This window comes from Benincasa hispida, chromosome 10 (assembly GCF_009727055.1).
Source record: "Benincasa hispida cultivar B227 chromosome 10, ASM972705v1, whole genome shotgun sequence".
Lineage (NCBI taxonomy): Eukaryota > Viridiplantae > Streptophyta > Magnoliopsida > Cucurbitales > Cucurbitaceae > Benincasa > Benincasa hispida.
Genome location: NC_052358.1, coordinates 37,231,002 through 37,283,967, shown reverse-complemented (window position 1 = coordinate 37,283,967; position 52,966 = coordinate 37,231,002). Strand labels below are relative to the sequence as shown.

The window sequence follows — 52,966 nt, the reverse complement described above, 5'->3', positions numbered from 1 at the left end:
TGTATCAACTGAAAAAGTTAAGTTTTAATTAAGGTTTTTAAAACTCTTTTCTTATTACATGACATTTTAAAACTGTCAACAAAAAAACTTAAACTTGACACTTTTTAAATATCAAGTATTGTATAAGCGTAAAAATATACGAAAAACCCTCAAACCTCCACTTTTTCATTATTCTTGTCGTTTTTGGTAAAAATACTTATTTTTTTGACATTTTGTTCATAAAAATGTTTAGTAATTAGAAACTATGAACGTCAAGAAATGTGGTTTCTAGTAGTGGATTATGGAATATAAGAGTAGATTGTTCAAAATAATTTTAATTTAATCTTTTGAAGTGTCTTCAAATTAACTTTTTCTAAATAAACTTTCAATTTAAGTAAACAGTTATATGAACTATCAACCTACATCATACCATTAGAGATTTTAAGATTAAAAATAGGAGTCTTAAAGTGACACAATGAACGGTTATTAGATTTGCAAATCTGATAGTTAATTCTTTTAGTACTTGAAATTAAAAAAAAATAAAAAAGCTACATTATTTAAATTCTAACTATAACAAAAATAAACATCATAACAATTTAATCATATTAGAATAAAGAATTGAAAAAGTCATTGAAATAATGAAAAACTAGAATATTCTAATTCCAACTAGAAGAAAAATTAATAACCTAACAAGTTATTGTATTGAGATGAAGAAGAAACCGTGTTTAGAGAAAACAAAAAGTGAAAAAAAAAAAAAAAAACACCAAACCATAAACATGTTTAGAATATAATATTTTTTCAATTGGTGCCTATTAAGAAAGACAGTTTAAACAAACAAAACTAAGAATGCATACCAACAATTAGCATATTTCAACAACAAAAAGTGTCAAATAATTAGACCCAACAATTAGAAACTAAAAATTAATTTAAACAATTATGAGAGGGAGCAAGAATCTAAATGAAACAATAATGAGAAAAACTTGAGTAAAGTAGACGGTTGTTGAATGGCTTTATTATGTTGCTTGATAGAGAATTGGAGAATTGAGAAGAGAGATTACAGATGTAGCTATCATGAATGATGTTGATCAACAATGTTACCTACAAAAAGTGAAAAAATATTAACTAAGGGTGTACATGGGTTGGATTGGGTTAGAGAGATTTTTTGGACTAACCCAAAAATCCCAAAAATTTGGGTTGGTCGGGTTGGCAACCTGAATAACAAGAATAAGGTTTCCAATCCAACCTAACCCAACCTTTAAAATTGAGTTGGGTTGAGTTAAGTTGTCAGGTTATTTATTTTTTTCTTTACTTTTTTTTAAACTTAAAATACTTAAATTTGGGTATAACATATACTAATAATTAAATTTTAATAAAACTCAAATGTTCAATATAAAAATCTAAGATATATATTATAAGATGGAATTTTAAGAAAAAAATTATGAGATGGATTTCTAATATGGTAGAGCAGTGGCCAAAGATAGTGGTTCAAAATTTCATGGTGGTGGTTTTAAGCAACAAACAAAAACACCTATTTTTAGTATAAAAATGGCTTGAACAATGCCATTACTTCGAATTTTTTTTTTTTTTTTTTTTTTTACAATGGGTGACATTTTTTAAAATGAAAAAAAAAAGGTCGAGTATTTGAAAATTTGAGACCACTATTTTTACCAATAAATTTAATTTCAATTTTGTATAAAATTATTATTTGGAGAACATTATTGGTGTTAATAATTAACAAGCGGAAGCAATTTGGATCTTAAATACTCTATTCTATTAATTTTTGAAATGACACATGCATGAACATTCATAGAATTCAGGGTTTGAGTTCACAACTTTTATAGAACTCAAAATCAAGCTACTCCTTAGCACGATTCTGATCACGACACTTGTACACCACAGCTAGAGTTTTTCCTGCTATTCTCCGACCTTAGAACAGTTTTCGGGAGCCAAAATTGGGATGAATTTAAGGGAATTTAGGGGATTGGAGAGGTTTTGATGTGTAAACTTGAGAGAACCAATTTTCTCTAAATTCTACCAATTGCATGAACCCACTTTCATAAAATTTTATCCATTTTATATATAAAATACATGCGATCTTAATGCATTAAAAAAATCACACCAAACTATCTTAATTAAAGTGGGAAAATAGGTGTTTATGAACTGGGTTTTGTGGGATTTCCCCACTAAATTTATTTTCTTTCTAAAATTGATTTTCATAAAATAATTTTTAAAAAAATTATTTTAAAAAACTAAATTTCATAAATTCAACTTTAATTTTAAATAAAACTAATTGAAATTATTAATTTTAAATAATTAATTAAACTCAATTTAATATCAAATATTAAATTAGTAAAACACATAACCGTGTATGAATCCATATTCATGTATAAAATATTTAAGTCATATTTAAATATTTCCAACTCTCCAAAATGTTTAGTTTATTAATTAAACGGTTAATAATATCGCATATAATTAACATTTTATTCCCTAATCTATAATTGAACATTTCAAATTCTCTCAACACTGTTTATTAATTATGGACCTATAGTTCATAAGCTCCAATGATCCCATATTAACCGGCTCCAACTACCAGGACACTACACTAAAGTCCAGTAGCTGTGCTCTCCTCACTGTAGATATATTTTTTTTCCACTTGATTTAACCATGATTAGTAAGTCGATCATTCACAAGTTCGTTATTATAGCTAGGTCAAAATTACCATTTTTCCTCCGTACTAACATTTTTCTCTTTTAATTCCTTTGATCCTCTAATAAACAATTGGTTTGTGGTCTAACCAATAAACCGAGTCCCTCTCAAAACTTAGACAGGGCAAGGCCCCTTGTTCCAGACCTGGATTCAGCACTTGAGAGAAAAACCTATCTATTGACCTTAAAAGCAGGTAGAAGCAGATTCTGTCTTGCAAGACTATGTCCCTAACTATCTACCCAGTCTTACCCCTAAAATGAGAAGCTTATTGAGTCGATGATGTTGAACTACTCTCACCTATGCAGATTAAAGGACAATCCCAAATAAACAACAGTTCATACTAAAGGAAATCGAACACGAGGATTTCCATGAGCAGTAGAAAGATCATTCCAAATTATAATCATATATGAACATTACAATTATAGTCATAAATAGAAACATACGGTTATGCATTAATTACAGAAATTACAACATGAAATAGAAAAGATCAAGGACAAATGCTACACACTTTTGTAGACTAATCGTCAGTGCTCCTTGATCATGAACGCATGGCAGCAACACATCAACCATGAACATCCATCCAAAACGACCGGTACACTACACGAACACCATGCACTCCAACTCAGCGATCGCCTCGATCACGAACAACCCAAACAACACGATCAGCCTCCACAGAACCTCGATAGTGTTAAGTTGAGTATGACACCACCAAGAAGGCTACCTTGGTATTCTCGGTGTGATAATCCAGAGGGTGGGCTCTGTGTGGACTTGGTTTGAGGCAAAAGATAGAGGAAACACAATCGTGTAAATGATTGAGCAAGTGGGAGATGGCAGAACCTATCGTATAGGTCGATGCCCAATCGTTTAGGAAAAGCTAAGCGATCGTCTAGCAAAAGCTATGCGACCGTTTAGCTCATCGCTTAGCTAAGTGTATGTCGCCTATAAACACTCCATGATCGTTTCCCTTATCCAAGCTATCTCTTAGTAAATCTAATTTACTTAACAACTTGCGTGAGATTCCGAGAGAGAAAAAATTTGAAAAAATAATTTTGCAAAACTTACTAAATTAGGAAAATAATTTTCCTTTTTATCTCACGATTACCATGAAACTACCAATAACCTCCTACTCAATTGGTTATTAGAGAAAAATAGTTAATCATCCAATAATTACTATTATTATAAATATAAATGATAACCAACTTATCATACTATATTTATAACCTATAGTTTTAATATTTCATCTCATGAAACATATAAACTATAACTCTTTTCCTATTCCATGGTACTTAATGTAAATCTCATTTACATTAATCCTCCACTAGATGTATCTCATACATCATACCGATCATATCATTTATAATCAAATTACCTCTTGTGAATTTGAACATTTCAAATCAACACCAAGAATTGATCCTCAACTGAATCCATTGAGCTACCAAGGGGACCTTATGGACCTGTAGCTCGAAGCTCCAATGATACGTGAATAATTGACTAAACTATTTAATCACGAGATCCACCATCCTTATTTGCCAGACATTCCACAAAAAACCGACAGCTGAACTCTCCTTATCATAGATATATTATGTGTCCATCTTAACTAATCAACAGTGCTACAACCCTTCACAGATCGCTCGTAAGTACAATTCGGCCAATAACCATTATGTCCCTCTAGTTACATCTTACCCCTTAAGTACCACTGATCCCTCTAATGAACATAAGTCATAGTCCTACTATGACTAAGTCCTCTCTTCCAAAGAGAATATGTCGCCACTATGTTCAAGCCCTGGAATCAGCCTTTAAGGGAGCAATCTCTCTATGTATATCTGCTTCGGGAAATGAGTGAATTCCATCTTGTGTATTGAGTTCCCAGCTCCCAAATCAGACAAGTCCCTAAAAAGGTAGGCATGTTGAGTTGGCAATCTGGCTACTCTCACCTATACTAATCAAAGGATCGCCCTCAAAGGAAGGACTTTCCAAAACACTCAGGATTGAGGTCGTGTCACCTATAGTCATTTAGGTGAGATGTAAGTCTCCAGTATCAACAATGTCATATATAGAGTATAATCATTTCGTGGTCCAATTTTATACAAAGTCTTTGTATAGGACACCACCACTCGCATGTCTCCACATGAATGGCCCGGATCTACCATCTGTAATAGTTTACAATACTTACAAACCTCTACAAAGCGGGTTGTATCTGTAGTGTCATCAGGATCAAGTATCCTACCTTAATCCTTATACTACAGACCTATTTAGGTTATCACTTAAGGCATGATCCTCTTGTATATCACATATATATATGCTTAAGTTTACATAAGATAACTATGAAGTTTTGTTTATTGGATATGAGTAAATGTCAGCATGAAATGACAGTTATTTTATTCATCAAACAATGTGTATCATTATAAACAATGAGACTCCAGGAGAATTAGGACACTAATCCCAACACATACTTAACTTAGATTAAGATCGAGTTACCTAGATCATCGTATTGAAATAGTCAATCTGATCAGTAAATGATGTTATAAACTAAAAGTGACTATTTCGTGGTCCCATCTTATGCAAACTCAGTGTATATGATGTCTCACTCGCATGTCTCCACATGAACGATTCGGGATCGCATTGTTTGCAATACATTACATCTATTGTAACAATACAAAATGGGCTGCATCCATAGTGTCTCCATGATAAGGTACCCAGTCTAATTCCTATATTATAGATCGTTTTGGCTATTACTCAAACTTGATCCAATTTTATGTCTCTACATAAAGTCCAAGTATTCATGCTATAGCCAGAGGTTTTTAGTTTATTGGATTTAGGTTTAAAAGGTGAAATTAACATAACAATCTTACTTAAAAAACCTCGATAAATATTTATGGTAAAATAAAATGTGTTTAATGTTTTCAAACCATGAGTTTTAGGACATACTACCTGACAAATATTTTATTTTTATGGTGCAAATATTAATTTTCAACCATAATATTTTTGAGTTAATTTTTTCACTAGGTTTTTCTTGACCACAGTATAAAGTTAAATTTTACACCATGATTTTTCTTCATCGTGGTGCAAAGTTAATTTTTACATCATAATTTTTCTTGATTGTGGTGCAAAGTTAATTTTTGAACCACAGTGTTTATTAACCGTGGTGCCAAGTTAATTTTTGTATTATGATTTTTCTTGACCATGGGGCAAAGTTAAATTTTACACCACGATTTTTCTTGACCATGGTGCAAAGTTAATTTTTACACCATGGTTTTTACTGACCATGGTGCAAAGTTAATTATTATACCATAGTTTTTCTTCACTACGGTGAAGAGTTAATTTTTACACCACCATTTTCAAATTCCGTTGTCTATAACATATCTTTAGACCATGTTTCTTTCTTTTATTTCTGTGGTCGCTAAATGCATGTATTTATTTTAGACCATGATTAGTTCAATCTCTACAATATTAGACCATTGGGTTTTTTAGAAAAGCAGTCTTATGTCTAAATAAAAGTGTATTGTATACTGAATCTTGTAGTACTGACTGCACTAGTGTACAAAACACAAAACGTATACGTCTTCTAAGCTTCAGATTGTGGTAAGAGGACACATGAAAAACGTGCATTTGATGTGCTGGGAGTATCTATAGGTTTTGTTGATGACATATAAAACTTAGATAAAATCTTTTGAATATGGTCTTTTCCTACAATTCGAGCTTTAAAGGTCTGTACCTTACCGGCTTGGTCTCTTTTCCTCTTGTAGATCCACTTGCAACCAATCAGTTTAACCTTATTTGTTTGATTAACAAGTTCCCAAAATGAATGGAAGTACATAAACCCTATTTTGAGGTCCATGGCTTTGATCCAATAGTCCCAACCTACATCTTCCATTGTCTATTTAAAGATCAATGGATCCTCAAAACCATCATTAGGTATGACCTGAGTTTCTGTTAAACCCATGTAACAGTTAGGCTATTGAACAACTATCCCACTATGTCGAGGCTCTTTCAACTCTTGAGAAGGATGTGACTGACCAGATGATTCAACTCCATCAATAACTCTTGTCGAATGAACGACCTGATCAACAACTCTTGTCTTCAGGTTGATGCCCTAAATCTCGTAGGATCCTATAGTTTCTAAATATCATTGAACAAACTCATAATAAAATATATGATATTTTATTCATTGTCAATAAAATATGATATTTTAGTTGTATTAACCACAAACCAATAAACTAACATCCAATGTTATCTTTGTAACTTAAACATGTATGTAGAGACATACGAGTGAATCATATTTAATTGATAACCTAAATGGTCTGTAGTAGATGGATAAGGCTGGGTACCTTGTCCTGGTGACACTACGTTGTAAAGTGGTCTGTAGTAGATAGCTCGCTTTGTAGTTGTTACAATTGTTGTAAAGTGCTATAAATGATCTGATCTTGATCATTCATATATAGACATGTGAGCAGGGGTATTCTATAAAAAGGAGTTTATATAAAATCAGACCACGAAATATTTAGTTTCATTACATAACGCTGTTCATAATAGAGACTTACATTTCACCATAATGACCATAGGTAACATGACTTGAATCCTAAGTGAGTCGTGAACTCCTACTTATGACGGCGGTCCTTTGATTTGTATGGGTGAGAGTGGCCAGATCACTGACTCAACAAGCCTTCCATTTTGGGGATTCGTTTGATTGGGGAGCTAGGAACAAAGTTACACAATATGGAATTCACTCCTTCCCCGAGGTAGGGGTAAGTAGAGAAATTGCCCTTTAAGGGCTGATTCTGGGTCTTGAACAATGTAGTGCTACACTCTCTCTTGGCCTAAGAGGGATTTAGTCATAGTTGGATTATGATCTATTGTTCATTAGAGGGATCAATGGTACTTAAGGAGTTAGATATAACTATAGGGCAAAATGGTAATTTTGCATAGCTATACTTACGAGCAATTTGGGAAGGGTCATCATATTGTTGATTGGTTATCCAATGAACTCATAAATATATCTATAGTGCGAATAGTGTGTTGGGTTGTATGTCTTAAACTCGCAGCATGTAAAGTTAAACATATTCTATTATCAATAAAGATGTTATTCAGCCTTTCTTCAATAAAGTTGTTATGAATCTATAAATTGCATTTATACAGTCTACATCCAATAAATTAAGATCCATGGCTATTATATGAAGACTTGAACTTTATATGGAGACTTAAAACTGGATCACGTTCGAGTATATAGTCAAAATGATCTATATTATACGAATAAGGTTGAGTGTCTTATTCTGGTAACACTATTGGATGCGGTCCACTTTGTAGTTGTTACAAGTTGTTGTAAAGGTGCTATAAACGAAGTGATCCTCATTCGTTCATGTATTGACATGAGGAGTGGGGGCATCTTATGCAATGAGTTTATATAAGATCGGACCAAGAAATAAGTCACTCTTACTTTCTAACGCATTTTACAGTTTAAGACTGACTATTTCGCTTAGATGACGCCGGTACTTGACTTAATCCTAAGCTGACTATGAACTCTTGTTTATTTGGGATTATCTTATATTTGCATAGGTGAGGGCTTGCTGAGCAGCGCTGGCTCAATAAGCCTCCCATTTCTGGGGTAAGACCAGGTAGATAGCTGGGGATATAGGATGCAAGATGGAATTCACTCCTACCCGCTTTCGATTTACTAAGAAATCATAAGTATATGCTTGAGGACAAGAATTGCTTTAAATTTGGGGGTGTGATAACTTGTAAAAAAATACAAGTTATTGTATCACTTCTATATAAAAAAAATAAGAGAAAGGCATGGAGTTTCGACATTCTTTACCAAAGAATTTATACAAAAAAATGGAGTATGCGATCACATACTCTCGATGTCTAACATATCTAAATTTCGGATTGATATTGCTATCTTTGTACAGAATACCCTTGAACACAACCAAATGAATGCAAGAGCACATAAGCCAAAGACCCACCGACGCGATCAAGCAAGAACTGCCAGAAAAGTGGATGATCACATTACTATAAGCACTGAGGCTTGACATGACATAGATGGTGGGAGTCAAATCAAAGACTACGTTGGTAGCCGACAAGAGAAATTTATGAAGATTCAATGAACCCCTAACACGTTGTAGATGGCGTGACAGGATATGAAATTTAATACGCCCTATCAATGTAATCATGAGAAAAATAAGATAAAATAAAGAAGAAAGGAATCCTCAGCGTGACAACATGTTATCGATGATAGAAGCTACCCGGTAGCACGTTATTAGTGATAGAAGCTACCCAATAGCACGTTATCGATGATAGAAGCTAGCATTGATAACACGTTATCCATGATAGAGAACTATCACTAATAGCATGATATCAGTGAGATCATTAACATGATCTTATCAGTGATGTTACCAGTAACATCGGTGATAGAACTTAGGTGATATCTATATATCTATATATCGAGTGATGTTAGTAATATCGGTGATAGAACTTAGGTGATATCTATATATCGAGTTTCTTTCAAAGGTGATAACCAGTTATAGATGTCTATCATTGATAGCCTTAAGTATTAATATTTGAAGGTTGATTCTAATTAATAAAAATCTATAAGTGATAGTGACTGATAGCTGCTATTAGTGATAGCCACGATAAAAGATTATTAATGATAGCTACTGTTGTAATCAGAGTTGTTGGTTTTCTTTGAAAGTGGATCACAATTTATAAATCTATCATTGATAGCCACTGATAACCTTAAGTGTTGATATTTCAAGGTTGATTCTAATTGATGAAAGTGAATCAATGATAGGTACTGATAATTTATAGCAAATTAAAAATAGCATATTTCAAGATTGTTTTATTTTTTCTCAAAATGAAAGCAATCGCTAATAGCAACTGATAGAAGCTATCAGCGATAATAGCTATTAGTGGTTATCACTAATAGTTGCTATCAGTGATAGCTTTTAATTTGAGAAAACTGGGAAGAAGTGAGTAAAATGGTGGCTAGGCATGGGTTTTTTAGTCTTTTACCATTTTTTTCTATATATGCAATTATTTTATCTTTGTACTATATATTCTATTATTTTGGGCTTGAATTCTATTTATGCAACTAGCCGTTAGAAATATATCATATTGGTCAAGGGAATCTTACAACTCAAAATAAAAATACACTTAGATTAAAGAATGTGTTAGTTATCTTTAGTATCTTTATAATCTCTCTTTTTTTTTTTTTTTTTGCATGGATCTTTGAGTGGTGATGATGCTATTGATCTATAATCGAGGAGGAACCTACAAAAAAAAAAAAAAAAAAAAAAAAGAACCAAGAAGCTAAACTAGAAAGCAATATATATATATATATACCTAGCTACCTCCAAGAAGCACATATTTTTAGCATTGTTTGGTCGAAGTTAGTTTGTCATATCAAGCTATGTAATTGTCATATCTCGGGCCCTCTTTTCCTTGAATCCACAAAGCTCCCTAAGGTAAGCAAGCTTTTAAAGCACTTAAGGACTCTATAAACATAAATATTTTTTAATTCTTTCGTTTGTGGAAAGTAAAACAAAATTAAAGATTCAACTGATTTGATTGGAAATAAAGACTTGATAGACTCCTGAGAAAAAGGATGCCAGAGGGAAGATAAAGTTTCGCCAGAAACTCGCCCTTAGTATTATGGATGATGGGTAGTTTTGGTAAGCTATTCAGTCTCTGCATGAAATCTTCAAGCTGGGTGACTCAGTCAACAATGACTTGAAGTTGGGCTTGGGTATCCTATTGAAGCTCAACATATTCCTATTGAAACTGATGAAAACTATCAGCAAGTTCACAAATCATATATTCCAACATCATACCTTGGCCTGAAGTTTCATGAATCATCTACTCAATTTTATATCAATATAGGTTACCTCATAGCTGCTCGCGTCTGTAGTCTCAGAGGATCGTTTGCAACAAGGGTCCTCATCTTGCCTTCTAACTGATTCAACAAATTGAGTGACCATATCACTCAAGCTCTAAAGCTTGGTTCTAGCCTCTTCTCTAGAACAAAGTCTCTCCTAGTGAAATTGCAAGAATTCCTGCTGCCTTGGGAGGATTTCCAGTTCAAACTCAAAAGAGTTATTAGCAACCTCCATAACAATTTCCTCTAAAAACATATATGAGTCGTCAACGTAAGTTTTCATTCACATGTTGGGCATGATGGGGTTTGGATCGACATGACGAACAACAAAATCTCGAACAAGAGAGGTTAGCTAAGAAATACAACTTTTAAGATTATTAAACTTTTTAACCTATTCATCCTATTGAGAAGCTTATCTTGGGCACAACATATAGTGTTGGATTTTATGTCCTAAAACTTGTGGTTTGTAAACAATAAAACTTATTTTGAAAATTCAATAAAGTTGTTATTGAATATATGAATGGCTTATTTTGTTTTAGAAATAAATCCAATAAACTAACAGATCCATGAATATTATATGAGTAAACTTTATGTGGAGACATAAAAGTGGATCAGATTCGAGTAAATAGTCATAATGACCTATAATATATGAATAAGGTTGGATGCCTTATTCTGGTAACATCATGCGTCGATGCCTATGTAGCAAGTGCCCTATCGAACGGCCATGCCCATGCGTCGAAGCACCCTACCGAGCATAAATGCACCGAGCACGTCCATGTGGTCGAGCACGCCCATGTCGCTGAGCAAGTAAGCGATGGCCAGCCTATGCAGCATGCCCATACGTCAAACGAACAGCCTATACAGCACGCCCATGCGTCGATCAGCCAGCACCTATGCCAAACACCATGCGCCCGTGCCAAGTGCGCCTACCTAATGAGCCATGCGTCGAGGATGAACAACCATCCTATGTGTTGGTGATGGTTGGCTCTTGCGATGGCTAAGTTGGATTGCGATGGTAGTGAATTGGCTTTCTATGCGTTGATTATAGGCTATGCATTGAGTATGGACTATGCGTTGAACATCCAAGAGTTGGACCCATATAAAGGATGAGGTCACGTGGAAAATGTCATTAAATCATGTGACTTCTTGGAAGGAAGTTATAAGCCTTAAGAATTTGAGGTGGTTGCATTTGAGGACATGCAATTTGAGGCTCATGCGTTGGCTATATAGGAGGAAGACAATTAGATTGTGTTGATAAAAAAGATGTGTTGGTAGTGTGAGGAGGAAACACTTGGACATGCAGCCATGTAGGAGGTGTCGACTTTGGAAAAGGTTTGGACGCTTATAAATAGGGCCAAAAGACTTCATTATTTAGATCACAACTCAAAATACATTTAAGAAGAGTGTAAAAGTTGAGGAAACCTTGCGTTGAGAGCAAAATCCATGCGTTGGTCATAGAATTTTAAAGAGGACGCATTGGACAGTGAAGTCTGGAAAGCATCATCAACTTGGGATGAGAAGTTCTCCAAATTTACTCGTGTGTTTAGAGTGATTCCAAAGCCACCTAAAATCTATGGAAGTCTAGTTTTAATGGTAGGGCTGCTGGAGGAAAAGCTCGAAGGGATCGGGCTAGAAACTGAGAAGAAGACAGAAGGGTCAGGCTATCGGATACGCTTGGGCCAGTCTTGAAAATTTTATGATTCCGGCCAAACCACAAAGCGTTCGGAACTCAGATTTTAGGGTAAGCTTTCTGAGAACGTTTAGAATATTTTTATAGAAGAAATTATCTCAAAATAAGGTTTAGAACTATGAGTAATCGGAGCTGTAAGTTGAATCTGGATTCCAGGGGTGAAAAGGGAGCCCGAGGTAGAAAAGGAACTACTAGAGTGAAAAGTTCCTAAGCGATCGAGGTGAGTGACTAAAAAATTTTGACTAAAATGTTTGAATTACAATGTTTTATAGAAAGCATATTTTAAAGAAGATTATTCTCATGCCAGCTATTTTTACAAAGTAATTTCCAAGCAAATCATGAATTATATTTTAAACGCATGTATGTGTGGGAAGTTTGTTGAAAAACTATTTATATGTGTTAAATATACCCAACATACGTTAGTATCTTTAAAGCTTTGTTTTTATATGTGTTATAATTTACATGCTTTAAAGAGAAAGTCATTTATGACTAGTTTTACTTAAAACACGATACCGGAAGACACTTGAGAAGGTATCTGTCCAACTAGATACCGAAGGATGTTTGAGAAGGTATCTATTGGTACTGAAGGACATTTGAGAAGGTACCAAACCAACCAGATACTAAAAGACGTTGGAGAAGGTATCCTAGTAACTCGATATTGAAGGATATTTGAGAAGGTATCTGAGCATAAATACCAAGGTATGACGGTACTTAGTATGGCCATGTGCAAGTAGGTAGTTAGAGTCAGAGATTGAGCAAAAGGGTTCTCTCTTGACTTGTAGTTGGTGTTGGGATTAGTTTTACCCACAGTGGGGTTACTTTCAACTGAGAAACAGTTTTACTATTTTATGATTAAAAAAACTGTATATGTTTTATGCTTTGAAAATGTTTATACTGTCGTACAAGGTATTGTAGAAAGCTTATATTTCAATTTAAACTCTTTATTGAGATTTTGCATGAGAATCAGTTATCTTTCTTAAGTCACTCATTGGGCTAGCAAGCTCACCCCGTTTTCAAATGTTTTCCTTTCACCCAGGTAGCGGTCAAATCCTTAGAAGATATGCTCTGCATCTGCTCTGCCACTAAAGGATAAAGAGATTTGTAACCCGTCTGTTTAGGTGGTTACTGTTAACATTGTACACATGTTATGTTACTGTTGTTCATATAGGGACTAGGGTTTTTAGGTTTTGGGACTTATGAATCTAGTGTTGTAATGACTCTAAACATGTTATATTTCTGAATTAATAAATTTTTGGCCTAAAGACATTTCGTTGTGTTTATGTTATATTTTGGTATCAGAATTATTCCTCAAGAGTTAGTAGACAGTAAGTATCAACAAAAGGGTTGATAATTGCTATAAGTTACACCTTTCCTAGGCTAAGAGGGTGGTTTGAGGCAGGGTCTGACAGCTTGGTATCAGAGCAAAGGTATATATAAACTTTGGAAAGGTTTGAGCTAGCTAAGTATTAATAGTATAAGGTTTTGGGTGAAAGAGAAAGTTCATGCATTAGATTATGTCCCATAAGTAAGTTACTAACATGTGTACTAAATTCGGCAAAGATGCTGAGGAGAAGTGGCAGGCTGAGTAGGCAAACTGAGGAGAGGAATGTTGACCCTACCAGCGGAGGTTCTGAAGCTAGACGGGACACAGAACCAAAGGGGAAAAGAGTTAGAGATTCAGTAGAGCAGGAAGCGACTTCTACAAATTAGTCGAGTACACCACGGATAGGTGTAGATCCCCAGATGGAGGATCGAGTGTTTGATAGAATCGTCCAAAGATTGGTGGCGAGTGTAAGATCGATTCAGACCGATCCAGAGAAAATTTTCGACATCGAGAGGCTGAAAGCTTTAGGTATAACGACATTCGATGGAGCCACAGATCTAGTAGATGCTGAGGTCTGGTTGGATTTGATTGAGAAATGTTTTAAGGTTATGAGATGCCCTGAGGATCGTAAGGCTAAGTTAGCGGCTTTCTTGCTGCAGAAAGTGGCTGAGAAGTGGTGGAAAGTGATAGAGGCCAGAAGGAATAGTTTTGAAACTATGACTTGGTCCGAGTTTAGACAAATATTTGATGATAAATACTACCCTAGTGCTTTTAAAGAAGCAAAGAGGAAGGAATTCCTTAGGTAACTTAGGGAGTGATGACGGTTGCTGAGTATGAGCAAAGATTTACTAAGTTATCTCAGTATGCCCTTCCGATCATTGCGGAAGAGAATGAGAGGTGTAAGAGATTTGAGAATGGCCTAAGAAGAAAGATACAGACACCTGTTACGTCTACATCCAATTGGGTGAATTTCACTGAGTTAGTTGAGACCGCTATTCGAGTAGAGTAGAGTGTAGCGAGGGTAGATGTACTCCAGCCAGGTGAAGGACAGTTTAGGGTGCCTGGAGAAGTGAGGACTTAGAGTTTTAGACCCCCGTACTGTGGACAGTCGAGTATGAGGAGTTTTGGAGGCACGAGCCAACAAAATTCAGGTCAAAAGAGGTCAAGACCTACAGTTGGACTGAGTGGTAGATCAGTATTGGGTCGTGCTAGCGAGTCGATAGTTAGTACAGGAAGGAGACCACTTTGTGTAAACTGTGGTAGACCCCTACAAGAGTATGTTATGGCAATAGAAATGTGTGCTTCCAGTGCGGACAAACGGGGCATTTTAAGAGAGATTATCCTCAGCTAGGTCATGGAGCACAGAATGAGCCAAAAAAGGAGTTACCCAGATTGTAGACCAACCTAGAGCGACCGGAACTAGAGGTGAGGGATTCGGTGTAGCTAAGCAAAAAGGGGTAGTTGGATGACCCCAACAGCAACAACAGCAGTAGCAGCAGCAGCAGGGTAGAGTATACGCTATGACACCCCAGGAAGTAGAAGAGGCTCCAGATGTCATAACTGGTACGATAACTTTATGTAATCAGTTCGCTTATGCATCATTTGATCCTGGTGCTACGCAGTCATTCATATCTAGCATGTATGCATTATATATAGGTAGAGTGCCTGAGCGTATGAATGAGGATTTTTTTTTATCTCTACGTCTGTAGGAGATACTCTAGTTGTACATGATTATTACAGAAATTGTGAAGTAATTCTTGGAAATCAGAGTTTATGGGTTGACTTAATTCCATTAGAATTACTAGAGTTTGATGTTATCTTAGGTATGGATTTCCTAGGTATACACTATGCTACTATGGATTGTTTTAGAAGGGAAATGGTGTTTAGAAAATCGGGTGAAAAAGAAATAACCCTGGTAAGAAGTAAAAGAATACTTCTAGGAAGTTTAATATGAGCAGTAAAGGCTAGGAAACTGCTGAGTAAGGGATGCGAAGCGTATTTAGCCTATGTAGCAGTTTCACAAGATAAGAAACTGAGACCTGAGGATGTACCTATGGTACAAGAATTCCTAGATGTGTTCCCTGAAGAGTTACCAGGCTTACTACATGATAGGGAAATAGAATTTACGATTGAGTTAGTTCCGGGTACAACACATATATCCCAAGCACCATATATGATGGCACCATCGGAACTGAAGGAGTTAAAAGTTCAGTTACAGGAACTTGTGGATAAGGGATACATTAGACCCAGTGTGTCGCCTTGGGGAGTGCCAGTCTTGTTTGTTAGGAAGAAAGATGGTACTCTTAGATTATGCATAGACTATAGATAGTTGAATAAGGTGACTATTAAAAATAAGTACCCATTGCCTCGTATAAATGATCTCTTCGATCAGTTAAAGGGAGCCACAGTGTTCTCTAAAATAGATTTGAGATCGGGTTATCACCAGTTGAAGGTGAAAGACACAGATGTTCTAAAGACTACATTCAAAACTAGATATGGACATTATGAGTTCCTAGTAATGTTGTTTGGATTGACAAATGCTCTTGCGATATTTATAGATTTGATGTATAGAATATTTCATCTTTATCTGGATCAGTTTGTGATAGTTTTCATAGACGACATACTAGTATATTCTAGTAGTGCAGAGAAGCACAAAGAACATATGAGGATGGTGTTGTATATGCTAAGGGAAAAGAAGTTATATGCCAAATTTAGTAAGTGTGATTTTTGGTTAAACCAATGTATTCCTTGGGCATATAGTTTCAGCTAACGGAGTTAGCGTAGATTCCTAAAAGATAGAAGCAATAGTCAATTGGGAACGACCCCTGAATGTAACCAAAGTACGCAGTTTTCTGGGTTTAGCAAGTTATTATAGGAGATTCGTGGAGGGCTTTTCTAAGATTGCTCTGCCATTGACAAAACTGACCAGAAAAGATGCGAAGTTTGAGTGGTCGCCAGAATGTGAGCACAATTTTCATGTATTGAAACATAGGTTAGTATCAGCACTAGTATTAACTCTACCTACACCAGGTAAGGAGTTTGAAGTCTATTGTGATGCATCCCAATAAGGGTTAGGATGTTTGCTAATGCAGGAGGGAAAGATAGTAGCTTATGCTTCCCGACAATTAAAGAAGCATGAATGTAACTACCCTACGCACGATTTAGAGTTAACAGTAGTTGTGTTAGCTATAAAGTTGTAGAGATATTACTTGTTTAGTGAGCGTTGTCACATATTCATGGATCATAAGAGTCTGAAGTATATCTTTGATCAGAAGGAACTGAACTTGAGACAGAGAAGATGGCTCGAGTTGATCAAAGACTATGACTGTACCATTGACTATCACCCAGGTAAAGCAAATGTAGTAGCTGACGCTCTAAGTCGAAAAACCAGATAAGTTAGAGCTAGTATCAATTCAATGAAGGGTACCCTGATTCATGAGTTGTATAATGCTAGGGCAGCATTATCAGTTGGTCAAACAGGAGGTTTACTAGCTTCATTTCAAGTGCGTCCTACTCTCATAGAAGATAGTCTATGTGAACAATTAAAGGATTCCGATCTTCAAAAGTTAGCTGAAGAGGTTAGTAAAGGATTGAGGATGAACTACCAATTAAGAGCTGACAAAGTGCTATTAAAAGAAGGCAGGATATGCATACCTAAAGACGACACTTAAACAAGCTATTCTAGAAGAAGCCCATAGTTTGACCTATGCTATGCATCCGGGCAGTACGAAGATGTACAAGACATTAAAGAGATTGTACTTGTGGCCTTGTATGAAAAGAGAAATAGCGGAGTATGTTGACAGGTGTCTAATATGTCAAGAAGTTAAACCAGGCAGACGGAGGCCAGCAGGATTACTTAATCCACTCCCAGTACCAGAGTAGAAATGAGAGCATATTACAATGGATTTCCTGTTTGGATTACCTAGGACACCAGTGAACTATAATGGTATATGGGTAATTGTGGATAGATTGACAAAAATAGCTAAGTTTTTACCTGTTAAAGTTACTTATACCCTAGACCAATTAGCTAAGTTGTATGTTGATCGAGTTGTGAGTCAGTTTGGAGCTCCAGTTTCAATTGTATCAGATCGAGACTCCAGATTTACATCAAAGTTTTGGCCTAGTTTGCAGAAAGCTATGGAAACCAAGTTATACTTTAGTACCACTTTTCATCCATAGACGGAATGTCAGTCTGAGCGGACAATCCAGACATTAGAGGACATGCTGAGAGCGTGTATATTGCAATTTAAGGGCAGTTGGGATACGCATCTGTCATTGATTGAATTCGCGTATAACAATAACTACCATTCGAGTATCGGGATGGCACCGTATGAGGCACTATACGGAAATCCATGTAGAACCGCGATATGTTGGAATGAAGTCGGTGAAAGGAAATTACAAGGTCTAGAACTTGTGCAACAGACATCAGATAACGTTAAGATTATAAGAGATCATCTTAAGACGGCTCGAAATAGGCAAAAGAGTTACGCCGATAACCAGAGAAGAGAATTGGAATTTGAAGTTGGTGATAAAGTATTTCTTCAGTTATCTCCGTGGAAAGGAATACTCAGGTTCGGTAGGAAAGGGAAATTAAGCCCGAGATATATTGAACCCTACGAAATAATAGAAAGAGTTGGCCCGATGGCGTATTTATTGGATTTACCTCCAGAGTTATCTCGTATTCATGATGTGTTTCATGTGGCAATGCTTAGAAAGTATGTGCCAGATCCTACCCATGTGTTGCCTGAGCAACCAGTACAGTTGAGAGAAAATTTGTCTTATGAGGAGGAACTAGTGGAGATCCTTGACAGAAAAGAACATGTCTTAAGGAATAAGACAGTCCCATTGTTAAAGGTACTATGGCACAACCATAGTACGGAAGAAGCAATGTGGGAAGCCGAAGAGAAAATCAGAAACAAGTATCCGCAGTTATTTAATTGAGGGACTTGTAGCGATGTATCGAGGACGAAATTTTTATAAGGGGGAGGTAAATGTGAACCTCGAATCCTACTTTCTCTACTTGAGTATGTTCCCTATTGAGAACAGTGTGATGAGTAGGTTGATGTGGAAACTAGTGTGGAATGGTAGAGAAAAGGGTGGAAATTAGAAGAAAAAAGAAAATTTGAAAACTTGACTTTTGGGAAAAACTTGGAAATTTTGGCTAAGTATAAAAATTGTGTGTTGATGCGTTGGAAGGTGGTGTTGATGCGTTGGAAGGGTTGTTGGTGGATGGCATGTGACTGAAGGAAGGAAAATGGAAGGATGCATTGAAGGGTGGCAGACGGTTGAAGGATGGCAGCTGAGGGTGAGGCATTGGGATGGCACGAGGGCTGGAGGGTGGCTTGCATCAAGCAACCTTGGCCAAATGCCTAGCCATGTGTCGAGCAGCATTGGCCAATGGCCAAGCCATGCGTCAAGCAGCCTCGGCCAAACTACCCAAACATGCGTCGAGCACTGCCGAGCCTGCTGAGCGGCCATGCCCATGCATCGATGCCTATGTAGTGAGCGACATGTTGAACGACCATGCCCATGCATCGAAGCACCCCGTTGAGCATCAATATGCTGAGCAAATGCATGCGGCCGAGCACACCCATGCAGTTGAGCAAGTGAGTAATGGCCAGCCTATGCAGCACGCCCATGCGTCGATCGACTAGTGCCTATGCCAAACACCATGCGCCCGTGCCAAGCGCGCCTACCTAGTAAGCCATGCCTCGAGGATGAACAACAATCCTATGTGTTGGTGATTGCTGGCTCTTGCGATGGCTAATTTGGATTGCGATGGTAGTGAATTTGCTTTCTATGCATTGATTATAGGCTATGTATTGAGTAGGACTATGCGTTGAACATCCAAGAGTTGGACTCATATAAAGGATGAGGTCACATAGAAAATGTCATTAAATCATGTGACTTCTTGGAAGGAAGCTATAAGCCTTAAGAATTTGAGGTGGTTTCATCTAAGGACATGCAATTTGAGGCTCATGCGTTGGCTATATAGGAGGAAGACATTTAGATTGTGTTGATAAAAAAGATGTGTTGGTAGTGTGAGGAGGAAACACTTGGACAAGCAGTTATGTAGGAGGTGTTGACTTTGGAGAAGGTTTGGATGCTTATAAATAGGGCCAAAAGACTTCATTATTCAGATCACAACTCAAAATACATTTAAGAAGAGTGGAAAAGTTGAGGAAACCTTGCGTTGAGAGCAAAATCCATGCGTTGGACATAGAATTTCAAAGAGGACGCATTGGACAGTGAAGTCGGGAAAGCATCATCAACTTGGGATGAGAAGTTCTCCCAATTTACTCGTGTGTTTAGAGTGATTCAAAAACCACCTGAAAGCTATGGAAGTCTAGTTTTCAGGGTAGGGCTGCTGGAGGAAAATTTCGAAGGGATCGGGCTAGAAACGGAGAAGAAGACAAAAGGGTCAGGCTATCGGATACGCTTGGGCCAGTCTTGAAAATTTTGTGATTCCGGCCAAACCACGAAGCGTTTGGAACTCATATTTTAGGGTAAGCTTTATGAGAACATTTAGAATATTTTTGTAGAAGAAAGTATCTCAAAATAAGGTTTAGAACTATGAATAATCGGAGCTGTAAGTTGAATCCGGATTCTAGGGGTGAAAAGGGAGCCCGAGGTAGAAAAGGAACTACTAGAGTGAAAAGTTCCTAAGCGATCGAGGTGAGTGACTAAAAAATTTTTACTAAAATGTTTGAATTACAATGTTTTACAGAAAGCATGTTTTAAAGAAGATTATTCTCATGCTAGCTAGTTTTACAAAGTAATTTCCAAGCAAACCATGAGTTATATTTTAAACGCATGCATGTGTGGGAAATTTGTTGAAAAGCTATTTATATGTGTTAAATATACCCAGCATGCGTTAGTATCTTTAAAGCTATGTTTTTATGTGTGTTATAATTTACATGCTTTAAAGAAAAAGTCAATTATGACTAGTTTTACTTAAAACGCGATACCAAAAGACATTTGAGAAGGTATCCACCCAACTAGATACTGAAGGACGTTTGAGAAGGTATCTATTGGTACTGAAGGATGTTTGAGAAGGTACCAAACCAACCGGATACTGAAGGACGTTTGAGAAGGTATCCTAGTTGCTCGATAATGAAGGATATTTGAGAAGGTATATGAGCAGAAGTACCTAAGGTATGGCAGTACTTGGTATGGCCACGTGCAAATAGGTAGTTAGAGTCAGAGATTGAGCAAAAGGGTTCTCTCTTGACTAGTCGTTGGTGTTGAGATTAGTTTTACCAATAGTGGGGTTACTTTCAACTGAAAAACAGTTTTACTGATTTATGTTTAAAACAGCTTTATATGCTTTATGCTTGGAAAATGTTTATACTACCATACAAGGTACTGTAGAAAGTTTATATTTCAGTTTAAACTCTTTATTGAGATTTTGCATGAGAATCAGTTATCTTTCTTAAGTCACTCACTAGGCTAGCAAGCTCACCCCATTTTTAAATTTTTTTCTTTCCCCCAGATAGCGGTCAAATCCTTAGAAGATAAGCTCTGCATCTGCTCTGCCACTATTGGATAAAGAGATTTGTAATCCGTCTGTTTAGGTGGTTACTGTTAACATTGTACACATGTTATGTTACTGTTGTTCATATAGGGACTAGGGTTTTTGGGTTTTGGGAATTATGAATCTAGTGTTGTAATGACTCTAAACATAATATGTTTCTGAATTAATAAATTTTTGTCCTAAAGACATTCTACTGTGTTTAAGTTATATTTTGGTATTAGAATTATTCCACAAGAGTTAGTTGACAGTAAGTGTCAGGAAAATGGTTGATAACTGTTGTCACTCACACCCTTTCCTAGGCTAAGAGGGTGGTCTGGGGCGGGGTCTGACAATTGACAAGTTGGATGATGAAGGTTACAATTGTAAGTTTGACAATCATCAATATAAACTCAGTTAATCATTGAAAGTCCACAGTGTACAGATGTCGATTTAGTGTTGTTAAAAGATCAGAGAGATAGTGGATGCTAGTTAAAGCTGTAGATGATAGGTATAGAGCTACAGTTAAGCCAGCAACAATGACAGGTAGTATTGAATATTTCGATTAAATTCCATCAGTTCAGAAGCAATTGGTAAATTCGGAGAGAAAATTGATGGCTATCATGAATCCTCAATCGTCAGACAGTCAAATGAGTTGATGAAGTCACAGAAGCGAATAAGGGCGTCAAAGTGGAAGATCAAAGTAGTTGTTAAGGTCAAAGATAAAATCTCCAGCTTGACAGCAAGTCTGAAAGAAGGAGTCAAACCATTTGAAAATGTATCTTCTTCAAGAACGGGACTTCAGGATTGAAGAAGATGTCACTTGGTACCATTTAGCTAAAATGGGAGTACATGGTTGTCTTTTATGACACGTAGCTTGCTCATACCTCAGGGCAAGCACATATGAGCTACAGTTATATTTTTATTGTTGCTTGTTTAATTACTTTGTTGATTTTACAAGTTTTATGTTGAACCTTGGAATTTTCCAAGAAGATCAAAGATAATAGTTACAGTGGGAGAATAGTCTTTGAGTTTGCCAAGATATTATGTTTTGTTGCAATAGGAGGCCAAATCGTTGTTTTGTCTTCACGTTGAAGAATTTTGGGATTGTAGAGACAAAATTCCTTAGAACCACATATTCATCATCATATATATATATACACACACATTCGACTTAATGTCCAACTTGAAAATTTGATCAAAATTTGATTTAGTCAAAATGAGGGTTTTTTTTTTATATATATATAACAGATTGGGCTTGGCCCATTATGCTCACTTAATAGGTCTTCTAGCAAGTATATATATATGTGTGTGTGTGTGTGTGTTACTTGAAAAGATGGGAGTGGAGCTGCAAATCAAAAAAGGAACCGATGGCTGCAAATTTTTTGAAAAAAAGTGTGACAACAGGCTGAGCTTTTGGGCAGAAGGAAATTCTTCAATTTAAAGAATTAGTTCTTGTTTTATTCAGTTGGTGCGATAGTGAGAAAATATTACAAAGGGTTATTTCCTTTGGTTGTAGCATGAGTGTTTGAACCTTTTAGAATCTTCATCATAGTAGAACATGTAGTTGGAAGTTTAGGGCTACGGACCTTTACATATCTCCACAATAGTATGATATTGTATATTTTGGACATAAACTCTCATGGTTTTTCTTTTTGTACCACCAAAAGGCCTCATACAAATTGAGATAATTTTCCTCACTTATATACACATGATCAACTTCCTTCCCTAACTAATGTGGAATTTTGTTTGCTTTCCTAACAAATTTAGCTTCCAACTTTAGGTTTACCACCAATCGTGGCTTTATTTGAAAACACAATCGGCTACACACAAACATGACAATCTTTGGGTAACTAAACTTTAAACCCACAAGAATACCACCATTAAACTTTCAATTGACTAAATTTTCAAGACCGACGAGATTTATGTCCATGTGAATACCACAATTTAGAATTAATTAGAATTTTGATCACAAGTTTTGTTTAATAATCGTACCTATAAAAACACATTGGAATTAAGGCTAAAAAATCACAAGTTTTTAAGGCACAAGTTGGAATCAAACAAGAGATTTATGAGCTTTAATGCTTACATTTATGAGCTTTACAATTTGATCTAACCAAATGTAAAATCTAATATCTAATATATCTTAACAATCAATTTGCAAACACATAAATTGTCACAACGCACCCCATGCCTGCCTCCTGAGCCTGAAGAGAGGCATGAAAGACCTCAGATACCACCATTTTGTGATACCTACTGCCCATCTGAACCTCTTTACTATTAGTAAACTTTATGTCAAGAAAATAAACAACTGATTGATTAAGCTCATTTTATTACAATAATGTCACGTTTATACAACTCCAAGACTTAACTACAAAGTTTACACCAACAACTCTAAAACCCCAGAAGTGTAACTGTGGCTATGGCAGACCTTGACCTTAACAGCACCCTGGTACTCCTCACCTTTCACTACCTGGGAAGAAAAACATGAAAGAAAAGAATGAGTTTCACAAAGCTCAGAGAGTGGTAAGCAATATCTTGAGTCTATTTCAACTCATAAAATAACAAGCATATCATATATACGAGGTCAACTGATAGCTCGTAGAAATACAAGTTATTGTAGCCTTTAACTTAGAATTATGATGGCTAATAAGCAAAATATGCGTTAATAATATTAAGAATTCATGTGAAAAGTGAGCTTGCGTCAATCAGCACCAAAAATCCTCATTAACCTTATACCATGCATTATTCCATGTCAAAGTGTCCATTTTTATAGATATTACAGGAATTGATCGCATGTGTCGGTCCCAGACCGTCGCAAAGTTTACCGCATGATTTGATTGTCATAAAGATTAGTTTACCGCATGGAATGTTGCATTCACAGAGTGACAATTGTGATAAAAGATTGCTCGCAAGGTAGATGGAATTTGTTGGCAAATCAGGAGAAATAAGCTCGAATGCATACCTTGGGAGTATCAACAATATAAGATGACGTTGACATTGCCCATACCACGACAAAGGTAGCAATGAGGCAGAATGCAATCATGAATGTTGTCGATGTTTATACTTTATAAATAGCACCGTGGACCTTCACTTTAAAGCATCTGAGCTTCTTCCTTAAGGCAGATTCTTGCGATCACAGATGAGAGCATGGGCGAGATTTTCTTTGAGGATTATTCAACTCCACAAGCCATTTCGAGTGACGACCAGAGTTTTCTCGGAGATATAGCTCGAGGAAGACTTCTCCACCATCCATCCATGGCGCCACCAATAGCCTTGACGCATTTCGGATGAAAAGCAAGAGATTGTTTTCATCTAGCCTTCCATTTCTCCTCTTGTTTCTGTATTGTATTACATTTTGGCTTAAGATATTAATACATTTTGTAATTAATGCATATCTTAATTCCTTCAGCGCCATTTTCTTCATCTTCTTCATCTTTGTCATTGTTTACCTTCATCGTTTAGTTATCAAAGGCGATCGCATACTCAATCGTGTAGTATAGAGATAGGACGCATGTAGCAACCCACCAGTGCATTGTGTGAGTATAGTGAGTTAATCCTCTTCGCTTGGTGTGAGGCTGTAGCAACATTTGTCTATGGGCTGTTGCAATGCTTGTCTATGAACTGATTAGTTGCAACTAACAGCTTGAGAAGGTGAGTAGTGGAACACACTAAAGCGAAGTATGCATTGTTCCTAGAGATAGACACGACCTCATGCTCGACGCAACCATGCATTATAGAGATATAAGCATGCAGTCAGCAACAGAGAGGTGCACGATGCGTTAGTGTGGCAAGCTGGGATTACTCGGGCAAACTAACATAATGAATATTATTATACATTAACGACTGTTGCATCCCTATCAATTCTCATAATTAAACATTCTTTGTTGAATCTATTTAGTTAGGAGTAGGATTAACACATAATCCTTTAGCTTTTATCTTTTCACTTTTATTCATCGCCTCAAACGCATTACTTCACAAACAGTATTGAGTTACAAGTCCTTGTGTTCGACCTCAGATCATTCCGAGAAACTTGCGTTCTTGTTATACTTGACGAGAAAGCAAGAAAACTTGTGGTAGGAACGTATAGTCATCGCATACATGCTTAAACACATATTGTATATTTTCTTGTCCAACGCATGACCATCAATGCATGGAGATCAATGCATAACATAAATTTCATATTTATTTTCCGCTCCCTTTTCCAACGCACAATTAATATTCAAACCTTAGCCTTGAATGAGTCTGCTCTTAACTCTATCTACACGCACTGTAGATAGTTAAACAGATACTACTCAGAATGAGTCTATTCTCTACCTACACACACAGTAGATAGTTAAACTGATACTAATCATAAACGCTTACTCTCTTGCGTTCTCTTTATTTCCTATGTCTTCTATGTTCTATATGTGCTCATAGCTTCCCGCTTATAGGCTCAGAAGCTAGGCCTGCCAGCCCTCTGACCATCCCACACGAGGTTCCTCCCACAGGCGCAGGAACTAGACCTCTTGGTCCCCAACCATCCTGTGAAGTTCTACTTCTTGACTCAGGAACTAGGTCTATTTACCCCCATGACTATTCTGATCACATAATCTCATTCTCATGCTATTTATATTTGAAATCGAATTTGAGGATTTCCATCGGCAGCGGAAAATAGATCATTCCAAATTACAATCATGTATGAGCATTACAAATTACAGTCGAAAAAGAAACATACAGTTATGCAATCAATAGGGAAATTATAGCATGATAAATGCAAATGAACAAGGAAAATGCTACGAACATTTGTAGACTCGTTTCCATGTTCCTTGCTCACGAATGTTCGAACTCAGCAACCCCGAATGCTTGAACAACACGATCGCAAAATTGCACGAACACTTTGCACTTTAACTCTGCGATCGCCTTGGTCATGAACACCCTAGCAACACGAACGGCCTCTACAGAACCTCAACGATGTCGAGTTGAGTATGACACCATCAAGAAGACTACCTTGGTATTCTTGGTGTGAGAATCTAGTGGGTGGGCTCTGTGTGACCTTGGTATGAGGCAGACGAAGAAGGAGACTATAATTGTGTACACGATTGGGCAAGTGGGAGATGGCTGAGACTTAGCGTATAGGTCAATGCCGAATCGTTTAGCAAAAACTAAGCGATCGTCTAGCAAAAACTAAGCGATCGTTTAGCAGTGTATCTGTCGCCTACTAACACTACACGATTGTTTACTGAAACAAGTTGTCGCTTAGTAAATCGGTATTTACTTGACAAGCTTCCGTGAGTTTCTTTTTCTGAGAAAGAAATCTCAAAACATTTTTTCCCAAAAACTTACTAAAATTAGGAAAACAATTTTACTTTTTCTCACGGTTACCATGAACCACCAATAACCTCCTACTCAATTGGTTTTTAGAGAAAAAGATTTAATTATCCAATAATTAATATTATTATAAATATATAAATGATAACCAACTTATCATACTATATTTATAACCTATAGTTTTAATATTTTATCTCATGAAACATATAAACCATAGTTCTTTTTCTATTCCATGGTACTTAATGTAAATCTCATTTACATTAATCCTCCACTAAATGTATCTCATACATCATATCGATTATATCATATATAATTAAAATACCTCTTGTCAATTTAGAAAATTCAAATAAACACTAAGAATTGATCCTCAATTGAATCCATTGAGCTACCAAGGGGACCTTATGGACCTGTAGCTCGAAGTTCCAACGGTACGTCAATAACTGACTAAAATCTTTAGTCACGGGATCCACCATCTGTTAACTGCCAAGCAGTCCACTAAAGACCGACAACTAAACTCTCCTTACCATAGATTATTATGTGTCCATCTTAACCAATCAGAAGTGTGACAACCCTTCACAGATTGCTCGTAAATACAGCTGGGCCAATCATCATTATGCCTTTGTAGTTACATCTAACTCCTTAAGTACCACTGATTCTTCTAATGTAAGTCATAGTCCTACTATTACCGAGTCCTCTCATCCAAGGAAAAGCTATGGCCACTATGTTCAAGTCCCGAAATCAGCCCTTAAGGGAGAAATCTCTCTACTTATCCCTACTTCAGGAAAACAGTGGATTCCATCTTGTGGATTGAGTTCCCAGCTCTCAGACCAGACAAGTTCCAAAAAAGGTAGGCATGTTGATTTGGCAATCTGGCCACTCTCACCCATACTAATCAAGGACCATCTTCAAAGGTAGGAGTTCCCAAAACACTCAGGATTGAGGTCATGTCACCTATGGTTGTTTAGGTGAGATGCAAGTCTCTAGTATCAACGACGTTCTATACAGAGTCTAGTAATCTTGTGGTCTAGGTCTTATACAAACTCTTTGTATAAGACACCTATCACACCCCGCCCAGACTAACCTCTAAGCCTGAGAAAGGGCGTGACTGCAGCAGTTATCAACCCTTTGGCTGACACTTACTGCCTAATAACTCTTGCGAAATAACTCTGATACCAAAATATAAACTATATACAGCGGAATGTCTTTAGGCCAAAATTTATTAGTTCAGAAACACAACATATTTAGAGTCATTACAACACTAGATTCACAAGTCCCAAAACCAAAAAACCCTAGTCTCTATATGAACAACAGTAACATGTGTACAATATTAACCGTAACCACCTAAACTGACAGGTTACAAATCTCTTATTCCTTTAGTGGCAGAGTAGATGCAGAGCTATCTTCAGAGGATTTGACTGCTACCTGTGGGGGGGAAAGGAAAACATTTGAAAATGGGGTGAGCTTGCACCCAGTGAGTGACTTAAAAAAAATAATTGATTCTCATGAAAAATCTCAATAAAGAGTTTAACTAAAATATAAGCTTCTATAGTACTTATACTGCAGTATAAACATTTTCCAAGCATAAAACATATAAAATTGTTTTAATCATAAAATAGTAAAATTATTTCTCAGTTGAGAATAACCCTTACTGTGGATAAAACAATCCCAACACCAACTACTAGTCAAGAGAGAACCCTTTTGCTCAATCTCTGATTCTACCTACGTGCACTTGGTCATACTAAGTACCGTCATACCTTAGGTACTTCTGTTTAGATACCTTCTCAAATGTCCTTTAGTATCTGATTGGTTTGGTACCTTCTCAAACGTCCTTCAGTACCAATAGATACCTTCTCAAATGTCCTTCAGTATCTAGTTGGGCAGATAACTTCTCAAATGTTCTTCGGTATTTCACTTTAAGTAACACTAGTCATAAATGACTTTCTCTCTTTAAAGCATGTAAAGTATAACACGTATAAAAACATGGCTTTAAAGGTACTAACGCATGCTGAGTATATTTAACACATATAAATCGCCTTTCAACAATTTCTCACACATGCATGCGTTTAAAACATAACTCATGGTTTGCTTGGAATTCACTTTGTAAAACTAGCTGGCATGAGAATAATCTTCTTTAAAACATGCTTTCTATAACACGTTGAAATCAAACATTTTAAGCAAATTTTTTAGTCAAAATGAGTCACTCACCTTGATTGCTTAGGAGCTTTTCACTCTAGTAGGTCCCTTTTCTACATCGGGCTCCCTTTTCACCCCTAAAATCAAGATTCAATTTACAGCTTAGTTTAGTCATAGTTCTGGACCTTATTTTGATATAATTTCTTCTACAAACATGTTAAAAAATGTCTCAGGAAACTTACCCTAAAATTTGAGCTCAGAATTCCTCGTGGTTTGTCCGGAATCACAGAATCTTCAAGACTAGCCCAAACTGATCCGACAGCCTAATCCTTCTGTCTTCTTCTAAGTTTCCAGCCCGATCCCTTCGAGATTTTCTTCTGGCAGCCCTATATGAAAACTAGACTTTCAAAGCTTTCAGGTGGCTTTGGAATCACTCTGAACGCATGAGTAAATTGGGAGAAATTTTTGTCCTAATTTGATGCGTCCTCTTAAGACCTCACTGTCCAATGCGTCCTCTATGACTAACGCATGGATTTCGCTCCAACGCAAGGTTGCTCAACTCTCCCACACTTTTTTACGATATTTCTGAATTGTGAACTAAAAACGAAGTCTTTTGGCCCTATTTATAGGCGTCCAAACCATCTCCAAAGTTGACACCACCTACTTGGCTGCATGGCTAAGTGTATCCTTCTTACCCCATCAAAGCAATGCTGTAATCATCGCAAGCTAAGTGTCTTACTCCCATGTTGCCAACGCATGAGCCTCCAATCTAATGCCAGTACCTCAAATTCTTAAGGCTTAAGGTTTTCCTCCCAAGAAGACACATGGTTTTGATGATGTTTTCCATGTGACCTCACCTTTGTATGCATCCAACTCTTCGATGCTCAACGCCTAGTCCATAAACAACGTATAGCCTCTACTCAATGCATAGAAAGCCAATTCACTATCATTACAATTCAACTTAGCCATCGCAAGGAGCTAACCATCACAAACACATAGAGTGACCGTCCATCCTTGATGCATGGCTCACTTGCACAACTTGCTTGGCATGGGCGCATGGTGCTGGCCACCAATGCATAGGCACGCTGCATGGGTTGGCCGCTCGACGCATGGGCGTGCTTGGCCAGGTGCTTAGGCGCATGGGCATACTACATCGAGCATGGGCATGCGGCGTTGCTAGCCATCGCTCGCTCGCTCGCTGCATGGGCGTATGGCATGGGCTGCGTTCTTGGCTGCATGGCAGGTCACCTCGATGCACGACATGGCTGCTCGGTAGGGCGCTCATCGCATGGGCGCTCGACGCATGGCAGGGGCGTCTAGCCGGGAATATTCGATGCATTACAAGGGTGCCGGTCGAGGCTGCTCGATGCATACCACCCTCCAGCCCTCGTGCCATCCTAATGCCTCACTTCCTTTTTCCTTCCTTCACCAATGCATCTAACGCATCCAACACATCCAATGCATCCATCATCCAACACATCCAACGCATCCAATGCATACAACGCATCCATCATCCAATGCATCCAACGAATCCAACGCATCCATAATCTAACACATCCTTCCAATGCATTGATCCCTTCCAACGCATCCCACATAAAATTCTATACTTAGCCAAATTTTCCAAATTTTCCTCAAGAGTTAAACTTCCAAATTTGCTCTTTTCTTCAAATCTCCATTTTTTCCTCTACCATTCCACACTAGTTTCCACATCAACCTACTCATCACACTAGTCTTAGTAGAGAACATACTCAAGTAGAGAAATTAGGATTCGGGGTTCACATTTACCTCTCCCTTATACAAATTTCGTCCTCAAAATTTTGCTTCAAGTCTGTCAACTAAACAACTGTGGGTACTTGTTCCTGATTTTCTCTTTGGCTTCCCATATTGCTTCTTCCGTGCTACAGTTTCGTCATATTACCTTCACCAATGGGATTTTCTTATTCTTTAAAACCTATTCTTTTCTGTAAAAAATCTCCACTGGTTCCTCTTCATAGGAAAAAATTTCTCTCAACTGTACTGGTTACTTAGGCAACACATGGGTAGGATCTGACACATACTTTCTAAGCATTTCCACATGAAACACATCATGAATACGAGATAATTCTGGAGGTAAATCCAATCTATATGCCATTGGGCCGACTCTTTCTATTATCTCATAGGGTCCAATATATCTCGGGCTTAATTTCCCTTTCCTACCGAATCTGAGTATTCCTTTCCACGGAGATAGCTTCAAAAATACTTTATCACCAACTTCAAATTATAATTCTCTTCTCCGCTTATCAGCGTATCTCTTTTGCCTATCTTGAGCCGTCTTAAGATTATCTCTTATAATCTTAACGTTATCCGATGTATGTTGTACAAGTTCTGGACGTAGTAATTTCCTTTCACCGACTTCATTCCAACATATCGGAGTTCTACATGGTCTTTCGTATAATTCCTCATACGATGCCATCCCGATACTCGAATGGTAACTATAGTTATACGTAAATTCGATTAACGACAGATGCGTATCCCAACTGCCCTTAAATTGCAACACATATGCTCTCAGCATGTCTTCTAATGTCTGGATTGTCCGTTTAGACTGACCATTCGTATGTGGATGAAAAGCGGTACTAAAATATAACGCATCGTCTATCGTCTAAGCCTATCTTCTAGGACCCGCTCATCGTTTAGCACTATCGTCTAGTGCTATCGTCTAGCACTATCGTTTAGCTTCCATGCTTATCGTCTAGCGCTTACACTGATCATGTAGTGCCATCGCCTATCATGTAGCTCCATCGTCTAACGCATCACTTCACATCATTTATCGTCGTCTATAGCTACACGATCGTCCGTCCAGCGCCTTGCGCTCAATATCTCGCCCTCTCGCTCTCGCTCATGCATCCTTAATGCATTAGCAACCTTTGGCAACGCCTCTTGCCAATGCTTCGGTCAACATGCATCTAACCTCACAAACGCATGGTTGCCCTCGGCTTCAATGCTTCACTCATTTAAACCTTAGCCTCATCTCATGTGTTAATGTTTCCTAACACCCAACACATGGTTGCCTTTTTACTTTACACTTAGCAAATTTTTAACTAGTTAAGGCTTATCTCAAAGCTACTCAAGAAAAATCCATTCAACACTTAGAAAATTTCCTTCTCTTCAACATAGAATTTAATTTATACTTAGTTAATTCCTTAATCACCTAATTAAGTAAGGAAATTGAAATTCGGGTTTCACAATTACTTCCCCTTTAAGAAAATTTCGTCCTCGAAATTTACTAGACCTTACTCTGGTTTAAGGTTTCACAACAACCTCTGTTGTAAACTCTTATAACCTTATCTATTACTATGCTTCCACTGCGCTTCTTTGATATTAACTTCCTTAGTTTTGTCCAACGATACTTCTCCTAGCCACCTCTTAGTTAGTCATCGAACCAAACAATTTACAAATAACTTTTCAATCTAAACCTCTAAATGAGAATAGATTAAATTCATACTTACCTTCCTTAGTAGATCTTCAGGTAGTGTTGTGAGTTCCAGCTCTGGTTGCCTGCTAGGTCCTGCCACTTCCGCTATTTCTCTTAGTCTCACTTTGACTAATTCTTAGGTTTCTCTTTAAACCATTACTCTATCACACTTCTCTTTGGTTTTACTGAACTCAAACCTTAAATTTTCTGATAACTTGTAGAAAGACAAGTTATTAGACTACCTTATCTAGATATTACAGCCAAAAGAGAATAAATATGCGTCAATTGTATGAAAATTAGCTTTGAAATACAATAATTATGAATTATCGCAATTACACCCACTAACATCTTTAAGATGGAAGGAAAGGAGAATTGTACTCTGTTTGTAGGAAAACGAGTCACTACTTACGCTCAAGGCTCAAGAGAAACTGATCAACGCATCTCTGTCACATTGCTCCCGTCAATCAACAATGAAGAGACGATTAACGCAACGACGACGCAATGCAATAGTTGATCCAGAGCTGACTTTCAACCGCATGTGGTAATAAAAACAAACACCGCATGTGAACACTCGATCGAAAGATGCAGCAGAGCAACGCAAAAACGGAGGATTAAGACATGTGTACAACCAACAGTTGTGTAGAATTGACGGTTTGATTGCATAACAGAATGAATAATTATTCCTCCATCTTCGGAATTTCCATAACAACAAGTAGGAACCACAAGGCCAGAGTCAAAGATCCTCACCTATAAATACCCCATAGATTTCAGAGAAAACTTATGCTACTGGATACGGGGCTAATTGATGCTAAAGTATTGAGAGAAAAGGCTGAGCTAAGTGCTTAACTGAAGAAATCCAGGAAGAAGATGAGACAAGGTTGAGTGGTGAGTCTCAGTTTTATTCTACCGATTACCCGCCGAGAAGCTCTGTGATGAGAACCCTACTACCGATTGAGCAAGCCTGAAAGGGAAGCTCATCCATCCATCTGATCCATCCAATCCGGCAAGCAGATCTCCATCCGGAAGGGTGCAAAGACGTTGGCGCTTGTTTGTATCTGTTCTATCTCTCTTCATCCTTGTATTTCACTTTTTTTATCCCTTCATTCACACACCATGTATCAAACGCTTAATTGATATATTAAATATTTCTATTGCTTTCATATTCCATTTTCTGTCTACTTCCGTTCCTCCATTAATCACTTTCTCCATGATGTCTTCTTAATCCCCTAGTAATTAATATGAATTAAACAAGTACTTAACTTGTGTTAAAGAGATAACTGTGTTTAACTAAAGCATGCTAGACGACATCTTCACCTATGAGAGCATAAGTGAAGATACCATTCTGATCTATCGAGAGAAGGTTAAGACAATGCGTTAACTAAAGCGAGTAGTACTTCTAGACTTAGAAACAACCTTGTGTTCATTACGTTCGTCTCTATTTCACCACAGACATGTGGGAGCGCGGTCGATCACTGAAAGGTGTACGCCAAGAGAAAAGTGGAACCGTACTTATAGCTTCAACGCAATTAAGAAACTTGCATCGTTTATATTAATTATCTTTCTCTTTCTGTTTGTACATAAGACTTGCTGCCACATTCCATGTTCTTTGCATAACCTTCACAGCTAGCCTGGACCGCAGCATCTTGTATCATGAAGCCTATTTCCGATATCATCTAGCTTAGGTTTACCGTACTTATTTTATTATTGCATTTTTACTGTTTTCCTCTACTTTACCGCAATTTTATATACTTGTACAAAACACACTTTAAAGATTGAAAAAGCTGGTTGCATATATCAGGAACATACCACAATAACCTCAAATAGTCCCTGTGTTTGACCTCGGATCACACCGAGAAACTTGCGATGGAATTACAATTGGTTCCAACATAAGGAAACTTGTGACAACGCAAGGCATACTATAAAAACATTCATAATTAACGCATATCTAGAAGTAGTATTGCATCATTTCATGCATGGCATAGCATATCTTTTAGCATCAAATCCTAGCGTTCGACAAGTTTATCACGTCGTTGCCGGGGATTGGTTACGGTTTATTGTTTAAGTGTGTTTTTGGTATTTTGCAGGACATATCTCATTATACTGGTTGTTCAACGCGGAGAGCAGCCTGACGGTTTATGAGTCCTAGTGGTGAACCAGAATTCGAAGATGACCTTGAAATCGAGCGTACCTTTCGCACAAGGGAACATCAGAACCGAATTAGGTGAAAGAAGATAGCAAGCATGGCAGACAACAATGATAATGCGGTACCGGTTGAGAATCAAGGGGCTGTTCGACCAACACAGGATCCTGTTTTTCTAGCTGCTGACGCAACATCCCGGTGAGGAATTATGCAGCATCCAATTTGTATGACTTTTCACTGGAATCTCGAGGCCTACTGTGGAGGAGAATGCACGGTTCGAGATTAAGCCGGCCATGCTGCAAATGATTCAAAATGTCGGGCAGTTCGGGGGTCTGCAAGGTGAAGATTCACACACCCATTTGACCAGCATTGTCGAAATGGTTGTAATAACTTTTCCTTACCTGTCGTAAACCCTAAAAGAGTATAGACTGTATCTATTCTATTACACCTTTGCTGGAGCCAAATGAGATCAATCTTCAATGGAACCAACTGGTGGAGTGGTTCATGAAAGAAGTTCTTCCCTTCTGCCGTCAATGCAGGGCGACAGAGGATGGCTGAACTTTGAAAGCATGATAAGAATGAGACCCTAAAGCACTACCACAAGGTGCGATTTAAGAGACTGGTGAAAAACTGCCCGCGCTATCGGGCATCCCGATTGCGTCTTTGATGGAAACTTCTTTATAACGGCCTGAACCGAGCAACTCAAGCTGTTGCTGATGCCTCGTGGCAGGAGGTTTTATGGATAAAACATACACATAGGCCTAAAGTCATCCTCAATCGGATCTCGAAGAATATGGATGACTGGAATCGGTGATGGGTATGGAGGCCGAGGCGCCGAGAGAAGGAAAAATGAAATAGCCATTATGCCTGTGAGAACAATGACCATGTTGGCCGCTCAGATGGCTGTGGTGACCTCGATCCTCTAGTCAATGGAAATTAGCCAAGGAGCCATTGCTCAACAATCAGCGCAACTACTGCAGCCGGCTTAATGGCTGCAATTAGGTCGCGTTAATTGTGGAGGGGCTCATGGAGCTGACATAGCCCATTGACTCTTCAGCAAGTATGCGCATCCAAACAACGCCTCAGCACCCTATAATCCGGGCTAAGAGAAGCACTTCTAAACTTCGGTTGGTAGGTAGTCCGAAACCAAGGGGCAGTTACTCATCAACGGGGGCCGTAGAGAATCCTCCTTTTCCACCACAACAAGGGCAACCAAGGCACCGCACAACCAGTAGTCACATCATCATCAACACCTCGGGAAGCTGATAGAGACACTGCAGAAGAAAGTACATGGATAAAAGATCACAGTGCTGCAAGCACAGGCGTCTTCATATAGGAGTCCTGGAGATTCCGAAGTGGTCAACCTGGCCTCGTAGAGCTAAGAAGTGCGAGCACCGAGAACAGTTGCCAGTAATATCAAAGCCCCGGATCTACAGGAAAGGAGCAATGCCTTTAGGACATTGGGCAGGCAAGTCTGATCGCCTGCGGAGATGTGGATTGCGATCATTCATGAAAATGCAATTTTCGGTCCATATCTTAATCCTATGTTTAATGCTTTCTTAAATTTCTATCTATTTGAACTCTGAATTTTGTCTTTGATTCTGCATTTAATTCATTCTTGTCTTCCTGAATTTATATCCTCATTTATTCTTTGCATCTAATGTTGTCTCATCTTTAATTCTTTGAGTTTTTATGTAATTAATGTGTCGAGCTTTAAATGGTGAATGATTGAGCAATAAAGAGAAAATTTATTGCCGCAAGTCATAACAACTTGCGTTGATGAAAAAAAATAATAAAAAATAAAAAAATAAAAAAATAATAATAAAACAATTGACAACAAGTATGCAAGGCGATAATGGACGCATCTCAAACTAATAAGAAATGCTTTGCATTCACCTAACTAAACTGTAATGAGTTGAGGGGTGTGTTGCGCTCGTATATGTTCTTTGCCCGTCCTTAGCTAAATGAACTATGTTGAAGTATCCTCTAGAAATGCGTTTGGTTAAGGAGTGTGTTGTGGGGACATAGGCATTGTTGCCCGTCCTCAGCGAAAATGCATTTGCGTTGGTGAGCACAATGCGTTAATCTTTATCTTGCATCCATTCGAATAAAATATTCAAGAAAAATCTTTTTATAATTTGTGAGAAGTCCAATCGTTTTGTATCCCCAAGCAATTATGATCCGGCAGACGAAAGGACAACTTTATCTGGAATTTCATAAATGAGAGAGGTGGAACAATGTGCTTTTTGAGCTACTTGAGGCCCCGCAAAAATCGCGTTGGGCCCACTACGGCTCAACCTATAAATAGAGTCCCTTCCCTCATCGTGAAACTTTACCTCATTTTGAAAATCAGAAACCCTAGCGCCTTGCATCCAGACCTTCCTTCTTCCCCAGCATTTCAGCGTGTTACCAGTCCTCCCAAGTTTATATCCATCGTTGATCAAACTCCCAACCAATCTGCTTCACCATCCACCCCTGACCAAGTAGCCATGCGAGAGGCAGCATTTTTGGCTGCCAGTTGCAGAATCACCGCCCAAGCCCACACTGTCCCCAGACTTGTCGGGAGAGCCGGGAGAAACCCTCTGGTCGTTAGGCCTTCTCTGTTCAAAAGAGAAGGAAGCACTGAGAGCATTCCTGTTCCAACACCTGCCGTCTCAACTGGGAGTGAAAGGAAGAGACGTGACGATATGGAGGTGTTTGGTAGTATTCTGAGTACCTTGAAGCTAGAAGGTGGACTGCCCGAGGCTGGGGTTGTAAATCAACAACTGCCTACAGAGGAGGAGAGGGTGGTGGTAGTGGATGGAGAAGTGGTGGCGAAGGCAGTGGCGACTGAAGAAGAAATGGGAAAAAGTGTTCTGACCCCAGAGATTCTTGATGAGATTGCAAATGCAGAAGCCTATGACGAACCTCCAAGAAGAGAAGAAGAAAAGATTGCGATGGAAGAGGCCAAGGAAGCTGAAGTTGTGTTGGAGGCCCCTGAAGTTGCGTTGTAGGAGGTCGTAGGGGAGGCATAACCAGAAGTAACTAAGGAGAAAAGGAAGAAGAAGAAGAACAAGAGAAAGAAGGTTGGGGAGGCTGAATCTTCCCATCATCACAAAGAAAAGAAGAATAAAGAGAAAAATGTTGATGATGAAGATAAGGCCAGTAAGGAAAGAAGAAAGAGAAAAAAGAAAAGAAAATGCGTCGGCGTGAAGAGAGGCACCTGAGAAAATAAGAGGAAGCGAGACAAAGGGTTGCGAGCCCGAAGATAAATGGAGAATCAACCTCCGTAAGGGAGGATAAGGGGGAAAGGCACAGTTGATGGAACCGGCACAACCCGAAACATCGCAAATGGTCATGACCAATAAAGGAGAAGAAGCAAAGGGAACCCCCCTCATGCGGCGTCGCAGGGAGAATGCACCGCAAGGGTCCACTATTGACCCTTAGAGATTAATTTTGGCATTGGAAGAGAAAGAGAGAAAAAGAAAAGAAGAGGAGGAGAAGTAAGAAAAGATGGAGAGGGGCAAGCTCATCATTGCAGAGGGGAATAAAAGAAGAAGATTGGAGTTTGAAGAAATGCGACGCAACAATGATCTTGCCAGACTTGAAAGGATACAGAAGTGCGAGGAGGAATAGTGTCTGTTGCTCGCCTCTGAGCAATATGAAGAAGAATTTGTGAGAGAAGAAAGAGAAGAAGAAGAAGAAGAAGAGAGGAGAAAGAAAGAAGAAGAGGACAGATTATTGGAGGAAGAGAAAAGGAAAAAGCGCGAAGCCAATAAGCGGCGCTTATACAAGAAGAAGGGAAAAGAACTCGCAGAGCGTGAGAAAGAAGAACAGCACAAGGAGCGGGAAAAGAAAGAAAGACAAGCAGCCTGCCTTGCGTTGGCAAAAGGCAAGGTGATCGCATAAAGTAGCGAACCCACATCGGCCAGGAAGCGTTCATCAAGGAAAAGGAAGAATGATGATATGTTGATCGAGATGGGCTTCTTTCCTACACCGAATTCACTACTTGACCTTATCACGAGCGTAATTGTGGAACATGGGTGGGACACGTTCTGCCAGTGCTCATCCATCATCGTGCCTCAGGTAGTGCGAAGCTTCTACCGCGGGTGTCTTCATAGAAACAGGGATGCGGTGACCTTTAAAGGAGAAACAGTATCCTTCAGCGCAAGGGACATCAACGAAATTTATCAGATGAAGGACAACCCTGATGCACCAGGGAACAAGATTATTGATGATCCCAAAGAAGAACAGATGGATGATGCGCTGAGGGTATTAACGCAACTAGGCACGAAGTGGTCGGTCTTGCTCAAAGGCATCCGCATTCTAGAGTCCAAGGCCTTGCTACTGGAGGGACGGCTCTAGGTTTACTTAGTCAAGAAGTAGCTAATCCCAACAACGCATGACAGAACGATATCAAGGGATCGGGTCATGGCCGAATACGGCATTGCTCGCGGCATTCCTATCGACGTAGGGCAATTGATCACAAGGTAGATCAGATCATTGGTGGGGCATATCCGAAATCAGTACTTCTTCCCATAGATCGTTTCAAGTCTATGCCTGTCTATGGGTGTAGGCGTTGATGAGGAGCCCATGCCAGAAGTCCACAGCCTCATTAATGTCAAAATCTTGAGGATGCTCCTCAAAGACTCCCTACACTGCCACGAGCTGCCAGCGAAAAGGCCTGCGATCGATTTGAATGCGCCACAAGAACCAAGGCCCAAGAGACAATGAAGAGAAGACAAGGGAAAAGAGAAGGACTTGGAGTCACCAACGCAAGATCCAGTACCTATGAACCCTCTTTCCTTAGTTATTCGACCTTCAAGCCCTCCGAGCCCACCAGTACAACCCTTTTCCCCTCTCACGAACATTTTACCAATCTTCTCCTTGTCCCAGCCTCCTCATCTGTTTACCCAGCAACCCTACCTTCACCATCAGCATCATCACTGTAACCCACCATTCCACTGCCGCAAGTTGATGACCCACACGATCTTGGTGAAGGCACCTCTGCCCAACCCCAAAACGATGCTGGCGAGACATTGCAGGCACAACCCACCATCACCTCCATGGCTGCTGAGTTATAAAGTCCATATGCACCAGAGAATGATTGCGGAGCATAATCAATAGTAGTTCAACTTTCTCACTGCATATCTTCATGCTCCGATGGTGCCTCTACATCTCCGGCAACATTTAAATTTTGAATAAGCGCCTCCTGCACCACCTCAAAATCCGCATCCAGACCCGCAAGCCCCTCAACAATAATCGTTCTGTATTTTTTTCTCTTCTATGCGACCATTATGTATTCTCTTAAATTCACTTATTCTTTTATGAATTAATCAATTCTTTGATTCTTGTACAGGCAAAAAAATTTTTATTGCGTTAATTTGTAATTAATTGTATACTTTGTTAAGATTCAATACAATTGAGACATATTCACTCTATTTTTGCCTGTGCCTTTTTCTTTATCATCCTTTGTCAATATTTGCGATATTCTCAATCTTTTACTTTTGTGTTCTTCATTGCATTGCTATGATGTAATATATATTTATACTTAGAAACATTTCCCATACATTGTAAATTATGACTAACACTTAGTTAATTTTTACTTTAGCAGTACTTTACCTTTTATCTTTCAAAGTTTTCCTCAAACCTTCTTTTTGAAATTTTTTTCTAACTGTTTATCTAATCTATCCAAACAACGCAATGAGGACCTTACTCATCTTTAAATTTGGGGGTGGGGAAGGTTTGAACAGCTTAGATCAAGAATATGCAGTATTTAAGAAAATGCGTCCATTTTCTATATAAAAAAAATATTCATACAAATCTCCGATGTCAATGCAAGGGAAACCCTTAAAAATGTTCCTAACCTAATAAGAGTTTAGTTGTGAAAGGAGCCTCCTCGTAGTTGGATGTTCGTATGACACTCGTAAGAGAAAGCCCAAACGAAGGTGGGTTTCCAAGAACAATGCAATATGAAATATGAAAAGAAAAGAAAAATAAATGCAAGAGACAACTCCTCTAAATATCATGAGTAAAAGTTGAAATTGGCACACAACCGTAGTTGGATGTTCGCATGACACCCGTGGGGACAAGCCAAAACGAATAGTATAACCACAACCAACAGTCTCTAGTAAATGACGCAAACATTTTGAACACCGCATATAGATGCATCGAGTTGGTTTGACAAGAAGAGATAAACATTCTATTTTGAAAAATTAGAAAAGAATTTTTTAGCGGAAATTTGTTATATAAAAGAATAAAGTAGGGCTTGTTAAGAATTAGCAAGGATAGAAGGAAATTGCGATGTCAGGTAATGTGCCTAAGTGTAACATTCGGAGCAACCAATTATTACAAAAATATAGGAGAGGAATTGAACATGATTGCCTAAGTAGAAGATATGCTTGAGGACAAATATATATCTAAATTTAGAGGTGTGATAACTTGTAGAAATACAAGTTATTTAGACTATCTTATCTAGATATTGCGACCAAAAGAGAATAAATATGCATCAATTGTATGAAAATTAGCTTCAAAATACAATAATTATGAATTATCGCAATTACACCCACTAACATCTTTAAGATGGAAGGAAAGGAGAATTGTACTCTGTTTGCAGGAAACCAAGTCACCGCTTGCGCTCAAGGCTCAAGAGAAACTGATCAGCGAATCTCTGTCACATTGCACCCCTCAATCAACAATGAAGAGACGATTAACGCAATGACGGTGCAATGCGATAGTCGATCCAGAGCTGACTTTCAACCGCATGCGGTAATAAAAATAAACACCGCATGCGAACACTCGATCGAAAGATGAAGCTGAGCAAAGTAAAAGCGGAGGATTAAGACACGTGTACAACCAACGGTTGTGCAGAATTGATGGTTTGATTGCATAACAGAAGGAATAATTATTCCTCCATCTTTGGAATTTCCATAACAACAAGTGGGGACCGCAAGGCTAGAGTCAAAGATTCTCACCTATAAATACCCCATAGATTTCAGAGAAAACTTATGCTATTGGATACGGGGCTAATTGCTGCTAAAGTGTTGAGAAAAAAGGCTTAACTGAGTGCTTAACTGAAGAAATCTGGGAAGAAGACGAGACAAAGCCTAGAGGTGAGTCTCAGTTTTATTCTGCCGATTACCTGCCGAGAAGCTCTGTGCTGAGAACCCTGCTACCAGTTGAGTAAGCCTGAGAGGGAAGCTCATCCATCCATCTGATCCATCCAATCCGGCAAGCAGATCTCCACCCGAATCGGTGCCAAGACATTGGCGCTTGTTTGTATTTGTTCTATCTCTTTTCATCATTGTATTTCACTTTCTTTATCACTTCATTCACACACCATGTATCAACCGCTTAATAGATATATTAAATATTTCTATTGCTTTCATATTCCATTTTCTGTCTACTTTCGTTACTCCATTAATCACTTTCTCCATGATGTCTTCTTAATCCCCTGGTAGTTAATATGAATTAAACGAGTATTTAACTTATATTAAAGAGATAACTGCGTTTAGCTAAAGCATGCTAGACGACATCTTCACCTGTGAGAGAAGAAGTAAAGATACCATTTTTATCTATCCAAAGAAGGTTAGGAGAATGCGTTAACTAAAGCGAGTAGTACTTCTAGCTTGGAAACAACCTTGCATTCATTACGTTCGTCTCTGTTTCACCACAGACATGTGGGAGCGCGGCCGATCACTGAAAGGTGTATGCCAAGAGAAAAGTGGAACCATACTTATAGCTTCAACAGAATTAAGAAACTTGCATCGTTTATATTAATTATCTCTCTTTCTGTTTGTACATAAGACTTGCTGCCGCATTCCATGTTCTTTGCATAACCTTCACAGCCAGCCTGGACCCTAGCATCTTGTATCATGAAGCCTATTTCCTATATCATCTAGCTTAGGTTTACCGTACTTATTTTATTGTCGCATTTTTACTGCTTTCCTTTACTTTACCGCAATTTTATATACTTGTACAAAACACTCTTCAAATATTGAAAAACCTGGTCGCATATACCACGAACATACCACAATAACCTCAAACAATCCCTGTGTTCGACCTTGGATCACACCGAGAAACTTACGGTGGAATTACAACACAAGGCATACTATAAGAACATTCATAATTAACGCATATCTAAAAGTAGTATCACATCATTTTGCACATAGCATAGCATATCTTTTAGCATCAAATCCTAGTGTTCGACATTTTCTAAACTCAAACCTTCTGTTTCAAAGAAACATATATTGTGATACCAAACTAGTATCAACTCAATCTTCACACTTAACCTTTACACTCAAACTTTCCACATAACCTTTCTGCATGTTCTATGTAAACATTTGCTCTGATACCAAGTTGTCATACCCCACCCCGAACTCGCCTCCTGAGCCCGAGGGGAGGCATGAAGGACATAAATACCACCCTTTTATGATACCTACTGCCCATCTGAACCTCTTTACTCTCAGTGAACTTTAAGTCAAAGAAATACACAACAACTAATTGATTAAGCTCATTTTATTACAACAATGTAATGTTTATACAACTCCAAGACTTAACTACAAAGTTTACACCGACAACTCTAAAACCCTGGAAGTGTGATTGTGGCTGTGGCAGACTTGAACATAGCAGCACCCTGAAACTCCAAACCTTTTGCTACCTGGGAAGAAAAATATGAAAGAAAAGAATGAACTTCACAAAGCTCAGTGAGTGGTAAGCAACTTTTAAAGTCTATTTTAACTCATAAAATAACAAGCATATCATATATACGAGGTTAACATTCAAACTTCAGCCTTGAATGAGTCTGCTCTTAACTCTATCTACACGCACAATAGATAGTTAAACTGATATTACTCAGAACGAGTCTATTCTCTACCTACACACACTGTACATAGTTAAACTGATACTAATCATAAACGCTTACTCTCTTGTGTTCCCTTTATTTCTTATGTCTTATATGTCCTCTATGTGCACATAGCTCCTGGCTTATAGGATCAAAAGCTAGGCCTGTCAGCCCTCTAACCATCCCACATGAGGTTTCTCCAATAGGCTCAAGAACTAGACCTCTCGGTCCCCTGACCATCCTGTGAGGTTTTACTTCCAGGCTCAGGAACTAGGTCTATGACTCCCCTAACAATCTCGATCACATAATCTCATTCACATGTTATTTCCTCATTAATAACACAAGCATATGCATATACTCTAAATGATATGCTGAAGACTTAAAAGAAAGTACCACTCACCTTGGTAAGGTAGGAATCTTCCTCTCTAGAAGTTCATTGATTTCCTTGGGCTCCCTTTTGAACCCAAAATTCCAAATTCAAATTAAAACTTAGATTACTCATAGTTCTAGGCCTTATTTTGAGATACTTTCTTCTAAAAATATGCTCTAAATTGTCTCAAAAAGCTTACCTTAAACTCTTAGCTTAGAACTTCTCGTGGTTTGGCTGGAATTCTCAAAACATCAGAACTGGCCGAAGCTTACTCGAGATCTCGACCCTTTTGTATTTTCTTTATTCTCCAGCCTGATTCTTTGGAACTTCTTCTTCGGCAGCCCTATCCTGAAAACTATACTCTTAGAGCTTTCAGGTGGCTTTGAAATCACTCAAAAGTCACGAGTAGTCTGGGAGAACTTCTTGTCCCAAGTTGATGCTACTTTCAGGCTTCATTGTTCGACAACATCTTCTCCTCTTGGAACTTCTTGACCAACGCATGGTCTTGCTACCAATGCATGCCCTTCATGATCAATGCATGATCTCCTCCAAATCTACCCTCTAACACTCTTCCTAACATTCTTTGAAGAAGATTTGGGTTATGAATTGAAGAGACATCTTGTGGTGGTATTTATAGGCTAAAGGAACTAATCCTTCTGATCTTTACTAAGCCTCAACGCAAGACACCTCGTACTTTAGAGTGTTTGCACCATGCTTGGCCACCACCTTCTTCCTTGCCATTCACCTACTTTGATGCCACTTACATTCTTAATTTGTCTTCCTCATGCACAAATATTCTTTTGCATAAAACTCTATTCGTCCAGCTCTTACTAACTCAAGCTCAATCTTCTCTCGGTATAGCCATTTGTCCAGGTGAACTCATCAGCTTTATGTAACGCAAACCTTAGCACCACTTAACCACATGGCCCATCGTTTAGTCCATCATGCAGCTCTTGCACTTCATCGCACAGCCCCATCGTCTAATGAATCTCTCGCTGTCGCTTAACATCCAACCCTTTCGCTATCCTGCATCATCCAACCCTTTCGCTGTTGCCAATCGTCTAGTGCCTGCATCCCATCCCATAGCACTTATGCCCCATCGCATAAGTCAATAGTTTAGTGATCTCTCGCTGTCAACGATCTCGCTGACACTCATCATTCAGTGCAAAGCCTATCGTATAGCTCCTGTGCCTATCGTTTAGTTTCATCGTGTAGCACTGACGCCTATTATCTAATGCATCACGCCCATCGTCTAATTCGTCCATTTATCGTGTAATGCCATCACCCAACATCTGCGTTTGACGTGCAACGCCCATCGTCTAGCGCTCTGCCTATCGTGTAGTGCTCACGCTTATCCTATAGCATCATTGTGTAGCACTTGCGTCTATTGCCCAACGGCCACACATAACGCATCGTCTATCATCAAAGCCTATCTTCTAACGTTCGCTCATCGTTGAGAACTATTGTCTAGTGCTATCATCTAGTGCTATCATTTAGCTTCCATGCTTATCATCTAGCACTTACACTAATCGTGTAGTGTCATCGCCTATCGTGTAGCTCCATCATCTAACGCATCACTTCACATCATTTATCGCCATCTATAGATACACGATCATCCGCCAAACGATTGTGCTCAATGTCTCGCTCTCTCGTTCTGGCTCACGCAACCTCAACGCATGAGAAACCCTTGGCAACTTCTCTCGCCAGCATGCATCCAACCACACAAACGCATGGTTGTCCTCAACTTCAATGCTTCACTCCTTTGAAACTTAGCCTCATCTCATGTGTTAATGTTTCGTAATACCCAACGCATGGTTTCTTTTTTACTTTACACTTAGTTAATTCCCTAGTTAAGGCTTATCTCAAAGCTACTAAAGGAAAATCCATTCAACACTTAGAAATTTTCCTTCCCTTCAATATAGGATTTAACTTATACTTAGTTAATTCCCTTAATCACTTGCTAAAATAGGGAAATTGAAATCTGGTGTTCACATGAATCACATATATGGTTAAAGTATATTACTCACCTTCTTTGAACTTTAGTTTTAAATACATCAAAAATATATAGGGCTTTTAGCATTCATGGTGTTTCAATGAATCGACTCGAATCTCCAAAAAAAAAATAAAAATGATAGTGACTCGTGCGGATAACGTATTGTAAAGCAATTGAAATAGAACAAGGTTTATTGTAAACCTATTTATTGTAAACCAAGGGAAACAAGAACAAAGTGGTGTAAAACAAGGAAACAAGAACAAAGTGGGGGAAGAGAAAGTAGAGAGTGAATATATTCTCTATTAAAATTTAATTATATCTTTTGATGGTCTCAATGACCATTATTTATAGAGTTTAAAAGATATGAAAAATCTAGGTAGATAGAGAAGATAAAGGAAAAGATCTTCTAGGAATATGTAATCTATGGACATCTATATATAATTAAGGGATATTTTAAAAAATAGAAAAACAAGGAAACTATATTTACATAAAATAGGAAAATTTTAATCTTCTTTAATAGAGGTTGATAGAGCTTGATAGGATTTTATCCATATCTATAAGTGATAGAAACAGATAGAAATCTATCACTGATAGACTTCATCTTTCGGTGTTTATTAGTGTTGTTTTTCGAAGTTTTTATCTTTTTTTCTTAAAAATTAATATTATTTTTTTCTCAAAATGAATTTAACTGAAATAATTTCTTTAAAAAAATCTTTTATAAAAAGTCTATCTTATGTCATGAGAAATTTGTAATATTTTTCTCATATTCTTGAGATGAAATTTTTTTCTTAAATTCTTATATGGTCTAATTGTAGAATTTTCTTCCACTGGATCTTGTTTCCATATAAGAGATAAAATAAGACAATATTTAAAACATTTTTTAAAAGAATATTTTCAATTCAAGATTTTAAAGATGGCTACCGTTTTCTAAACGGACGTTCTGGGTACTAACACCTTTCCCGTATACAAATGCCTTCCATATTCAACTATAGTTTTCGCATACCATTTTTATTATTTTTTATTAAAATATTGTGAACTTTATTTTGGTGCTAAATCACACCGTAAAAAGAATTGGTGGACACTTTTTTTTTCCTTTTAAAATTAATATTATTCTTTAGGATGTTGGTAACTCGGGCAGGTGGCGACAAAGATAAGAACATGATAAAGTGGAGTTGGTATTAAATATGTCTAGGTGTCATCTAATCATTGATCCTAATCCTAAACAGTTTAGGATGAGGAAAAACTTATATTCTAATTTTAAGAGGATGAAGATAAATCTTAGATCAATTCTCATATAAATACATCAATATAGTTCTATATGAAGTAACTTAAACATCAAACTTCTTCTCTATTATAGAGTTCTCATTCTAACGTTGACAAAACCTGCACCATTCTTCTGTTATGGGTGCTTAGGTTGGAGTGTATTTCTTAGCATTGAAACATACTTGGATCCCCCTTCTCATTAGTTTTACAATTCAAATTTTCGTTTCACTAAATTTTATTTTCAATCTTCAAAACCAGCAACATTCTTCTTTATGGTAACCTCGGATGCAAGATTGTAGGAGTTTTGAGATTCGATATTTGTTATACTCTCCAATTTATTTACTTGGTAGGTAGTGTGACACTTGCATTAGGGTGCGAAGATTATTTATTTAAAACCAAAACTATAAAGCTTAAAGGTATAAATTTGAACTTATAATAGAAATTGATAAACGAAACATTGAAAGTTAATACAATATATATCATAACATTTTATTTATAATTTATTTCAAATCTTATTATTTTTTAACATTATTTAACATTTTATAAACAAAGACTTGTTTGCAAAGTATTCAATACAAAATATACTTAACTTTTGTTCTATTACAGTGCAGATTTGATATTTGTAATTAGTTTACGATTTTCAACTCCAATTGGTTGTTTAACCTTCAAGATGGCATCAAGTTCTATCACACATCTTTCCATGGCTAGAGTAGGCAAGCAAATAGGCACCAATATTCCTCCCTCTCCTTCTGTATTCTTGAATGGTACAAAGAAGCTTATGAAATCAGGGACCATTCCAACTCCTCGGATTGCAGGTCCACCATAAATGGCCTTTCCCCATCCAAAGTCCACCTCTCCGAACCCAATTTTTTTCAAGTCTGACACAAGAAGCGACCCAATGGCAGTGCAATGGGGTCGTCCTTTGATCACCATAAGATCTGCCACAGTCTTAATGTACTCCTCTGTCATTTCTGCCTTAGCTTTCTTAACCAATTCTATAGCATAACCTAAGGGATTCTGGCAAAGTTTTCCAGCTGTGGTAAGTCTGCAGGAAAGGCAAATGCATTGCCATAATATCCAGATGGCAAAGAGTTGAACTTGAAGCGTAGATTTACGAGACAAAGAAAACGCACTTCCTCGTTTGGGCTAAGTTGAAGGGATATGGTACGGAGGCGCCAAATGTAGGCTGAGAGGAGCTCCAACGAGGAACAATGGCGAAGGTGAATAGGTAAGGTTTTTCGAATGGTGGATATTTCAGTTGGGCCAAAGAAGGAGCGCTGAGCAATGTCATTGAGGGAAATTTTGGTAGCATTTATATCTCCAACTTGATCATATTCATGGTGTAGGTAAGTGATTAATGGAGGATCCCTCGAATTTAAGAGAGCCCTTTGCCATACTGGAAGAACAGGTGGATTGTGAGCCCCATGAGCCATTTCGGCTATGGCTGTCATGAATTAGGCAATACCATAGGCATCACACATTGAACGATTAAAACGTATCGCAAAGATAAAACTACCGCATATGAGTCGGGTCACCTACACATTCCATAATTATTGAAATCAATCATAATTTAGTTAATTTAACCACGACTATTTAGTACTAAACTAATTGTATAATTCAACGGTAATTGACATAGAATCCCCTATTGTATGCAATAAAGGAATGAAGCATACCTGGATGAGCAATAATGGGGAATCAAGAATGAACATCATAAAGAAGTCGATCCATGCATGGAAATGGAGGTTGAAGAGAATAAGAATCTTGAAACTGGTGTAGACTTGCATCTGCATTTGCCTCAATGAACAAGATTCCTTCACCTGTGCACTCTACAAACAGCTTCTTACCAAACCCTTCTCTAACTCTAACTCTGCCTGCAAAAGGATAGTAGAAAACCTGTGTCTTTTCAACTGCCTCTTTTATCACCTTCACTGGGTCTCTCCCTTCCCTGCTTGGATCATATTCATAGAATTGTCTTTACAACATTTCTGTATTTCACAAAATTTTGGTTCTTAAATGTATAGATATAATGTACAGATATTGAAGGAAGAGTGTGTTATTTATACAAGGATGGAAATTAATTATCAAACAATCACAACAATCATAAAGTTAGTGGGCAGTTTAATAAATGAAATAATTAATAATGTAAAATATTGAAAACGTAAAAAAAAAATTAATAGGACTAACACAATTGAAGATTCACCAGGGCATTAGAATTAGAACAACACAAAACAATAGGTTGAGAACAAGATCGAAAATCAAAACATGGCATGAAAATGAAATTTTCATTAGAAGGGTTGAAAATCAAAACAAGACACTGAATAAAGAATTAATTCGTTGCATGTTTAGAAAAATTAAACATGGCATAGAAAATAAAAACAAGGCATGAAATTGAAAATTTCAAGAGAAAGACATAGAACAAGATACGGATTGAAGATCAAAACAAGACACGGAACAGAGAATCAATAGGTTGCATGTTTAGAAAAATTAATCATGGCATGAAAAATCAAAACATGAATTTAAAAATTTCAATTAAGGGTGGAAATTAAGGATGCAAGTGAAATAAATTCAACAAAGAATCACGATAGTTATTAATAAAGTTGGTGGACAATTTAATAAATGAAATAATTAATAACTCAAAATATTGAAAACGTGCAAAAAAAAAATATTTAATGTGACTAACACAATTGAAAATTCAGCGAGGCATTAGAATTAGAACAACGCAGAACAATAGGTTGAGGACAAGATCGAAAATCAAAACAAGGCATGAAAATGAAAATTTCATGAGAAATATTGAAAATCAAAACAAGACGCAAGACAAAGAATCAATAGGTTGCATGTTCAGAAAAATTAATCATTGTATAGAAAATCAAAACAAAGCATGAAATTGAACCTTTCAAGAGAAAGACACAGAACACATATTGAAAATCAAAACATGACAGAACAAAGAATCAATAGGTTGCATGTTTAAAAAATTTGAACATAGCATGGAAAATATAAACAAGGCACAAAATTAAAAATTTCAAGAGAAAGACACAAGACAAGACACAGATTGAAGATCAAAACAAGACACAGAACACAAAATCAATAGGTTATATGTTTAGAAAAATTAATCATAGCATGGAAAATCAAAACATGAACTTTAAAATTTCAAGAGAAAGACTCATCACTGGCTGACTAAGGTGTAGAAAGCGAACACTAGATCATTGGACAATAGTTTCAGGTTCTGCTAATCATATCCGTATTTTCTCTCAGGAAACAAATTCCTAGAGACAATTTACAGAAGATGAAGCAACATTTAAGATAGGGACCGAGGAGGTTGTTTCAGTTAAAGCAGTGGGAGATATGAAGTTATTTATAGAAGATAGATACAGTTTACTTGAAAATGTTTATAGTTGCTATCACTAATAGCTACAATCGGTGATACTACTATCAATGGTAACATTCAATTAAAAAATGTGCTATCAGTTGCAATGACTAATAGTTGCTATCAGTGATGTTATCTGTGAATATCACTGATAGTTGCTAGTAGTGATAGCAACTGATAACTGTTATTAGTGATAGCTTTCAATTCGAGAAATGTGCTCTCAGTTGCTATCATTGAATACTGTTATTAGTGATTTTTGCTATTAATTATAACTTTCAATTTGAGAAATGTACTATCAGTTGCTATCACTGATATGTTTCAATCAATGATTACCAAATAGTGGTTATCGCTGATATGTTTTTATCAATGGTAATGTTTTGATGCTTTTTGTTGTTTCGATTTGAAATCATGTTATACTTGTTTGTAAATAATCGGGATCTTTTAATTAATTTGTTGATACATACAGTGTGTTTGTATGTCTTATTGATGCATATAGGTATAGAATGGTATCAATCTACATTGATAGTCATAAAGGATATAATTGATACCTACTATCACTGATATTTTCTATTGTTATCTATGTAAATGATATCATTTATAGTATTTATGTATTATATAATGTTTGAAGAGATGAATAGGTTGGGGAGATGAAAGCAAAAACGAAAGAAAGGAAAGAAAATTAAAAAATTAAAAAATGAAGAAAGAAAATAAAATTAAAAGAGAAGAGAAAATGAAAGAAAAAATATATATATATATATAAAGGAAGAAAGGAAAGAAAAATTTGGAGAAAACGAAATAAGATAAAAAAAATAATAATAATAAAAAAAAGGCATGCAACAAAACAAGGGAGGGCAAAATTAGAAATTAGAAGAAATTCAAAAGTAGATTGTCTGACAGTTCCATATTTACAAATATTTTAAAGATGTACTATATTTTTAAATTTTTCCCTCATTATTCTATCCATTACAAATATCGTAATATATGATGATTAAAAATGGACCATTAGAGTAATTCAGTCACAAGCAAAATTTCATTAACTAATTATAACAATTTCTATCAATTTTCATGAAGTTTTCCAAAATTCTCATCGATATCGATATTTCCATTGAAATTTTCATAATATCAGAACCGCAATATTTCTATCGATGTCGATATTTCAAACCTTGACTAGTTCTAGGATGTAAAGATTATTCATTTATAAACTTTAGAGCTTGAAGTTATAAATTTGAACTTATATTAGAAGTAGATAGAAGAAACATAAATTAAAACCTAATCATACATTTCACAACATCATATTCCTAATTTATTTCTTAAATTTAAAAAATTATTTATCTTTTCATAAATTAATGATGTGTTTTGATTAACTTTTCAAGTATTTAATTTCGAAAATAAGTCATTTTGAAAAAAAAAATTGAGGCATTTGATCACCGCTCTAAATAACTTTTAAAAATTATTCAAAGTTCATTTTAAATCATTTTTATCAAAAGAGTTCAAATAAAAATATTTTTTTTGGAAATGACTTTTTCCTCTAGTTAATTCCAAGGGGGATTTTTTTTAAATAATGTTCTTTTAATATATAATGACAAAAATAAGGTTGGAGGGAAAGCATTCCCAAAAATAATTTTTTAAATCGTGTACCGGGTACACAAGTCCCTATCCATCTGGTACGCTCAGTCTGTCATGGCAGTCATATAGGGTTGACTGAGGAAATCGTGTACCCAGTATACTATTACTTTAAGTCGTGTACCCGGTACACGACTTCCTCTCCATTAAATCGCCATCAACCCCTTCTTTTTCCTCACCGAGACCTTCTACCTTTCTTCTTCCTCACCTAGATCTTCGAACCAATGTTACTCCATTTTGCTTTCTGCCTTCCGAAAGTTCCAAAATCTTACTTCTTTTGCTCGATTTTCCTCATCGAGTCCATTTTTTGTCCGTCTAAAATCGTCCAAACGCTTCTGTGGTAAAATTCTTTCTCTAGTTGTTTTTCAATATATAATCGTCTGAACGTAGATGTTATAATATTTTTATTTGTTTGGGCGAATTTAAACTTAGAAATATATGAATTTGAATTTGTTGGGCTGATCTTATATCTATTTGTTGGGCTGATCTTATATGTATATGTTTGTAGATCTTAAATCTTAGATCTTATATTTTTTTTTATTTGTTTGGGTTGATTTAAACTTAGAAATATATGTTTGTTCAACTTCGAAATATATGAATTTGTTGGACTGATCTTATATGTATATGTTTATAAATCTTAAATCTTAGATCTTATATTTTTTTTATTTGCTTCGGCTGATTTAAAGTTAGAAATATATGAATTTGTTGAACTGATCTTATATGTATTTGTTGGGTTGATCTTATATTTTTTTATTTATTTGGGCTGATTTAAACTTAGAAATATATGTATGTTAAACTTAGAAATATATGTATTTGTTGGGCTGATCTTATATGTATATGTTTATAAATCTTAAATCTTAGATCTTATATTTTTTTATTTGTTTGGGCTAATTTAAATATATAGTTTATAAATCTTAGATTTGGGCTTATTTAAATGTATAATATTTAGATCTTATATGTTAAACTTAGAAATTGGATTTTGTTAGGTTGACATAATAACATATTTTTTTTTGTCAATTATAACGGTTGAAAAATCAGAATAAATATGTCGATGGGTCCTGAAGATTTAGTTATTCTTGAACCTGGAAATGATGGAGATAGTAACATTGACGTTGAAGTTGATGAATTATTTGGAAACGATAGTAGTGGTGAACATGATCTTGAGTTGGTACCGTCGGAAATGTTCACCCAAATAGATTGGGAAATGATAAATTAACGTGTGAACTAGGGTCTACTTTGGAAGAAAGGAATATAGGTGTAGATAACTGTAGTTTAATACAAAAAGAAATATTGTTTAATACCAAAGAAGATTTACAGCTTGCTGTAAAAAAATATTGTGTGACAGAACACTATGAAATTGCCGTAGTGGAATCAAATCAAGATCTTTGGTATGTTAAATGTAAATCATGGAGTGACGGTTGT

The 52,966-nt window shown here is 37.1% G+C and overlaps 1 pseudogene; it reads right to left on the bottom strand.

Moving 5' to 3' along the window:
* Positions 1-47,111: 47,111 nt before the first annotated feature.
* On the bottom strand, positions 47,112-51,848 carry LOC120089055 (annotated as a pseudogene).
* Between the last annotated feature and the right edge of the window lie 1,118 nt (positions 51,849-52,966).